A 72,089-nucleotide genomic window follows, 5' to 3' on the forward strand; every position below is an offset into this window, starting at 1 on the left:
GCCTCATTTTTCTCATCTTTGAAGTAGGGATAATATTTACTTTTCAGGGCTAATGAGTGGGTTAAAGGGTTAAATGAGATAAAGTAAGTGAGGTGCTTAGCTCAATGCCTGGAACATTCTAATTGTGTAATAAGTCGCTGAGGGACTCTCTTCTGGAAGTAGAACTAGGCTTACTCCGTACAGCTCCAGAGAGCAAAACTAGACCCAGTGGATGGAGGCTGCAAGGAGACAAACTTCAGTTCATAGAGGTCTGAATAGAAGGAAGAACTTTTTACTTGACAGAATGTAAAGACATGGGAAGAGGTGAACTTCCCATCATAGGAGTGTGCAAGCCGAGGGCAGATGTTCACCTGTCAGGGCTGATGCAGAGGTGACTGATTCTACATGAGGTTTGGGGTGGGGGTGGGTTTGAGTGTGGTGAAAGATGGGATCCCCATGAGGCATTGCCATTCAGTGCCTCTGTAACTCATTATTCATTCAACCAACACTGAGAGTGTCCTCTTGGCTGGGCCCTAGGTTGGGCACTGGAGACATAGCTGAATCTGACAAGTTCCCTATTATTTAGGAGCTCACAGTCTAAATAATGATCATTTACTGAGCATCTACTATGTGCCAGATGCTCTCATCCTCTCAACAACCCTCTAAGGAAGTTTTTATTCTCACCATTTTTCAGACAACTGAAGCCCAGACAGAAAAAGTGGCTTGCAAAGAGACACACAGACCCAGAAAGTAGTGCAGCTGGGGTTAAAATTTAGTCCTGCCTGTCTCCTAATCCCTCTTTCCTCTGTCTAAGCCTGCTTGTCATCCAGATGTTGAAAATTCTTTGCAGTCTCTGGGAGATTCCCCAAACAGCACCCTTCTGGGCACCAAGTAGATGCTAATGAACATAGTTAAAGGCTGAGGTCAGCTTCAGGAGGATGCGGTCTCCCTGCAGCACACTCTGCCCCAGGGTTCTCTCCAGCCTGGGCCATGTGGAGGGCCGGGGAGAACATGCTGAGGTCAGAGCTCACGGCTCACATGACCAGCTGAGCCGCCCGGGTCAGGGCTCCTTGAGGGAACTTGAAACCTGGCTGGGCTCCCTCAACTCCAAGAATAGCAGCTGACCCTACTCTCCCCAAGCCGGTGGCCTCTGATCAGGTTCCAGGAGGCCCCAGCGGACTCTAGCCATCAGTGGCAGCAAGCTTTGACCTTGAAGCTGCTCTGGGGTGGGGTAATAACAGCCACGTTTATTAAGGACCCACTGTGTGCAGGGCACCTCCTGGAGGAGGGGACATCCTTGGAGAAAGGTCTAGGAAGTATGGAACCCATTTTACAGATGAAGATGTTATGGCTCACAAAAGTTGAGAACTTGCCCGAGATCACAGTGAGTATGTAGCAGAGCAGGATTTGAGGCTGGTGTGCCTTTGCCACTGACCCTGCTTCTGTGAGAAGAGAGGAGTACTCTCTAGACGCCTGAAGAGTCCTAGGCAGAAGGGACAAATGACATCAGCTTTCAAAGTGATGTTATTACTGCAAAGTGGGGCTCGTGTGCTTAGAAACACAGGATTTGAGAGGCAGCAGAGATCCCCATTCACTTGAGCCTATTTCGTCATCTATAAAATGAGAATCACACCCACATGTCAGGTGAATAAGCATAAGCCTAGACTTTGGAGCCAGGCAGGATTAGAGTCCTGTCTCTGGCGTTTCCTAATGATAAGACCTTAGACAAATCACATTGCTGCCTCTCTGAGCCTGTTTCCTCATTCATTTGTTCCACAAATAGCTTTTGAGCACCTACTGTGTGCCAGGCATTGTTCTAGTAGCTGGGGATACATCAATGAAAAAAGCAGACAAAAATCACTACCCCTGTCAAGTTTATATTTTAGAGTTCTGGAAAATACCTCCGGATTGTCATGGGGATTAAATGGAGAAATGTACAGTGGTGTCATATGTCTGGTAATGTAATGGTGTCTGGCAAATAATAAGTAGTTAGTTTAATGATATGATTATTATAATGCGAACTTGCCTGGTCAGTGCTCAGTGAAAAAACATTTCATTTGATACTGAATTTAACCATTTAATTTAATAGGTAAAGAAACTGACACCAGAGAGGACATGAAATGCCTCCAGTGGTCTAGCAAGGCAATGGTAAGTTCCCAACTCCTAGTCTGGTGTTTGTACCACCATCCACTAAACCCAGAGGGCTGTCTCTGACAAAGGGAGCCAAGGAGGGAGGGGGGGAGACTGAGTCTTATAGCCAGTAAGGTTCAAGGTAGGCGTTTCACTAACTGATAGACTCCAGAGCCCCCTTAAAGTGGGCTTTAACTTCTCTTGGTGCCAAATTCTTCCTGTGTTTCCCAGGTGTGCCAGGAGCTTCCCAGGCCCTGCCTCCACATGGGCATGTGGTAGGACGGGCTGAGGTTGGGGTGGGGCGATGAAGAGCTGAAGATGCAGGGTGCTTTTCAGGGCCAGCTTCATGGATGTGCCACCCATGCATTTGCACAGGGCCCCGTGCTCAGTTTAATGCTCTGCCATTACCGTCTTGAAATTCTTAATAATTTTTGAACAAGGGACTCTGCATTTTCATTTTTATTCCACTGGACCCCACACATTTTGTAGTTTATTTGTGTAGGTGCTGTGCTCTGGGGTGGGAGGCAACTGCCCCCAACCTGCTGTGGTCCTGGGACTTGTCAGAGAGGCTCATCAAATCCTATGGGCCAATGGCTGAGTCACCAACAGACAGGAAAGAAGCCAGACCAAGTCCCACCGTAACGGGTCTGACCTGTGACCGCAATCTCTAAGAGGCTATAACCAGGCAAGGGAAAGACAGGCTCTAAGGAGGTTCTGGGGATACAACAGGAACCCACAGAGAAGAGGCATGATCTGAGGGGGGTTTCTGCTCAGTGTGAGAAGGGCTTTTCTAATAGTCAAAATATAACCCCAATATATAAAGCATACCTCAATAAAACTGTTAAAAATATAATCATAATACTGGCAGCTAACATTGACTGGGTGCTTACAGCGTGCAAGGAGTTGTGCTAAGCACTCCACTGAAAACATAGAGGACAGCAGAGTGGTCGTGAACGCAGGCTCTGGAGCCATACTGCATTCTTTCAGTCCTGGCTCCACCACTTATTAGCTGTGTGACTTGGAGTAACTTAATTGACCTCTCTGTGCCTCCGTTTCATCATCTGGAAAATGGTGATAAGAATGGTACCAACGTCCTGGCATTATTGTTATTAAATGAGTTTACAGTTTGAATAAAAAAAAATCCCTCCAAAAAACAAAAACAAAAAAAAAAGAATCTGAAAAAAATAAATTTATATATATATACACACACACACATACATATATATGTAATATATGTATATATATGTATGTATAACTGAATCACTTTGCTGTACACCTGAAACTAACACAACATTGTAAATCAACTACACTTCAATTAACAATAAAGGGAAAAAAGATTCATTTTTCTAAAAAAAAAAGTTTACATATGGAAAACACTTAGAACAGTGTTTGACATATACTTGTATCTAAGTGTTTGTTAGTTATTGTTTTATTTAATCTTCAAGACAATCCTGTGGTGTAGCTATTATTTAGCATTATTCCCATTTAATAGATACATAAACTGAGCCTTAGAAAAGGTCAGTATTTGCTAATCACAGAGTTGGTAAGTGGTGGAGCTGGGATTTGGCCAGCAGTCAAGGAAGTGTCACCTTCCACCTTAGGACTTAGGTCAGACTTCATAACAATTAGTCCATTGTTTAGACCAGAGTAAGCATCTACCCTTTGTTAAATTAATCAGTTAGTCATTATTTCTTTCATCTCTGAGATGCTAAGCCTCTGGGAAATGTGTGCTCTGCTGGAGGAGGATTCAGGAACCCAGCTGTCTTGGGATTTCTTACCAATCGTTGACCTCCACATAATTAAATATCAAGTATGACCCACGCTACGCCTTCTGAATTAATTGCCTTGGTGTTCCGTCCTTTCCTCCCTATGGGCATTGCCCAAGCTCCAGTCTCATTATGCGTCTGGACTCTGAACTTAGCACCACTGTATACTAACCCTGGTCTCTCATATCTGCATAGCATTTCGCATTGTTCAGGCCTCTGAACAGATCTCAGACAGCCAGGGCTACCTGCCCTAGGACCAGAGCAGACTGCATGAGAGCAGTGTGCAGTCTGGACCATGGCGGGAGCTTGGTGAGTTGCTGCTCTCTGGGTGGTTATTTGGGGATCTTCTAAGGCAAGGAGTGGACTGAAAGGGGCAAGGCCCTCACCAGTGTTCACCGTCACTCACGCTTAAGATCTTGGATTCAGAACCAGTGCTCAGGGCAGATTGTCTGAAGGCAGGCAGTCCTCAGCTCCTCTAGAAGTTTAGAAATTATCCCTTCATGAAGTTCCAACTACAGAGGGCTGGGGCCCTAAAACTGGTCCCTGCCACAGAATATCTTTTTCCCAAATTGCTATCACCTTCTATCCAGGATTGCTGTAGGACATACAGTGAAGTGCCACCATGTCTACATTAATAATAAGAGCAAACACTCACTCTGTGTCAGGTACTGTTCTAAGTGCTTTGTAAATATTAACTCCTTTAATTCTCACACAAACCCCATGGGGTGGGTACTGTTTTTATTTAACTTACAGAAATTCAACTTTACTTGCTGTTAATAAAAAGAGAGATGGAAAGAGAAAGCCCAATAATAAATTAAATATTTCACCCACTCAGCATATGCCGCAGGATGAGTGTGTCACGGGAGAGGTAAACCTGCTGTTCCCCCTGTTGGTATCAGTTCCTACATGCCTCGTACAATCCACCACACTGAGTGCGATTCTCGTATTTCTTGCCCCCAAGCAAGCCAATCTCTTCATCAGAAACCTCCCCAAAGAAACAGCAACCTGTTCCATTGCTAGAGGACGAATTGGCTGTGCTGTTGAGAGGTGGTTCTATTCTCCTACCTGATGGGTGATTGAAAGGCCTTCCAAGGATAATCTTGACTACACACAATTCTGTAGAACCTTAGCCCAGGTAAGCTTTGACTGACCTTTAACTCACAAATAAGGTGACCAACCAATCTCAGTTTGCCTGGGACTAAAGGGTTCCTGGGACGCGAGACTTTCAGTGCTAAAACTGAGCAAGTCCCAGGCAAACCGGAATGAGCTGGTCTCTCTATTGCGTAACACATCTCTGGGGCTGCGTGAGAGCCCTATCGAGGTCATGGTCCATTCTGTCCTTCTTTGTGAGACTCTCAGGAGAAATTCTTGTCTGATCTTCATACCAAGAATAGTTGTGTGTCTCCTGAGGAGTAAGTGCTTTGTTTTTATCTCATGTACACAGTGAACTGTGTAAGTAAACAGCTTTCCCTTTTTGCCTTGGCTGCTGGAAGTCTTAGAGCTAAAAATGTGGGACGCAAATTTAGCTGTGCCCGTCACTATGTTCTGCACTTTTTGCATCATTCCAGGCTCCACTTTGTCCCTATTTTGTTTTTCTCAAACTTATCTTGTCCTGTCTTAAACTTAATGATCTTGTTTTACTTAAATGCCTTTCTGGATTAAGATAGGGTAAAAGTAAACAGTTCTTAATTTAGAGTCTAGACTATCTTGCCCATAGTCATTGAAAATCTGCAATAATCTGCAAAATTTATGTGCACATACTTTGTTTTTCTGGGGAGAAGGGGCCATGGATTTTAATTTTTCAAAGGAGTCTGTATTCCCCCAAATATTAAGAGCCATTGGTATAAGTGAACCAAAAAACAAATAAATGCTTTTAGTCGAAGGAAGTTGGAAGGTTGAAAGTTTCAGTTGTAGTACATAATGGTCTTTTAAAATGTTGGAGTGATGGTATGGAGGAATGTTAGTAGGGCAGAACATGGGAATGGCAGAGAGAGGAAGGCTGGTGGGGTGGAGTGGCCCCCCATAATGGAATGGCAAGGTGAAAGAATGTGGTGTGCTGGGATATTATTGTGTTAGAATATTAGTATTTCTGGAATGTTGATGTGACTGGCTTCCTAGAACACCTCCTTCTAGATGTCCTGGCATCCTCCTTGCTTAGTTTTACCTTAGGGTTGGGCTTCTATCTGATTCAGCCTCTATATCTTCCACATCTCCTACTCAGTGTCCTATTAAGAGCCCAGCGAAGATTGGTTGCTGGAGCCTTGTGCCAATGGGCACCAGGCTGGCCTACGGGCTTCTGTCAATTTCACACTGAGATGCCTATTCCTTTCTGACTTTGCCTATTCTTCTTTGAGGTATATCTCAAATACCTTGCAGACTCAGGACCCCAGGAGACCACCTTGTCCATTTCTCTCTCTTCAGTGCTTGTCTCAGGGTCTGCCCAGAGGGCATGCCCAGTTTATGGCTACTCTAGGGCATGCCAAGCTGCTGGCCATTGGGCCACCTGCAGGTGGGGCTCTCAGGGCTGGAGTTCAGCTTCTGGGGATGTTAGGCTGAAGGCAACTCAGGATCCTTGGAGCTGGTCATGAGAAGGGGAAGCCAGGTCAGGATAAGTAGCGGGGGAGTTGAGGCTTCATTACCAGAGGAACCTGATCTAAAGGCCAAATTCAGGAGTTGGATTAGGACAGAGACTGCTGCCCTTAGCCTGGAGTTTAGACTGGAAATGGAGAAGGAGTTGGGGTGAGGGCTGGCTTCTTGGATGTTCTCTCCTCCTTTTCTCCATCCATTCATTCAATTAGCTAACATTCGCTGAGGCCCCTCAGTGGCAGACCACGTCAACTCCATGCCCTGCAGTTGACAGTCTGTAACGGAAGAGACCAGCACGGACACTGACAACCCAGCGTGGTGAGGGCTGCGATGTAGGGAAGTTGTAGGGGCTGCGGAAGTTCAAAAATGTTCCTAGAGGAATGCTGTCTGAGCTGACTCTGGAATCAGGATGCAGTCAGGGGACACGTGTGTGGTGGGAAGGCTGCCTCAAGGGCCAAAGCACGTGGAAAATCCCTAGCATCTAGGTGGGAGCCTCAGATCAAGGTGCTAACGATTGCAGACTGTCCAGTTCTTTGGGCCCACGAGTTTGATCTGTCCAGGTCTAATATAATCGCCTTCAGACCCCTCTCCCCAGCTATTCCAATAACTGACAAATTTAAGTCTCTTGCAATCATTTCCAACCAGGAGAAGATAATTGGCTCTAATGTCTGGAGACATTTCCTGGTTACGAGAGAACAGGATGTTCTGGAGGTGCAAAGCCTCCTACCGCCCAGCCATCCTGCTGCCATGCCCTTTCTTCCTGGCCCACACCTTAGCCAGGCCCTCATCCCAACAGCTGGGTGGGCCACGTATTCTCCTGCTGTCCATCTCAGTTACAGCAACTTTAAAATGAGCTCCAGAGTGGTGTGGGGAATGCTCAGTAAACGGGGAGGCAAGGGAACTGCATTCAAACCCTGGCTCTTGAATGAGGCTTCATGGATGGCAATGTGTGAGGTTGGGGAGGGCACTTCCTCTCTCTAGGCCTCGGCTTTGCCATCAGTGAAAAGAGGGAAAGGATGCGAAGATTGCTTAGACCCCTTCCTGCCCTGACATTCTGTGTCTCTGTTGAATCCTGGATGTCCTGCTATCAGCCTGCTCCTTTGAAATAAAGGCCGTGTGACAGAGCAGACTCTGGAGACAGGAGACCTAGACATGATTTGGGTTCTGACTTGCTTTGTGAGCTTGGGACAATCACTAAACCTCTCTGAGCCCCAGTTTTCTCATTTGGTAAACTGAGGTAATACCTACTTCACAGGGTTTTGTGAGGCTCCAATGAGCTAAAAGGACTATGATGATGATGGTGGTGGTAGTGGTGATGATGAGGGTGGTGATGATGATCTGTCTGCATAGCAGTCAATCTCTTGGAATAAATTTCCATTGTGCACATAGCCAGAAAGTTTGGGGAGAGCTCCAGAGTCATAGGGAATATGAACAAGGTTTTAAAATCCTGCCCCGGGACTTCCCTGGTGGTCCAGTGGGTAAGACTCTGTGCTCCCAAGACAGGGGGCCCGGGTTCAATTCCTGGTCCGGGAACTAGATCCCGCATGTGTGCCACAACTACGACTCAGTGCAGCCAAAATAAATAAATAATAAAAAGAAAAAAAAAAGAAGCCTTCCCCATGGCTGAGCTATTACTGAGGAGGAAAGGGGGATTAATCTTTGCTAACTACCCACATCCATATTTTTTTCCCATTCCTATGAGGTGGGTGTTGGTGTACCCACTTATCAGCTGGGTGACCAGTAGATAAACCCTTCAGAGACTCAGTCTCTTCATGTGTAAAGTGTAATATTGCCTGACTCAAGATTGCTGACACCTGTAGTGGACACTGCCTACTTTTGGCTACTCCAAATCCAAACACTTTGCCTACCTGGAGGAATTCCAAGCTACATGGAAGCTGAAAAAAAAGCAGCTGCTCTTCACCTGATCCCTGAGGGTCTGGGCTGGGCCAGGTTGGTGCCCCAGCTGGGCCTTGAATCTGGTGGGAGTTAGAGGGGTGAAGACGGTCAGAGATTACTTCAGGAGGAGGCTGCAGTGGGGACCAGAGCCCAACATTGCAGTGGCGAGCAGCAAGAGGCTGTGTGGCTTGAGGTGGAGTCTGTCCTAAACAGTTCCTAAGGCAGAACTTTGGCTGTGCCCAGCTGCCCCGATTCATGACTAGTTCTCCAGTCTCCCCACATTTCAGTGAGCCATCCAGTAGCCTTCTGATAAAGCTCTTTTTTGCTTAGTTTTGCCAGAGATGGTTTCAATTGTTTGCAACCGCGAATCTTAACTGGTATGGAGTAAATCATGTAACATGCCAGACACAGTGCCTAGCATATAGTAAGCACTCAAAAAAACTACACACACACACACACACGCATACGCACACGCACACAGAAACTAAGGTTCAGAAAAGTAAAATAAGAAAATTCCCTGGCGGTCCAGTGGTTAGGACTCCACGCTTCCACTGCAGAGGGGCATGGGTTCGATCCCTGATTGGGGAGCTAAGATCCCACAAGCCACATGGCGTGGCCAAAAAAAAAAAAAAACGGAAGTGAAGTAATCTGCCCGAGGTCACACAGCAAGGCTGCGGTGCTGATGTCGGTGCTGATGTGGGACTGGCCATGAACATCTTAGTAGTACAGTGTATTTATATATCACTTTCCATCACACATTATTGTTGAACAGTTCATTGTTGATACGCTGGTTCAAAAGCCTCAAAACACCCCATGAGGCCCATAGGACCAGAATCTTTTCTTTAGATAGAGAGGAAGGTACTACCTCAAGGTAACCCTGTAAACAGTAGTAGCCTGGAACTTGGGTCTCAAGTTTGCAGCCCAGCACTGGTGCTCTGGTGGTGTCCATGCATGTGAGGTCACATGTACATATGCTGCTGCATCCTGTGAAGCAGACCCATCTGAATACGTGGATCCCTGGTACATTAGAGACTTGGGGTGAGTCAGAAGCTGCCTGTGAGGCCAGCAGGGAGGGAACATCATGTACCAGAACCTACAGAAAGTAATGCTCCTTAAGCCACTATGCTGATCTGGGGTGTGAGGGAATAAGGGTGTTTGGGGTACAGGGTGGGGGTGGGGAGGTGGGTGGTGGAATCATCCTAAACTGGGGCCTCCTCTGCTGGGCCTCCAAATCCAGGGGTTTTGATTCCTGCAGTGTTGGCGAAATGGCTTAATTGGACCTAATGGGAGAAAATGTGTGATGAATATGGATAATACAGGAAATCAGGCCCCAACAAAAGCTGGCTAGAGGAAGGCTGATGAACTGAAGACAGGTCTGATGGGAATTAGGCTAAGGCTCCATGGGTGAGCCCAGAAGGTGAACAGCAGGGACAGCTGCTCTGCCCCAGGGGCCTAAGACCATGCTGCTCACCTGGGTCTCCATCCTGCCCTGGCCTTCAGACCTTGACTTCACACTTGTATGGAATCAGAAAATGTCAGACTCATGGGGTTCTGGGATTAGAATCAGGCTCAGGATTCTAGAATCACAGACTTTAGCATCACATATGTTAGTCATAGAAAATTTTGGAACCTAATCTTTTGACAATTGGAGACCCTTGGGAAAAATTTAGGAGATCCTTCTCCAACCTTCTTTTAGCAACAATAAATAACATCTGTTGAACATATCACAACTTCCAAAGTCCTTTCCCATCACTGCATCACACTGGAGTGGGTGGTATTCTACCTTCAGATTAAGTAATGTGCAGAAGATCAAAATGAGCCAGTTGGGACTGGAACCCAGCTTTGCAGAAAAAATTCTATTTTTCATATGCCAAAGTTTTGATACCCTTGTCTTCCAGAGTTGTGAAAACACTTTTAACTACTTGGTATAATGTGTCCAAATTTTTGGATGTTTGTTGTGTAAATTCTGCACGGTCATGTACCATTTTTCTTAATGCTTTCTGGCATGCTGCAGTGCTCTAAAATGTGATTATCCTTGTTGCATCAGCATAATCAGGGCTGGTACATTCTGCGATAGCTTTTTGGCAGCTTTTATCATCCAGCACTATTTTCAGTGAACAAAGGACTTAAACAACATATCCAAGAATAGATTTAAAGTCACTAATGTAAAGACTGAACTTCAAATCACTCTAGGTTTAGTCAGAACACGTTCTGATCTCCTTAGAATAAAAAGTTAAACTACCAAAAATGCAGAAAGAAGAAAAAAGGGAAAACAAACCTCCCTGATTAGGAGCACATAAGGCCACACAGAGAGACGGTTGTGGTGAGGAAGGGGTGCCCCTCGTGGAGCAAAGCTGTGTTTATGATTCTGCCAGTAACAGGCTGCTGGTCCCTGCGGCAAATCCCTGCCCTTCTCTGGATCTCAGTTTTCCTCGATTTCAAATGGGGATAATAATTCCTGTCTTGGGAAAGTTCGGGAGTTTATCAGCCCTGGGGGAGCTCTGCAGCCACAGGAGGAACAGCTTAAAGAGAGGGTGAAGGGGGAGGGGTGCGGAACAGCAGGGTGTTGCGCGGGGCTTACGGTCTCCATGGTAACGCACGGCAGCCAGGAGAGGAGGCGGGGCTTGAGAACCCGAAGCAGGAGGCTTTGAAAATGAAGGTTTGACAAAGAAAGCTCCCTCCTCCCTGGAGAAAGGCCTTCTCGGAGACAGAGCTCTGCACTCGAGCAGCCCTCTGTGCCGAGTGCACGTTGCTTCTTTGCTCACGTTACAGACAGGTCCAGAGAGAGGTCGAGTGTCACCAGCAAGTCACTGGCAGGGCGGGCATTCGAACCCAGCTGTGCCGACCTCTGATCCTTGCCCTTCTCTGTACCAGAATGTTGTTTCTCTGAACCTTGGTCTCCCCGTCTATACAATGAGACAGTTGAAAGGGTAGGTTTCCAAGGGCCCTTTGAGCTCTGACAGTGTTTGATCAAACTATTAGTAAACACAGCGGAGGTGGTGAATACTAAGAGGAGGATCATGCGGTCTGTGAGGCATGGGCTGATTTGTCTTTGCGTCCTCCAGCCCAATACATGGGGAGGCACAGAGGAGACATCTGGTATTTGTGGAATGAATGTTTATGCAAATGGACACATTCATTCTTTTGTTCCAGAAGGTTTACAGAGCACCTACTATGTGCCAGGTACTGTGATAGTTCAGAGAAGGGCTCACTCACTGAGGGCTGAAGGCTTACTGGAGAAGGAAGCCCTGCGTGAGGGAAAGGTGAGGAAAAGGGCGCCCAAGTGGGCGCAGGTGAGGGAGAGGACTCTAGTGCCTTGAGCTGCCCTACGAAATGCCCTGCATTCATGTCGTGGGGCTTCCCAGCCAAGCATGATTTCCCTCCATCTCCAGTCTCCAGAAGGATGATTTCATTCTCAAGCCTCCTGCTGGGCAGTGAGGCAGGCGGCTGGGCCAAGACCTTTTCTTGGAAAAGGTGAAAAAATTCTGTTGAAGAAGAGGGTGGGGCAGGTGACCCCCTGCTGGCTTCTCCTAGGAGGGCCCACTTTGTTTTTGTTTGCTTTCCCAGCTGGCTTATAGGACGGGAGGTGTGTTGAGGTCATGCCTCTTCCTCAGCTGGTATGGCAAAAACAGCACTGAACTGGGAGTCAGAGACCTGGATTCAAATTCTGACTCTACCTCCAGCTCAATGTGTGGCCTTGGGCAGGTTGATTTTTGGTCCCTTGGTCTTACTTTGCTAAAAAAATATGGGGATAGTGATCTTTACAGTGGTGTAGTGAAAATCAAATGGGAAAATGGTTATGAAATCCTTCCTACCTCTTCACCAAAGTCATACTTATCATTTACTGTGATCCACAGGTTTTACAAACATTATCTATCAATACAATCTGAGCAACAATCCTGCAGTGTTGCTATTTGTTATTTAACATATGAGGAAACTGAGGCTCAGAGGAGTGAAGAAATTTGGCCGAGGCTACACAGCTAGGAAGCCACAGAGCCAAGATCCAGACCCAAGTCTTTCTGACCGAAGTATAACTCTAACAGCAGATCGCTTGGAATGTTTATTCCTTCACCAAATGACACTTATTGAGCATATACCATGAGATAGCTGGCAGCTGGGATAGATTAATTAATACAACACTATCAATCAGGGTGTCAGGAGGAAATAAATGGCATTTCTCAAATTGGGTAATTTTGAGAAGAGTTTAATAAAGGGATTATGTAATACAGGGACAAGGAATAGGGCAAGTAATGTTAGGGCACTAGTTACTACCCTTAGGCCTAAAGGAGCAAGGAGGGAGAAATTACAAGAATCTGGAGTCAAAGAGAGCTGTGGTAAGCACAGTGTGACAGGAGCTGTGTCCTTCCCATAGAGATGCAGCCAGCCCATGATGTAACTTCAAGGAGGAAGCCAGGGGAATTTATACTCTGCTGGGACTTTAGCTGACCAACCCCTAACAGCATCCGAAGGGCACAGTAGTGCCTTAATGTAAATCATAAAAATCATCCTTCTAAGATATGGAGAGTGGGTCTGGAGTGGCAAACAGAAGATGGCACAAAGACGTTTCTTTCCTCTAATAAAGGGCTTATCAAAAAACGGGGAAGACAGGTATATTCACAATTGTAATGAAATATGTGCAAAGAATTATACCAGTAATCTATTGCTGTGTAAAAATCTAGCCCAAAACATATGGCTTAAAACAGTAACCGCTTATTTGCTAATGAGTCTGTGGATTGGCACTTTGGGCTAGGCTTAGCTGGCGGTTCTTCTGCTGATCTCACCTGGGGTCACTCAGTAGTTGCAGTTATCTGGTAGCTCAGCTGGGAGCTGGTTGGCCTGGGGGCCTCAGTGGAGAGCTCACATATATTCTACATGGTCTCATCTGCCAGCAGGCTAGCCCAGGCTTCCTTACATGGTGACATTGCATTCCAAGAGGGTGAGAGAGGAAGCTGCAAGGTCTTTTGAGGCCTAAACTCAAAATAGCACAGTGTCACTTCTGCCACTTGCTGTTTGTCAAAGCAAGTTGCAAAGTCGGCACAGAAACAAAGGATGGAAAAATACATTCCACTACTGGATACGAGGGGTGGCAAAGTTACATTGCACTAATGCAATGCCATGTAGGCTTGTATAACCTATCTTAGTGGTAAGCCATCTTTCAACCGATGAATGAATAAAAGAAATCATAGCACTTTCCAAACTATTGTAATTGTGTATTAACCTATCAGTCTTTCCCCAATAGCCTGAGAACTCCCCGAGAGCAGGAATTATGACTGATTCATTTCTTTGTTCCTAGAGCTCAGGACAAGGCACACAAAACATATTAAGTGTAGTTTATTGAATGACTGTGGCTGGGGGTGGGGTGGTGAATAGTCTACTCGTCCAAAGCCCTTGGAGCCACAAGTAGTACCCTCTTTAAATATAAAGTTGACATTATAGAACACTTCCTCTACCTCACTGAGACCCTTCAAATATTGCCATGGTCCATCAAGGTCAAATTCAACCCCCTCTTCCTCCACAAAGGTGTCCAAACTACTTCTTTTCTCCTGTTTTAGAATCTCTGCAACTCTAATGGCCTTTTACCCCACAGCTTGGCATTTGCTTTCAAAATCTTATTGTTCTCTAGGGATTTCATGGGTCAAAACTACTTTTCATCCCTAGTGAGTAATTCCCTAAGGGCAGGGCTGCATCCTCTATCCCTTAAGGCTTGTCACAGTGCTGGGTTCACAGTACATCCTCAATCAACACTCCCTGGGACTTCCCTGGTGGTCCAGTGGTTAAGACTCCACGCTCCCGATGCAGGGGGCTCAGGTTCGATCCCTGGTGGGGGAACTAAGATCCTACATGCTGCATGGTGCAGACAAAAAAAACCCCAAAATAACAACAACAAAAACCACTCCTTGAGTGGAGCACCCACTCTGGATGGCCTTGATCCTGTGAGGTACGTAGAAGGTATGCAGGGAGCCACTCACACCCTTGTGAGTGTTCCACACATGAAAGCATCCCAGGTCTCTGGGACAGAGCAAGGCATGTTGCTCCCCTGGGCTCTGGCCTGTGCCCTGGGCTTTGGTTGCCTATACTCTGGCCCCTGAGCTAACTGGACATAGACCAGGAGAAGCAGTGTCCCAAATGGCAGTGGCATGGCCTCCTCCTGACAAGAGGAGAGATGTCCAAGGCTTGAGCCATTTCTTGTGGGCACATGATCCATCACTGTCCATCAGACTTCTGACATTTCAGGAACCAAAGGGGCAGCTGTTGAATAGGCCCTGAAAGCAGAGCTCCTGGTGGCAAATTTTACTTCAGTGTCATAAAGAACATAAAAAACTATCGCATAAGGTGCCGAGTTCCTTCCAATGCTTTAAACCCTTTCCTATGGCTCCTCCTTGCCAGGAGGATGAAGCCCAAGCCCCTTGATGTGGCAAAGACTTCAGGACTTGGCCCGTATATCCCTCCAGCTTCATATCTCACCATCCCTCACCTTGACTGTAGTGTTCACCAAACTCAACTACTTCTTGTTCCTTGAAATCATCATATGCTGTCTCTTAGCTCTGGGTCTTTGGGTATCAGTTCCCTCTGCCTTGAATGCTATTCTCCGTCTTGTACCACAAACTCCCGTTCCCCCATCAGTGGATCCTTCAAGACAATTCGGGCATCACTTTCTTCAGGAAGCCTTCCCTGAAGCTTTTGTCTGGGTTAGGGATCTCCCATAGATGCCATAGCCATGAACTCCTTGAGAACGGGGACTGGGATTTCATTTAGCCCAGATCCTGGCAGAGAATCACCGTCAATCAATGTTGAAGGAACAAACAAATGTGCATATTTGAGGACAGGCTAGAAAACCACCTGACAGGAGTGCCATAAAGGTGAGTGGAAGGTTCTAATATTTCCAAGTTCTAAGATCCAAGAGTTCCCTAATTCTTGGCCGAAGACTGAGACTTGGGCTCCACTCCCTCTAGAGCCCTCTCCCCAGTGAGCCACCGCCACCCCCTGCCCTGAGTGTTTGTTCTCAGGCAGGCACACACATGTTCGGAACATAACCAGGAAAGCAATTTACAAGAAATAATTGCGGGTCAGTGTGTGCTTGGGAGCAGCGGTGAGCTCAGACTATTTCTGTCTGTGCGTCAGCCCACCGGCTTCCTTCCTCCTTGGCTGCCTTGGGGGAGGGGGTTCCTGCACCACCGGTTGGGCAGTTTGTTTCCAACCTAGGACTGAGGCAAGCCAACACCATTGTGAGCCAGCTCTGGGGGCTGATTGAATTCAAACGGGAGAAGCTGAACAAGGGTGATGCGATGTAGCTTTTTTGGAGGGGGGTGGGGGAGGAGCTTTATGGGGCCTGGGATGTGTAGGTCAGCAGAGGCAGCACGGAAATCTATTTTCCACCTATCCCCACCCCATCCACAGAGGCTCCGGCTGGGGAAAACCTACCAGGCCTTCAGCCCTGCTCAGTGTGAGGTCTCCTCCTAGCCTCCCCAGCTAAGAATTCTCTTTATTCTTCCAGGCCGGTCATGCTCAAAGGGTGGTCCCAGCCCAGCAGCACCAGCATCACCTGGAACCAGTTAGAAATGCAAATTCTGAGGACTTACTCCAGACCTACCCAATCAGACACTCTGAGGGCAGGGTGGGGGCAGGGAGCAACAATCTGTGTTTTAAACAAGCCCTCCAGCTGATCCTGATGCAGGCTGAAGTTTGAGGACCACGGGCTTAGGCCACTGATGACCACTTGAGTTTTTAGAATTTACAGATCGTCTCCCCCTAACAGACCATGAACAGCCTAAAAATAAGGTCTTTATAGGATTCTTCCTTGTGACCTGCCAGAAGGCCAGCACAGAAAGTGTCCTGAGAAAAACTGAATTTTCCTAATGGGGGTACCAAGGAGAGAGACAGGATCTGTGCTGTGAAAGGTCACATAGAGCATCAGTGACTAAATCTCCCACGTATCACCCATTCCTGCCACACACACACACACACACACACACACACACACACACACACACACAGGTACCCTAAGCTGTCTCTACAACAAATAACTTGCAATTCCTGGGCTGTGCTAGGCTCTCTCTCACTGTTTTTGAACAGTGACTCTGTCTCACCTGGAAACTTTGACTCATCTTTGATGATTCAGCTCAGACATCACTTATTCCTCCCTCCAGCTGCATGAAGGGCCACCACTGGGCCCACTGCCCTTTGGTGTGCCCACCTCACCCTCCATATGAACCCCTTGAGGGCAGGAGCTGTGGCTGATTCCCTGTTGTTTCTGGTAACCTGCACAGGTCCTGGCACAGGATAGACACCACGGAATGGACAATAAGGGGACAAAGGTGCTGGGTTTAGAGTGCTGAGAATCACACACATACACACACACACACACACACACACACAAGACCACAAAAAAAGCAAGACCAGAACCAAAATCTCTCGATTTGCAGCCTAGGGCACTTCTTTTTTTTTTTTTTTTTTTGCGGTACGCGGGCCTCTCACTGTTGTGGCCTCTCCCGTTGCGGAGCACAGGCTCCGGACGCGCAGGCTCAGCGGCCATGGCTCACGGGCCCAGCCGCACCGCGGCATGTGGGATCTTCCCGGACCGGGGCACAAACCCTTGTCCCCTGAATCGGCAGACGGACTCTCAACCACTGCGCCACCAGGGAAGCCCAAGCCTAGGGCACTTCTGAGGTGACTCACCCTGTCTTGCTGCCCATCATATACCCTTGGCTGGTTCAGGCCCCATGCACAGATATCTAAGAGTGACCCTTTTACTGTTGCCAAATCCAGTAGTGAGTCGTATCACTGTCAGAAATGTCAAGAACTGCCTTCAGTGGCTACTGAGGCTCCCCATCTTTGCCTTGCGCCCCCAAGGCAAAGCCTAAAGCCATTGCCAAAATTGAGATAAGGAGAGCAGCTGGGAGAGAGGGGAGGCAGTCAGCATCCTGCCCTAAGATTCCTTTGCTATCAGACTAATAATATTTTAAAAACCCAATAATAATAGCTAACACAATGCTCTCCGTTAGCCAACACTGTTCTAAGTGTGATGCTTTGCATGGACTAAGTAATTTAATCCTCCCCCAAGCCTTACGAGATAGATATTACTGTTATCCCTGCTTGTACAGATGTTACTTAGCAAGTAAGGGCAGGGACCAGATTTAAACCAGGCATTTGGCTCCAGAGTCCCTGCTCTTAATTACTAAGTTATATTGAAAAACACTCACCTGTAATTTTTGGAGTTTTTGTAGCACTTTCACGTTTAGGAAGAGAGTTCATATCCATCAACTCATGGAACACTCACCACGACCCTGCAAGGGAACTGAGGCTCAGATAGACTAAGGGACTTTATCCAGGCCACACTGTGGAGCCTATTAACCATTTGTTCCCTCGCTCACGCGATCATTCACTCTTTCATTCACCTGAGGAACTGAATGATATTAAACATGGCTGGGCCCTGTGTATGTACTCTACACTCCGTCTCCTTCTGTTCCTTGGCAAGGGACTCACTCCAGGAGCGACACAGAGCTGCTGGAGGGGCACGAGTCACCTACCCCTGGGTCCTGGTCATCTTCCCTGGGCTTCCTAAGTACATCTGCTCTGTGGCAGGAAGACCAGGTCCGAATTCTCTGACTCCCCAGGTTAGGCGAGGGGCTCCTCTGAGCCTCCACAGGCCCCAGGCTTCTCCCTGCTCACCTGCAGTTGTTACGACCATTTTACCGGGGACCCATGTCTAAACTCCCTTCGGCCCACAGTGGGCCAGGCAGAGCACTATGGCTGGATCCACAGTAAGACCTGAGTGGGTTTGCTTGGAAAAGCCCTCATTTATGCCGCTAGGTTCCAAAGTCCCTTTGATTATCCCCAGCCCCACCTTTTTACCAAGAAGAGAGAATCCAGAAGAGGATTGGGTGTTTATGGAGCTGGGTCTAGACTGGGGACAGGGGCCTCCTCAGGGCTGCCCGGAATGTCACCGGCCATCACTGTAGCCATGAAGCAGTGCTGGAGGAGGCGTTTGGGGTCCACAGCCTGCTCTCCATTGCAGTCCGGCCATGGGTTCAGGAAGGGTGACTCTGCCCGAGAGGGCTCACTCCTGGCACCTCCACTGAATTGCCCATGTTCCCACCTTGGCAGTCAGGCAGTAGCTCATCAGGGTCTGGAAAACAGCAAGCCGAGGGCATGGGGCTTCCTCCTGCAGCCCTTCTTTCCATCAGGATCATACGTGCTGAACTCCCCTGAGTGCTTACCGTGGGCAGGATTGCGCTCAGAGTCTTAAATGCATCATTCATTTAACAAATATTCATTAACAATATACCACATCATGAACTAGGAGCTGTCAATGTTTCTCATGACCTTAACGTTTAATGGGGGAGACAGACAATAAACAATTGTTAGTACATATGAAGACTTCACCTTCACCATAAACCTGTGTGGTAGGTACTTTTAAAAACTCATTTTATTTTACATTTGGTAGTGTATATGTGCTAGCGGGAAGCAGCTGCATAGCACAGGGAGATCAGCTCGGTGCTTTGTGACCGCCTGGAGGGGTGGGATAGGGAGGGTGGGAGGGAGGGAGACACAAGACGGAAGAGATATGGGAACATATGTATATGTATAACTGATTCACTTTGTTATAAAGCAGAAACTAACACACCATTGTAAAGCAATTATACTCCAATAAAGATGTAAAAAAAACAAAACAAACACTCATTTTATAGGTGAAGATACAGGCTTACTACACAGCTAGCCTGCAGGGAAGTGCTGGAAATTTTAAAAGCATGTATTATTCTCTGCTTTAAGAATAGATTTCATGACTCTCTTCACTGGCTGCTTAATCCTCTCCCCCTTTTATGACTGAGCTTGATAGGAAGCTCACTTGGCCTTATCATATCCCACTTCCCGTTCATGACTTATTCTGCTGCAGCTTACTTGGTTTCTGCCCTCAACAGAACTTAAAACTTTTTGTCACTGAATCCCATGGTTACTTATAAGTTATTGTCTCCCTTGGCTTATTGGGAGCATTTCACACAATTAAGCATTTCTGCCTTCTTGGATAAAAAGTGTATCAAGTGTTCAAGCCAGAAATGTGAGTCAACTCTCACACCTCCTCCCCCTCCCCCTTTCCAAAGTCAAGCAATTCACCAGGTCCTGTTGATTCCACCAAATCACTATCTACCGTATCCACCCATTCTCTCCATCCTCAAGGCCACCACACTAGGTCAGGCTTTCATTTTCTTCTGCCCAGGAAAAACAGCCTTCGGCTGGGTCCCCTCCAGTCCACCTTCCAGGCTATAGCTGGAGAGATCTTTTTATTTATTTTATTTTTTTGGCTGTTGGGGTCTTTGTTGCTGTGCGCGGGCTTTCTATAGTTGTGGCGAGCGGGGACTACTCTTTGTTGCAGTGCGCGGGCTTCTCATTGCGGTGGCTTCTCTTGTTGCCGAGCACGGACTCTAGGCATGCGGGCTTCAGTAGTTGTGGCGCACGGGCTTAGCTGCTCCACGGCATGTGAGATCTTCCCAGACCAGGGCTTGAACCCCGTGTCCCCTGCATTGGCAGGCAGATTCTTAACCACTGCATCACTAAGGGAGTCCAGAGAGATCTTTCTAAGGTGAAGTGAGTCCATGTACTGCTCTTTCTCAAAAGCATTCAATGTCTTCCCATTACCTGTGATCCTTGAGGTGCATTCAAGGTTCTTCATGTACTAGCCCCATCACCCCTTCTCTAGCTTTGTTACTACTACTCTTCCCTCAAGAACTCTATGCTTTATTATACCAAAATTTCATTTTTCCCTGAATGGATCCATTCCTTCACATCTATGGGTCTCCGCTTTTACTGTTTCTTCTGCCTGGAATGATATTTTATACCTTCTTTGTCTAGAAAACTCCTATGCTTTAAAACCCATTGATGAAAGAGACCAAGGATGAATGGTGCCTCTGAAACCAAGGGAAGAGTGAATTTCAAGAAGGAGGCTGTAGGGCTTCCCTGGTGGCGTACTGGTTAAGAATCTGCCTGCCAATTCAGGGAACACGGGTTCGAGCCCTGGTCCGGGAAGATCCCACATGCTGCGGAGAAACTAAGCCCGTGCGCCACAACTACTGAGCCTGTGCTCTAGAGCCCGTGAGCCACAACTACTGAGCCCGCGTGCCACAACTACTGAAGCCCATGCACCTAGAGCCTGTGCTCTGCAACAAGAGAAGCCACCTCAATAAGAAGCCCATGCACTACAACGAAGAGTAGCCCCCGCTCGCCGCAACTAGAGAAAAGCCCTCGCGCAACAATGAAGACCCAACACAGGAAAAAATAAATACATAATTAAGTTTAAAAAAAAAAAAAAAAAAGAGGCTGTATGGGACATTGGACTTGGCTACACAACATCCATTCCACCTCTTCCCACCCAGTAATAGCAATTATGTTTGGGTAGGATTGGCCCCATCTCAGCTCCAGCAGGGGGGCCTGATTGATCCCAGCCCATCAAGTAGTCCTGTTCCTTTGCTACAGGGGTGAGAAGTCAGTGCATAGCATTTCCCTGGATTCAGTGATTGGTTTAGGGTTGGCACAGGACCTGAGGTAGTCCAATCAGGGTAGAGGTCAGGCCTTTTTTTCCCTCCTGGTTGAAGGAAGAGATAGCTCCCTCTTTCTCCTCCTGGCTAGATGGGAACAAAAAGCACACAGTCCCAGGGACTGCTGGCAGCCAACTTACTACCATGGGAAAAATCAGTCTGAGGAGAAAGCCAACACAAGATAGAGGGCAGAGCTGAGAGAATCTCAGAGGAAAAAGCCACAGCATGAGGACATTGTGAACTTCTATTGAAACCATTCCTAAAACTCATCCTACTTTTGGACTTCTCATCTACAGAGCCAAAAAATTCCTTTTTTGTTTTGTTTTGTTTTGAACTTTCTATTTTTAATAATTTAAGGCTCACAAAAAGTTACAAAAATAGTAGAGAGTTCCATTGTCCCCTTCACCTAGCTTTCCCCAATGATAACATCTTACATAACCATGGAGTAATTTCAAAACTAGGAGACTGCCATTGACATAGTACAATTGACTAAACTACAGATCCTATTCAATTTTACCCATTTTTATGTGGACTTTTTTTTTTGGTGTATAGTACTATGAAAGCTTATCACATGTGTAGATTTATATAATCACTACCACAATCAGGATTAAGGACTGTTCCATCACCACAAAGAAACCTTCTCATGCTATCCCTTTATAGTCATACCTTCCTCCTAAACCTAACTCTGGTAACCACTAACCTCTTCTCCACACTATCATTTTGTCATTTAAGAAGTGTTATATAGATGGAATTATGCAGTGTACAACTTTTGAGATTGGCTTTTTTCACTCTGTTTAATACCCTTGCAATCTACTCAAGTTGTTATGTGTATTGACAGTTCATTCGTTATGCACATTTGTATATAGGTTTTTGTGCAGACACACATTTTCATTTCTCTAGGACCACTTAAGAGTGTGATTGCTGTTTTGTATGGTATAGTGGGTTGAATGGTGACCCCCAAAGATATCATGTCCCAATCTCTGGAATCTGTGAATGTTACCTTATATGGTTTTTGCAGATGTGATGAAATTAAGGCTTTTGAGATGAGGTTATCCTCAATTATCTGGATGGATCCTAAATGCCACCACAAGTGCGCTTATAAGAGAAAGGCAGGGATTTCCCTGGTGGTGCAGTGGATAAGACTCCACACTCCCAAAGCAGGGGGGTCAGGGTTTGATCTCTGGTCAGGGAACTAGATCCCACATGCATGCCACAACTAAGGAGCCCACGAGCCACAACTAAGGAGCCCGCGAGCTGCATCTGAGACCCAGCGCAACCAAATAAATAAATAAATATTTTTTAAAAAGAGAGAGAAAGGCAGAGGGAGATAGACACTCACAGACAGTGATGTAAAGACGGAGGTAGAGATTGGAGTGATACAGCTACAAGCAAAGGAATGCTGGCAATCACCAGAAACTGGAAGAGGTAAGGAACAGATTCGCCCATGGAGCCTTTGATTTCAGCCCAGCACAACTGATTTTGAATTTCTGGCCCCCAGAACTGTGAGAGAATACATGTCTATTATGTTAAGCCTCCAAGTTTGTGGTAATTTGTTACAATGGCCATAGGAAACTAATACATATAGTAAGTATGTTTAACTTTATGAAAACACCGAACTGTCTTCGGAAGTGGCTATACCATTCTAATTCCCACTAGAAGTATATAAGAGATCCAGTCGTTCCATGTCCTCATTTGGATTGTCAGTGTTTTTACTTTAGGGTTCTGATAGATGAGAAGTGGTATCTCATTGTGGCTTTAATATGTGTTCTAGCTCCATTTATTTAAGTCTTCTTTGCTTTTCTTCATTAGCATTTCGTATTTTTTATCGTATAGCTCCTGTACATGTTTTGTTAGTTTTATACCAGAGCATTTCATTTTTTTCAGAGTGACTATACATGATATTGTATTTAAAATTTTGATCTCCAGTTGTGTGTTGCTGGTATATATAAATACAATTGATGTTTGGGTCTGACCTTACATACTATGACCATGCTGAATGCACTTATTAGGTCTGGGAGGTTGTTTTGTGCATCTCTCTGTGCCTGTTTTGCAGATTCTTTGGGATCCTTTGTTATTTAAGCTTGCATTTTAAGGCATTCCATTTGGTACAGGGATTTAGTTCAATCTTCTATTCAATGCAAGAATCTCTTTCACTGAATCCCACATTTAGCTTTTTTCTGGTTACCTTCCAGGCTTGGGGGTGCTCTTTTTTTTTTAAACCAAAAGTTACAATTGATGAACTAAATACAACTATGGTGATGAGGGCCCGCTTTACAAAAGTATTTCAGGTCTTATTCTAAGAAAGACCCAGCTTTATTGAATCAACATCTGCCTTCCTAAGGCTTCCCCCACTGATCCCAACTCTGTTCTCTGGCTTCTCTCAAAATGTCTCTTCCTCGCGCCCCAGGGTAGCCTTGCAGAGACTGGAGGTCCTAGGCCGTGAACCCTGAGACTCCTTTGCTTGAGGCCAAATGTCCCCAGCTCTTCAGCCGATACTCACATAATCTGTTTCTCAGACCAAGGTGGTCACCTGCCTCTGATCACCTTCTGATTGGTCAAAGTTCCTCTGAAATTGTGGGTCTCTGAGCAGCTGGCAGTCAGGGCTCAGGGGGAATCCTTGGGCTTCTAGGAGCTATAAAACCTTGGCTCAAATCCTCATTCTGATATTAAATCATTGTGCTACTTTGGGCTAACTTCTTCTCCTCTCTGGATCTCAGTTACTATTCTATAAAATGGGGTAGAAAGTAGGGCTGGTCTTGTTTTTCTCTTTCTTTTCCCTGGAATTCCAAATTGTAAAGGATTCTGTCTGTATAATAGACTACCTTTATTAGGTACTAGCTCCCCCCCTCCCATTTTCTATTAAAGAGTTCTGATTAGCAGGAAAGAGCCCGTGCTAATTACCCTCCTTGGACTAATATAATTCTAGCTCAAAACAAAGAAACTTGGTCCCAGTAAAACCTTTGAAATATTGGAAATTGCTCAAGAATCCTCATTGCTATATTTGGGGACCCTTGGGTGATATATTTGGAACCCAAAGTTGGGAACCTGTGGAGTGGATGCTAAAATGTTACCTCTGAGCTGTGACAGCTGATGCATTCTATTCAACTGCGAGTAAAGAAGGACCATCATTCTCTTTCTTCCAGACTCTATAATTCTGTTAATGTAATCTGAGCTTCCACTCACCCTTTTTTGGCAGATACATCACAATGCAGGTTCATACTGAACTTGTGGACCCAACATGTCTTTTTATATGATTATCTTTCCCAGATCCCACGGATTCCCTCACATATGTATCCCAGGGCCTTCAGTTCCACAACCCTTCAATTCCCTTCCAGGGAAACCAGCAGAATAGGCAATGGTCCAACTCTTGAGTACGCATATATATTTCTGCCTCTTCCTCTGGCTAATATATAATGAAAGTTATTAAAGTCCCTCAGTGGTGCCGGAAGCCTGGGGGAGGGAGTTCTATCTTATAAAGGTGCTAGCCAAGAGGTACTTGGAGAGGAGGATGCCTAAAGGCAAATATAAAAAGTTCAATTTTCAAGTTACAATAAGATCCATGTTTGGCTAAAACACACCGGTACAACAATCTTATCTGATTCTCCTAACAACTCTCTGAGGGTGGGTGTTATTATTCCATGTTATAGATAAATAACTGAGGCCCAGACAGAGAAGGTTAGCACTGACACAGGTATTAAGTATTGGATCCAGGATACACTTTCCGTTCTGCTCGATTCCAAAGCTTGGGCTCTTTCCACAGAGCAAGCATACCCTTAGTATAGGTTAGGAACTCTGTTAGGTGCTGGGGATACAAAGGCACTTAAGACATGGTTCCTATATTTGAGGTATTAACAGACAGGTTGAGGAGACTAACACGTAAAAATCTAAGTGCCTAATAATAATAAAAATGAGGGTTACTCATTGTTAAAAGTCTACCATGTATCAGAGACTAAGTAGCTCCTATGTAAGCATCACCTCTAGGTTTATAGCTTTCTTGGTGGGTATTATTGTACACATTTTACAGAGTAAACTGAGGCCCAGAGAGAAGTGACTTGCCTAAGGCCACACAATGAGAGTGACAAAGCCAGGATTAGAGCCAGATTCTCTGATACCCCAGCCCAGGGTTGTGCTTTCCTACCTTTCTCCAGGGACCTTTTGGCCAGTCCCCCCATTACCTGGGGTCTTAGCCTGTAGTGACCAGCCAGGAAAGGAGTTCTCAGATTCTCTCCCTGCTTGGAGATGAGTCAAGACTGACCCATCACTGAGGCTTGTTTGGGTCATAGGTACTACCTCCCCAAGTGTGGTTAATTAAAAAGCAGGGCTTCCCTGGTGGCGCAGTGGTTGAGAGTCCGCCTGCCGATGCAGGGGACACGGGTTCGTGCTCCGGTCCGGGAGGATACCACGGAGCGGCTGGGCCCGTGAGCCGTGGCTGCTGAGCCTGCACGTCCAGAGCCTGTGCTCTGCAACGGCAGAGGCCACAACAGTGAGAGGCCCGCATACCGCAAAAACAAAAACAAAAAGCAGTGGGCTCTGAGGAAGTGGAACCTGGAAGGTAAGAGTGCCTGCTACAGGAAAAGGTCTTTGGCCCAGGAGGCAAAGGTTTGGCCAGTTGCCTGGGTGACCTCGGGCACATGAATGTCCCCTTCTGGGCCTCAGCAACCCATTGATACAGTGAGAACATCAGACTTGATTTCTAGGAGCCCTATGAATTAGTGAGAATGGCTGATTAATGATATCCCCACCAACACTTTTCAGAGGAGGATGAGAACTGAACTCTTGTCTTTCTTTTTTTTTTCCCCCACTTTTTGTCTCTTATTAAAGGTACCTAGGTTGGAATATCAATTCCACACTTACCTCACTCACCCCATCTGTAAAATAGGATTGATAATAACCACCTGGTAGAGTAGTTGAACAGGTTAAATGGGATAATATGTTTAAAGTCCTTGGCATAGTGCCTAGCACAAACGTAGAAGCTCGGTCAGCCTTCTGATCAAGCTAGTTCCTCACAAAGTACGAGAAGAAAAAAGTTTATGGTCTTTGTTGCATCCCAAGTTTGAGGGATGGGGTAGGGTGGGGGTAATGGGACAGTACAGACCATCTGGGCAGCAGAAGGAGCCTATTTTCAGAAGCTCTGTTCTATTTCCACTCTGCTCTTGCCAAGGAACTCCCCATCCCGTCCTTGCCCCCCGACTCAGAGATGAGGACCCCAGGTACCATGTGCAATGAGTGTGGGCTTTAGCATCGGGAGATCAGGGTTGACGTCCCAGCAGTACATGCTCACCAGCTGTGTAGACTCGGCCATTCACTTCCCTTGGCTGAGCCTTGATTTCCTCTCCTGTAAAATGGGGCTAATGATCTCTCTACATGTCCCATCAGAGAAGGAGATGGAAACAGATGAAAGTCTGTGTAAGGGGGCAAGCTCTGATTAGTGTAAGGTAGCAGCCTGTAAACGTCTCAGATGCAGGAGGGACAAGAGGCTCCTGGGTTGATGCTGTGGGTTCAGAGGAAGGAGATGACAGCACTTAATGAAGAAAAAAGGGAGGTGCTAAGAGCTAAGTTTGGGCAAAAGGCAGAGAAAGCCCAAAACTCATCTAGTGAACAGTCAGGAAATGCATTTTCCATCTGAAAAATAAGAAGCCAATAGCAAGAACACAAGCTGTGTCAAACCCTGGTGACTGAATAATTGAATAACCCAGCTGGTGGCTGAGCAGTGAAAAGCAGCAGGGTGGTTTTCATTCACAGGATCGACGGACAGGTGAACTGTGTTCCCTTGAGTTAGAAAGGCTACAGGGGATAGGGTGGGGAGAGATGAGGGGAGCAGGGCACAAGCAGAAGCACCCCACACACCTGGCCTGGTGAGGTAGAAAGAGTAGGACTTTGGAGGCAGAAAAACACACATATTTGAATTCCAGCTCTGCAATTTACAAACTGTGACCCCTTGGGCTAGTTATCTGACCTCCCTGGAACCTGGTTTTCACATCTGTAACATGGGTGATAATAACACCTACCTCACTGGGGTAGTTTGGAAAATTAGACAAGATAGTGCATGTAAAGTTTCAAATGGTATCTGGCATAAAGTAGGGACTTCCCTTTCTCAGCACAGGGATAAGGAGAGGAAGGAAGGTGGAGGTGGAGTTGGCTCTGTCACTCACTCACTAGGTGACTGAGGCCTCGGTTTCCTGATCTGTAAAATGGATAGTAATAAGTTCTGTACTCTGCCTGGTTATTGTGAAGAGCAAATGAGATGGTCTATTTAGAGCTAATTCATTCCTTTTAACTGCAGTATCATATTTTATTATTCCTCTACTGATGGACATTTAGTTTGTTTCCAGTGTGACAAGCTGTCATGGAATCCATCTTTACAAGTCCTCTCCTAGTGCAACTATATCTCTAAGGCAGATAATTAGAAAAGTGGAATTACTGAGTTATAGGGTATGTACATTTTTAGTTTAAATGGATAGTGCCAAGTTGCTCTACAAAGTGGTTTTACCAATTTATTCTTATCAGTGGTATATGAGAATATCCATTCCCCCCATGTAACCTTCTCACTATTAATGTGATCCATTTTTGGAGTTTTGCCAATGTAATCATTTTAAAAAAAGGTATGTCATTCTTAAATTGCATTCTCCTGATTATTAGTAAGGTTGGGCATCTTTTCATGTGTGTTGGGCATTTGTATTTTTTAGTGGATTATGTTTTTCTCACTTGTTCAAAGATATACTTATATATTCTTGATATCAATCCTGTCTCTATTTTAGATATTTTAGTTGATTCTCATTAGTCGCTGTAGTTATGTTCTAAAAAGTCACCACAAACACTGAATTAGCGAATACTGAATTATTGCTCCTTGGGGAAATACAAAGTTAGGTTCCTGTGAGCCTCTGGTCACATTTTTGTCAGTCAATCAATATATAACTTTGTTTTGTGTGTGTTTCTGTTTAAAAACACCTTATTTAATATATATTGCTAATTCATTAACATTTAACTCATGGCCAACAGCACTATACCTCCTGTCTGAGCAAAGTGTACTGAACACATGTATTTTTTCCATAAGGCACATGACAGCCTTGTACTGAGGAATACTAGACAGAACTTCAGCATTAATTTGGGGGTCATTTTCAACAGCGAAACCGCCAACAAAAATCATAAAAATGTGGCACTAAATATACCACGAAAAGGACACTTGTTTACTGTATAAGAGCAGAAACAAGAAGGCAGAGCATGGCCTTCCTTGTTCAACCGCAGCTGAGAATGTGTGTGATAGGGCAACTCAAATTTTTTGTTGCTCTGTGTACATCCACATCTGCACATGACCTCAAAAACACTGAAAGTATTGATTTTTGGGTTACAAATTAATTCTAGCAAGTAGGCAAATTCACAAGTATGGAATCTGCAAATAATTAGGATTGACCGTGTGTGTGTATTTATATCTTTGCAGTCCACTTGTTTTTTAACTTTATGTATGGTATCTTTTGTATTATTTGTATTTGATGTCTATTTGTATTTGATGTAGGCAAATTTGCCAATATTTCCCTCATTTTTAAAATTAAACATTTTATTCATGTTATTATATTCTTTAATTAGTCTGTTTCTGGAGTCTCTATTCTAGGGTTTCTCAACATCAGCACTATTGACATTCTGGGTCAGATAATTCCTTATTGTAGGGTGCTGTCCTATATATTGTAGGATGTTTAAGAACATCTTCCTGTAACAAATAGGATGCTGACTATAATCAAATTATTTTGATTAACAATGAGCACATGGAAGAGTTTGGGATGGAAATGTTCATATCATGAACCTCCTGAGAAATGTGCTGCTGCTTCAGAATATTCCAGAAACACTTTTGAGGCAAATGTTCCGAACATCATTTCTAAATATCTCCCCTCTGCAAAGGTGCTAACCTGCTGAATACAAGGAAATCATGTGACCTCTTTCTTACCTGAATTAAGCTTACAGGATTAAGTCTGTAAGCTTAATCCTGGGTCCAACTTTGTGTGGGGTTTTGAGCTGATGAACAGGTAACAAAGCACACAGGTGGTGACAATGAGGGCCGGGAGGACCACTGCTGCTATGGACAGGCCCACAAGAGCACCAATACTGGGGAGAGAAAACCATAAGGGAGCAGAGGGTCAGGAAAGGACTTGGGAAGCAGCATGTTATAAGGGAAGTATTGTAGGTGTTATAGGAGTCAGCTGACTTTAACTTTTGTTCGTCTCTCCTTGCCTTAAACAGGTTTTCTGGCCCTAAGCATGAGAAAGAGCATCAACTATGTGGCAAGTACTCACCACATACATAACTTGACATGGCTCAGGTCACCATGTAGTTGGGACTCAGTATGTGTTCCCTTTCTTCTCCTCTCCTTTCCTCAACCTGCTCCCACCCCAGGAAGCTAGAGATGATCTTAAAGAGCCCTCCCCACACTGCTGTTTCTTAAAAATCAAGGGACTTTCCTGGTGGCGCAGTGGTTAAGAATCTGCCTGCCAATGCAGGGGACACTGGTTCAAGCTCTGGTCCAGGAAGATCCCATATGCCGCAGAGCAATTAAGCCCATGCGCTACAACTACTGAGCCTGCGCTCTACAGCCCGTGAGCCACAACTACTGAGCCCACGTGCCACAACTACTGAAGCCCGCGTGCCTAGAGCCCATGCTCCGCAACAAGAGAAGCCACCACAATGAGAAGCCTGCGTACTGCAATGAAGAGTAGCCCCTGCTCGCCGCAACTAGAGAAAGCCTGCACGCAGCAACAAAGACCCAACGCAGGCAAAAATAAATAAATTTATCAAAAATCAAGAAACATAGCAGGCCTTAGTTCAATAGCCGCTGTCCTTCCAGCTTCAAGGTAATTTCTGACCCAGTCTCTAGTGGGTCATCACACCAGTGTGGACTCCATGTCTAGAACACCTCCCTGCTGCTGGTCCCTCACCCCACAACTTCACTGCCTCTTCCCCAAGTCAGGCCTTGGTCACCTGGTCTCCATACAACTACCTTCTGGCTCATTTTGGGGTCCACTGTCTTTCCTGTTTCACATGATCTCTCCCATCATCCCCCCACATCAGAATTTCACCTGTCCTTGAAGGCCCATATCAAATGTCTCCTCCTCAACGCTTTCCTTGGTCCTCTTTCTCTCTCCTTTCTTCTTCCAGGCCAGGCCCACCCAGCCAGAGCACCTACTCTGGGCCTTTAGCACTTCCTACTTGGTCAGGCAGCCCAATGTGGTAGGGAAAGAACAGAGAGCTTTGGAACTCTTACAGACCCACCTAGTTTAGGACCCAGGTCTGTACCTAACTCGATGTGAGATCTTGATGAAATTACTTAGCCTTTTGAGCCTCAGCTTCTTTGTCGGAAAAGTGAGAATGATCAAAACACAGCACCTCGCAGGTGGTAGTGAGGATGAATGATATATGTAATATTCTTGGTGCATAGAAGTTCAACATGTTCCTCATGTGTTCTTTGTAGGGAGACTGAGACCATGTTTAACTGGCTTTGTTCTCTCCTTGTACAAGCTCCAGCACATAGTAGGCACTTAGTAACTATTATTGAGTCCCTACTTTGCGCCAAACACTGTGGGATGTTCTCCCAATAGTAGGGGATAGGTAGCACCAGGATTGTTTTTGTGCCCTTTCTGCCTGTGATTCCTGCAGCTTTTCTGCACCACCCCCAGCCCTGACCCCAGCCTCAGATTCCTGCCTTTGTCATTTCTGTTGGAGTTCACTCCCAGCTAGCTGATGGCTAACTTCCACTAAACAGAAACACCTTAGAGCTTTGGAGAGTGTGTTTTCCCAAGACTAAATAAATTATTGGATATCCCTGCAGTGGAATAGTATAGAGCCATTAAAAACATATTTTCAAATAATATTTAAGATCAAGGATAAATTCTTTTTTTTTAAACATCTTTATTGGGGTATAATTGCTTTACAATGGTGTGTTAATTTCTGCTTTATAACAAAGTGAATCAGTTATACATATACATATGTTCCCATATCTCTTTCCTCTTGCGTCTCCCTCCCTCCCACTCTCCCTATCCCACCCCTCCAGGTGGTCACAAAGCACCGAGCTGATATCCCTGTGCTATGCGGCTGCTTCCCACTAGCTATCTACCTTACGTTTGGTAGTGTATATATGTCCATGCCTCTCTTTCGCTTTGTCACAGCTCACCCTTCCCCCTCCCCATATCCTCAAGTCTGTTCTCCAGTAGGTCTGTGTCTTTATTCCTGTCTTACCCCTAGGTTCTTCATGACATTTTTTTCCCATAGATTCCATATATATGTGTTAGCATACAGTATTCGTCTTTCTCTTTCTGACTTACTTCACTCTGTATGACAGACTCTAGGTGTATCCACCTCATTACAAATAGCTCAATTTCGTAAGGATAAATTCTGATGAGATAATGTTAAGTGAAAAAAGCAGGACCCACTACTAATTATATAGTGTAGTCCTAACTTAAATAAATAAACATAAACATAACATATACATGCATAACATAACATAGGTAAGGTTGGATGTAAATACACTAAAATGCGAACGGGCTGTCTCTGGGAGTAGCACAGGCTGTGGATGTCCTGTCTGTGTCCCATTGGGTCTTACAGTTGTGGAATATTCTGGCCAGGGTTTCAAAAGCTCGCAAACGTATCTCTTTGTCTGAGGGCTTTCTTGGGCCCAGAACAGTCTCTGTCTGCACGTCAAACAGGTCAAAAGTACAGGAAAATTAATGCCTCCCTTCTCCCACCAGCACACAGTCAATGACTGAAAGAAATTGGTATGTAAATACCCAGCTTCCTGGCCCTCAGATGGGATGACTCTGAGAGTATGTTCTACACTGGCTGGCAGAGTTCAGCAGTTTAAGCTCTGGTGGCCCTTGGTGGTGACTTGCTTGGTAACACCATCATTAGCTCCTTCCCTTTCCCATCTCACTTCCCCACCCTGTACCAGTATTTTCTAGGATTGCTGGTCATATAAACTACTTGCCCTCAAATCCTTGTTTCCAAGTCTTCTGGGGAGCCCAAGCTAAGACACTGGATTTCTCATGGTTGCTTTCCTTTTTTGTTTCTCCTGTCCATTCCACATTTTCCACATTGAGCATATAGTACTTTTTAGTTCTTTAGGACTAGTTTACTACTTTTTACTATTTAACTAAGTATTATCTCCTTTCTTGAGATACACTCACTGTTTATAAGGCTGTTATCTGGAAGACTCGTGCTCAGGTTGGGACCACACCCTTTACAAGGGACATCCATGGGCACCTAGCTGGAAAAAGCCCTGTAAAAGTAGGATCCTTTGAGGAGTGGGTGAGAAAGCTGGGGGGATATATTCCAGATCAGCGGTCAGTCTGGTAGTGGGCCCTGCTCTGATGGTCTGTCTGGGAACGGACGAACAAGCTCCCAAGGACAGAGCTGGGAACAACAAGGGAGGGTCCAAGGGGGAAAATCTGTACTCAGTATAAGATGAACTCAAATGATCAGAGTTTTCCCATGGTGAATGTACTGCCTCAAGAGGTGGTAAGTTTCCTATTGTCGGACAGGTTTGCACAAGACCTGGATGAATCCACCTTTCAATGAAGTTAGAGATTCCTGCCTATGGCAGGAAATTGGATTGAAGAGCTGCTAGCCTTCTAGGATTTCATAGATCTATGACTCTGAAAGATAGGTAATCCACTGTGACTTCTAGGAAAGAACTGGAGGGATGGTCTAACATTTGTTAGGGTTTTATTTTTTTTGCAGTATGCGGGCCTCTCACTGTTGTGGCCTCTCCCATTGCGGAGCACAGGCTCTGGATGCGCAGGCCCAGCGGCCATGGCTCACAGGCCCAGCGGCTCTGCGGCATGTGGGATCCTCCCAGACCGGGGCACGAACCCGTGTCCACTGCATCGGCAGGCGGACTCTCAACCACTGCGCCACCAGGGAAGCCCCTTTGTTAGGGTTTTTGAGTCAGACAGTTCTAAGTGTGACTCCTGGTTCTCTCACATATAAGTTGAAAAATCCTTCACCTTTTGAGCTTCATTTTCTTAATTCATAAAAGTTACTATATCACCAAGTGTCCATAAAGATTAAATGAGATAGTGTATATACAGTGCCTGATCGCCAGTTCTGCCCTCCAGCAAGGCTGCTGCCTTTGGCTCACATCCTGATAAAAAACAGAACTACTGGGGCTTCCCTGATGGTGCAGTGGTTGAGAGTCTGCCTGTCAATGCAGGGTACACGGGTTCATGCCCCGGTCCAGGAAGATCCCACATGCCGCGGAGCGGCTGGGCCCGTGAGCCATGGCCGCTGAGCCTGCGCTCCGCAACGGGAGAGGCTACAACAGTGAGAGGCCCATGTACCGCAAAAAAAAAAAAAACAGAACTACTGATAAAGGATGTTTGGAAAGTCAGCCAGACATGTGATAGCACCAGCTGCTTTTCCACAGGGAGTCTTCATTTCCTGAGACATGCTTTTTTTAAAAAATAAATTTATTTATTTTATTTATTTATTTTTGGCTGCGTTGGGTCTTCATTGTTGCACGTGGGCTTTCTCTGGTTGCAGTGAGCGAGGGCTACTCTTCGACGCGGTGCGTGGGCTTCTCATTGCCGTGGCTTCTCTCATTGCGGAGCACGGGCTCTAGGTGCGCGGGCTTCAGTAGTTGTGGCTCACGGGCTCTAGAGCACAGGCTCAGTAGTTGTGGTGCACGTGCTTAGCTGCTCTGCGGCATGTGGGATCTTCCTGGACCAGGGCTCGAACCCATGTCCCCTGCATTGGCAGGCAGATTCTTAACCACTGTGCCACTAGGAAGTCCTGAGACATGCTTTTAAAGACAGCAATTCTTCTTGAGCACTACCCAAGGAAACAGTGTTTACCTGCTGATTTTCATGTTTTTAAGGGCCAGCTTTCATGAAAAGGGCCAAATGGAGTCCAGAACAAAACATGTTCTCCACCCTGCAATGGCGGGGCTCTGGCATCCCATGCCGGAAGGGTTGTTTCAGGGTTTGGAGTATACTGATCACCTAATGTCCTGAGGACCCCAGTTTCCCTCCTCCACTTTACAATTGTCTGTGATGTTTATGAACCATATTATAGCCATGCCTAGGAAGAGTCAGCCCTGCAGGCCAGAACCTTTCAGCTGCCCTTGGGGTCATAGAATGGAAGCACACAACATGCAATGTGACCTCAGAGATCACCCCATCCAACCCTCTAGCTCACTGTCTGAGCCACTAAAGCACTCTATGCCTCAAGAGGGTCCAAGGCAAGGAGAGGGACCCCAAGGGGTGTATAGGGAAGGGGGTGGTAGTAGTGGGATGGGATCCTGGCTGGGTGCTGAGGAGTTTACTCATCTCTGTGTCTCCAAGTGCTACAACAGTGTCCAGAAGACAGCAGAAGGTCAGTGAGTATCTTTTCAAGTGATCTGAGTAGAGCAGGTTATGAGAACCAGGCTAGATTTAGACATCTGTGCAGCAGCTCAAGCCTGGGCTTGGGACCAGACAGGCCTGAGTTTTCATCCCAGTTCTGCCACTTCCTCTCACTGGGGTACTCTAAGATAGTAACTTAACCTCTTTCAAGTTTTCTCATCTGTAAGATGGAGAGAAGATGTGCCAGGGTTGTGAATGTGTGAATGCATCTAGCCCTCGGATGGTGTTAGGTAATGTTCTTTAAATCTCAGTGTACCATGACATTGTTGGAAGATCTTGGACAATTCACTTTCATATTCTGAGCTTCACTTTCCCCACCTATGAACCAGGGAAAGGGAACTCCCTTTTATTGAGCACCTACTATATGCACTAGTCACTTTCACATGCATTATTGCACTTAATCCTCACAATAATTCCATGAGACAGGTATTACTATTGCCATTTTAAAGATGACAAAAGAGACTCAGAGATAATTTGCCCAAATTCACATAGCTAATAAGGGACAGAGCCAAAGTTTGGACCAGATTCTAACCAGCCCCAACGCTCCACACTGCTTCCATACTTCAAAGGGAGGTCAGCGCTGTCATATTTCAATACTCAGCTCAGTACTAAGTACACAGTGGGTCTTCAACAAATACTCCATTGTTATATTTTAGATGCACGTCATATCTCTTTAAATGGACTGTGAACTCCTCAGAGAGGGAATCATTGATTTCTGTGTCTCTAATGCCTAGCCTAGCACCTGGCACAAAGCAAAGGCTATAATGAATGAATGAAAATACGGATGAACAGAGAATATATGAATATAATTCCCCAGGTGACAGCAGCCAAATGTGCAGGATCTGAAAACCTGGCCATCTGAAAATCCTTTGGAATTAGATTGAGCAGTCTAGAAAACTAATATCTGTAATTGTCAGTGGCATATGCCAAGTTGATATTACCTCTTGATCTCATTTGGTCCTTGCCCTAGTCAGAAATCATCCTCCCCATCTGACAGATGAAAAGAGAGAGGCTCAGAGAGGTTTCAGAGGCAGACTGTCCTTTCCCACCCAGCAGGCATACAGCCTCTGGTCACATACTTCCAGAGACAGGAAGATCACTGTCTACTGAGGCAGCCCACTCCATTTTCGCTGATGCCTGTTTCCCAGAGTAGGCTCAGGGTCAGGTCCTATTCTCTGGGTGAGGCCTTTGGAGACCCACAGAGATTGAGACCTGTTACCCTCTCAGTCCCACACTTGGGTTCCAGGAATGTCAGCACTGGCCTAACCACCTGCTTCTCTGAACTAGTGGGGAAACTGACGTCCTGTGGTGGGGATTCACCCAAATTACACCAGTCTGGCTTCTGCTGTGGCATCATGTCATTGTCTCATTATGAAGTTGGAGGCAACTCTGAGTCTTTGGTCTTCTGCCTTAGCTCAGAACTCACCACAGGGTCTGGCATTGCTAAGGCCTCAGGAAGGGGTGGCTGAAAGAATGACTAAATATGAGGGGGAACAAAAGAATTGAGGTTGGGCTGAGGCTCGGGTTGAGTTGGGGTGTAGCATCAGGTGAGGTATTAAGGCTTGAGAGTGAGGTCTGAATGTAGGTCTAGATAATGTTTGGAGTTGGGGTGAGGAGGAGAGCTGAGGTGGGCTTGCAGGGAGGACTGAGGCGGAGGTTAGGGCTGCTGATAGAGTAAGTACTGGGGAGTGGGTTATGTCAGGGATGAGGCTGATGATGGCATTAGGGAGGGGACCCTGGTTGGTACTTGGATAAGGGAGGAGTCTGGGTATCCTGTGAAAGCTGCAAGATGGGAGTTTGCTGTTAGGCTGGGGCTTGTTGTGTAGTTTGAGGTTGGGTTGAGGGTGGTGGATGATGATGTTTGGAGTGGGGATGAAGTGAAGGTTTTTCAGGGTAGAGTTGGTGTGAGGTTCAAGGATGGATCTGAATAATGGTTGGGTCAAAATGGGGGAATGGAGCGGAGAAGCGGCCGCAGGGGGAGCTGGGTTGGTGATAGGGCGAGAGCCTTAGAGGGTAACGACTGGGTGGGTGTCGGTGCTGATGTTGTGGTGGGCACCTGGATGAGGACTGAGACTTTAGCAGGCGGCTGGGCCGAGGATGGAGCACGGGGGCTAAGACTGGAGTGGGGTTCTAGGTGGGGTTAGGGCCAGGGCCGGTACCTGAGCCACCACATGTAGCTGTGCTCGTAGGGGAAGAAGCTGTGCGGGTCGTCGCAGCAGTACTTGTGGTCGCGGAAGCCGCAGCAGAAGACGGCCGCCGAGAGACGAACGGATGGAGACAGAACTGAGCCCGAGAAAGATACAAGGAGAGAGGCAGAGATAAGCAGAGAGACAGAGATTGACGCAGAGACGAGGAGGACACAGCGAGGGGCGCGGAGACGCAGCGGTTAGAGACCTAGAGTCCCCGAGGACGGAGGGAGGCGACCAGGTACCCGACAGGGCTCGGCAGGAGGGGAGATGGAGGAGGGAGAGAGAGGGAGGAGGAGGGCGTGGAGAGCGGCGGGAAGGCGGGCGGGAGCCGGGAGGAGGGAGCCGCCCGCGTCTCTGCCAGCGTCCCCCACCGGCCCCACTACGTTCCCAGTTTATACACTAGGGCGCTGGGTGCTCAGAGAGACAGCGCATGTCCGGGGTGGCAGAGCGGGAATCGAAGCCACCGGCTTGAATTCCACATCTGCGCTGAGCACCCGCCCTTGTGCTAGGCGCTGTGCGGGGCAGTCCCAGGCTAGTGCAGGACACAGACAGGGGACCTGCCATGGACCACACAGTAGGGTCAGTATAGGGATGATCAATGCACGACCTCACTTAACCTTCACAACAACCCAGAGGACCAGGGATTTTCATACTCATTTTATAAATGGGAGCTTAGGGTCAAATTAAAGTCATTTTCTAGGGCTCTTAAAGCCCATGGGATTTTAACGTGGGTCTGTCTTGTTCCCAAGCCCTTGCTCTTTCTGGGGTTGTCGCAGAGCCTCTTTTCCAGTGACTTTTATATGTTGTCATCATCTGGCTTCCTTGCCTGCCACTTCCTTTTCCTGAGCAGCTAACTCATGCACTGACATGTTCACGCTCCCCTGTTCATACTCTCTGCCACACTGGCCTAGGACAAGGGGGGCTAGTGGATGTCCAGATGGTAACTCCACCCAGCAGGAAGCAAAGCCAGCACACCTCTCCATTCTCAAACATCATTTCCATATCACAAGGTCGGTGTTCTCACTAGGATCAGAGAACCACAGTCTGAAGGAACTGTATGAAGCCTTTGGAGACTGCCTGTCTGTCCTCTCAGGGTACACTGGGGAAACCCAGGCTCTGAGAGGTGCACAGTATGGCCCAATTACACTGAACCAGGACTAGGGACAGCTGAACTTTAGTTGTCAATACTTCCCATTCAGCCAATCACAGAGTGTTGGAGCTGAAAAGGACCTATGGGTCATGTAATCAGTTACTGAGTTACAGCTGGCATTAAAAAAAAAAATTAATGGAATAGAAAATGCGCACTGCAAATAGCAAAGTTAAGTATTCTTCCATAAAATGCTTGTTTCATTTACATGTGTCTCTGTGTACTGTGGTCCAGATCACAATGTAAAATGCATTTCTTATTTTGAATCAGGTCAAAAAGGTTTGAAAGCCACTGAATCTGACACCTCCCATTGTACAGATGGGCAGGGACTCACTCAAGATTACAAAATATTTAGCTCTCCTCATTTCTCACAGCAGTGGATAGAGTAGGAAATAGCTAATGTGATGCCTTGGGAGTCCCTAATTCCTCCATCCCTTGCTTTCAGTGTGTATGGGACAAATCATGGGCATCAGGGGATCTGGGCTCAAGCCCTAGCTCTACCCCTTCTCTGCTTTTTCTCTCTGTGCTTCAGGTTCCTTTTCTTCATCCAGGTCAGCTCCTCAGATACTGATGTGTGCCATGCCCTTGACCTGGGCTCTGGGGCCCCTGAGAGAGATCAGATCTGGGTCTGCCCTTGAGAAACACTGTATAGTGGGGCAGTCGGACAGATGATGACAGGACACGGCAGTGAAGTGGGAAATTCAGGGACCATGGCCACAGAGGGATCACCCTCTGAAGGAGAAGGGAAGAGTTTTGAGGGGGTAGTGTCTTCAAGGGTCACTGTAAGGTCAAATGTGAAAACTGGAAGGAATTGTTATTATCCTCCAGAAAATTCCTCCCCTAGGCTGTGAATCTCTGGAAACTGGGAACTGTATGACTACTTTAATGGAGGTGCACTTTGGCCTCTTTATTAGATGGAGAGCAAAGAGAAAGGGTAGAGTCCTGTGGAAAGGATTGGGGTCTCCTGGAGACATGGGATTCAGCTGTGAGGTGCAAAGCACTCTGCTCTAGCTTTTGGCAAAATTGGGAAGCTGTCAACAGTTTCCAAAGCCCTTTTCCAGCCAAGAATTAATTTGTTCCTCCAGCAACCCTGTGGAGTGAGCCAAGCAGGGATGATGGGGCCCCTGAGAGAAATAACAAGGCCAATGTCACAAAGCAGCCAGTGGCCCAGGCAAGACTAGTATCTGTGTCTGTCTAGCCAAGGGTCCTCCCTGGCAGTCTGATGCACACTATGGTCCCCTATTCAGAAGAATATTTTTAACTACAAAAAGTAAATTACTTAGGATTACAAAGGATACCAATTATGTAGAATCATTATCAAAATAGTTATTTTGTGAAGTAGTTCTTTTTTAACATATTAAATAATGAGATAGAGAGATTCGTCTATTAACTATTGTAACTTTGAGATGGTGAATGAGTGTAAACAGTATTTCAAGATAATGCTACTGTAATGCAATACAAAAATAACTGATTTCTATTGGTGACAAAGTCACAGGTTCTGCTAATACTACTGTGATTTGTTGCTTACATGCATGATAGAAGGGAATTCTAATTTTGACTTAGGGGTAGTGAAAACAAGGATGTAATCTTTTTCAATACAACTTCATGGACTTCTCCCATGCTGAACTCTATCAATGGACCCCTTGGGCTCTTTGGAATCTATGCAAAAATCTTCTACCTCTTCTGGTCTAGAACCTACTCTAATGCCTGTTCCTTCATCATGTGTGTCATGTTTCTTCCTACAGACACTTACTGCAGACCTACTATGTGCCAGGCAGTTTCCCATCTTGCATGTCATGTAGTCCTTGAAAACTTTCTTTGAGGTAGGTGTTTTTCTTCCCATTCTTCAGGGAAGGTAACTGAGACTCAGAGAGGTCAAGTGATTTATCCAAAGCCACACAGCTAGTAAATAGACCCCTCCTTCCTCCCAACCTGAGGTCTGGGGGCCAGAGTCTCCAACCAGAGGGGAAGGAAAGTGTAGGAGGGAAGAGTAAGCAGGGAGAACTCACATTTATGGAGAACACACTGTGAACTAGAACTCTGTGCTTTTCATAGTCTCCTTCAGTCCTCACAACTCTGTGCAGTGTTACTTTCTTAATAAAAATAAAAATAATTAAATATGTACATATTTATTATAAAACAACAAATTAGAAAATATAGATAAACCCAAAGAAAAAATATCACCCATTACCTCACCAGGTAGAAATATCTCTTAATACTTTGGTATGGAGTCTTCCAGATACACACATAATTTTGCACCCACTCTACCCATAGGAAAACTGGACCCAGAGAGGTTAAGTAACTTGCTTAAGGATATACAAGTAATAAGCTACAATCACCTGCGGTGTGACCTTAGGCAGGTCACTTTCCCTCTCTGCATTAGGGCAGTAGTGAAGATGGAAGGGCATGAAGCCTGGCACCCAGTGAGTCACAGTAACTGGAAGCTCCTTCTGCGTGGTTCTCAAAACAATGCGCTCTAGACCTGGCAGCTTTGCTCCGGAGCCCGGTCCTCAGGGGTCCGGAAAGAAACGCCCCTCGCTGTCGTGGGCCGCGCAGCTCGGTGACTGAAGCCCACGGAGGCTGAGAATCCGGGCACAATCCGCGGTGAGGACTCGGTTCACTCACTGAGGGGTCTGCCCGGAGTCCTTGGACTCTGGACGCAGTGGAGCACCCCCCTCTCCCCTTGCCCTACTGCCTCCAGCTGTAACCGCCCGACGCCCCTCCCCGATGGCTCTCCGCATCCACGACCCGGCTCCGGTGCCAGCTTGCAGGTCACCGCAGCTGGAGAAGCAAAGAAAGGACGCTGATGTGCATTAAGCACAAGGCCAGTTCCTCGCACCACCACTCCCCTGCTGCCCAAGACTGATTCTTTCTCTTCTTTTCCAGAATGAGGCTCTTGCTTCTCATCCTGAGAGAAGTGACTTTGCCACGTTGGAACATGAAATCCAGGGACAAACCGGACTGAGGCTCAGATCTCCTGATACCAGCTAGGCTCTCCCCCAACTCTAAGTGGTCACTCTTTGGGTTTAGGTTTTCGTTAGTTTGCTGTTTGTTTGTCTTCCTATGAAATCTTTAAAGCACACAAACAACATAAAGAATAATACAAGAACCACCCATGTACTACTCAAATTTAAGAAATAAAAAATTTGATCAATCCTGTTTGAAGCCCCACTCCTGCCCTCCATACTCCTCCTTCCCCACATAAGTATTCTCCTGAATTCGGTGTTTATCGTCCCCATGCTCTTATTCATGCATTTATCACATATGTATGGATCTTTGAACAATGTATGAAATTGCTTTACGTGTGATTACATCTTAAATAAATAGCATCACATTGCATGTATTCTTCTGGAGCCTGATTTTTTTCACTCAGTCTTATGTTTTTGAGTTTTGTCTATATTGATGTGTATGCTCAATCTGGCTCATTCACTTTTACTGCTATATAGTTTTCCACTTAGTGAATATATGATAATTTATTATCCATTTTCTTCAAAGTTCAGATTCCTTCCAATTTCTTTTTTTTTTTGCGGTACGTGGGCCTCTCACTGTTGTGACCTCGTGGCCTTTCCCGTTGCGGAGCACAGGCTCCGGACGCACAGGCTCAGCGGCCATGGCTCACGGGCCTAGCTGCTCTGCGGCATGTGGGATCTTCCCGGACTGGGGCACAAACCTGCGTCCCCTGCATCGGCAGGCGGACTCTCAACCACTGCGCCACCAGGGAAGCCTCTTCCAATTTCTTTTATTACTATATAATGCTGTTTCTCTTGTGATTTTTTATTTTTAAAATCAATTTTACTGAGGTATATTTTACAAACAGTAAAATATACCCATTTTAAGTGTACAGCTTGGTGACTTTATACTCATGTAACTACCACCACAGTCAGGATACAGCACATTTCCATCACTTGTCACCATCCATTGTGCCACTTTGCAGTCAGCCCTCCTCCCCACCCCTAGCCTGGCCTTAGACAACCACTGCTCTGCTCTCCCTTCCTATAGATTAGTTCGGCCTGTTCTTGAATTTTTGTCTTAATGGAATCCGATAGTATGTCCTCTTTTGTGCCTGACCTATTTTGCTCACCACAGTGCCTTTGAGATACACAGAAATTGTTGCATGTAGGAGTAGTTCCTTCCTTTTATTGCCGAGTACCTGGAAATATACTCATTATATGAAATACTGCAATTAGTCCATTCAACTGTTCATAGGCATTAGAGTTGTTTCCAGCTGGGTACTATCATGAATAAAGTTTCTATAAAATTTTTTGCATATATTTTTTTTGGGGGGGCTATGTTTTCATTTCCCTTGGGTGAATCCTAGAAGTGGAGTTTTGGGGTAATAGGGTGGATGTATGTTTAACTTGATAAGAAGTTGCCAAACTGTTTTCCAGAGTGTGGTTGGAACCATTTTGCATCCCCACCAGCAATGTATGAGAGAGAGTCAGGGCTCTACATCCTCACCAGCACTTGGTATTGTCAGTATTTTTTATTTTGGTTATTCTTGTAGACGTGAAGTAGCATCTCATTGTGGGTTTAATTTGTTTTTTCCTAATGGCTAATGATGAATAACTTTTCATGTGCTCATTAGCCATTCACGTATCTTCTTTGGCAAAATGTATGTTTTGCCTATTTTTTAAAAAAATACATTTGTTTATTTATTTATTTACTATTTTTGGCTGAGTTGGGTTGCTGGGTGCGGGCTTTCTCTAGTTGTGGCGAGCGGGGGCTACTCTTCATTGTGGTTCGCAGGCTTCTCATTGCAGTAGCTTCTCTTGTTGCAGAGCACGGGCTCTAGGTGCGCAGACTGCAGTAGTTGTGGCACGTGGGCTCAGTAGTTGTGCCTTGTGGGCTCTAGAGCGCAGGCTCAGTAGTTGTGGCACACGGGCTTAGTTGCTCCGCGGCATGTGGGATCTTCCCCGACCAGGGCTCGAACCTGTGTGCCCTGCATTGGCAGGCGGATTCTTAACCACTGTGCCCCCAGGGAAGCCCCGTTTTGCCTATTTTTAAATTGGGTTATCTTCTTATTGAACTGTAACAGTTCTTATATATTCTGGATACAAATCCTTTATCAATATATTATTGTAAATATTCTTTCCCAATCTATAGCTTGACTTCTCATTAAAATTTTTTTTTATTAAAGTATAGTTGACTTACAATGTTGTGTTCTTTCTCATTTTTCTTAACGGTGTTTTTTGAAAAGCCGAAATTAAGAATTTTGATAGTTCAATTTATCACTTTTTTTCTATTAAGATTAGTGCTTTCTGTGTTCTATCTAAAAAAGATCTTTGCCAGGACTTCCCTGGTAGTCTAGTGGTTAAGACTCCACGCTTCCAATGCAAGGTGTGCAGGTTCAATCCCTGGTCAGAGAACTAAGATCCCACATGATGTGGTGGTGGGGGGGGGCGGCCAAAAAAAGTTTAAAAAAAAAGATCTTTGCGGACCCCATGATAACAAAGATTTTCTCCTATGTTTTCTTCCAAAAGTTTTATAGCTTTAGCTTTTACATTTATGCCTCTGATTTTTTTGAGTTAATTTATGTGCCAGATATGAAGTAAAAGTAGTTTCAAAACCATCCTTTGAAAGGACTATCCTTTCTCTATTGAATTAACTTGACACCTTTGTCAAAACTCAATTAACCATGTATGTGTGGATTTATTTCTGAATTCTCTATTCTATTCCATTGACCTGATCTGGATCTATCCTTATGCCAGTTCCACTCTGTCTTAATTACTGTAGCTTTGTAAGTGAGTCTTAAAATCAGGTAGTATAAGTCTCCTAACTTTGTCCTTATTTTTCAAAATTGTTTTCATGATTCTGGGTCCTTTGCATTTCCATATAAATTTTAGAATCCACTTGTCAATTTTGCCCCCAAAAATCCTGCTTGGATTTTGTTTAGGATTGCATTGAATCAATAGATCAATTTGGAGAGAATTAACATCTTAATATTGAGTTTCCCAATCCATGAACATGGTATATATCTCTTCATTTATTTAGTTCTTAATTTCTCCCAGCAATGTTTTATACTATTCCATGTACAGGTCTTTTACACATTTTGTAAAATTTTTCCCTTTTTCTTATTTTTGATGCTATTGTAAATGACATTTTCAATGTGATATTCCAGTTGTTTGTTGCCAATTTATAGAAATACAACTTATTTTCCTATATTCACCTTGTATTCTGAGATCTTGTTAAATTCAGTTATTAGTTCTAGTAGCTTTTTTATAGACTAAGGATTTTTTTATGTTAACATGAAAAAAACATGATTTCCTCACAGGCAACATATTATGTTGCTTGTGAATAAAGGCGGTTTTACTTTTCCTTTCCAGTTGATGCATTTTATTTTTTTCTTGTTTTGTTACACTGTCTAGGATTTCCAGTACAATGCTGAAGAGAATTCTTTTGACTTTTGAGGCAGAGTTATATGATTCTTTTTTCTCTGCATTTGATTCTCTCCCATCACACACTTATCAATGGAGAGGTCCTCTGAAGTCTTGACCTGAGCGGTTGAAGTAGCCCCAGTGGTTCTAGTCTGACCTCCAAAATCTGAACTCTCCATACGTCTCCAACTATACCTGCCTCTTCTCTCCTACAGGAAGCCTCTGTTTCAACCAATCTGACCTGGGAAGGGAGCCTCCTCTCCCAAGTTTTTGCTCATGTAGTTCCCTTCTTTTGCTTATCTAAATCCTCTATACTCTCTTGAAGACTCCCCGCCCCCGAAAGCACCATTGTTTATTGCAGCGTCTGCTCTGTCTATGTGTACCATTCATTGAACACTTCCATGTGCCATCATCTCACTTAGGAACCACAACTTCAGACTATGGGCTCCTCTAGGACAAAAGTTATACCTGCTCGGTGCTGGCTTCACCACACTTAGTCTAGGGCTGGTTCTCAAGCTGCTGCTTTGTGCCACCTTTGTTCTTTTGTGCGCTTTTGTGCAAATCAGAAAAAAGTGCCCCTTGGGACTTCCCTGGTGGTCCAGTGGGTAAGACTCCAAGCTCCCAATGCAGGGGGCACAGGTTCAATCCCTGGTCAGGGAACTAGATCCCTCATGCATGCCTCAACCATGAGCCTGCATGCTGCAAATAAGAAGCCTGCATGCCACAATTAAGAAGCCTGCATGCCACAACTATGAGCCCGCATGCTGCAACTAAAAGATCCCACATGCTACAACAAACGATCCCACATGTGGCAACAAAGATCCCAAGTGCCTCAACTAAGACCCGGTGCAGCCTAAATAAATAAGTAAATATTAAAAAAAAAAAAGTGTCCCTTCCTCTGGCTTTATATAGCTCTATGCCAAAGGCAAGGCTGAGTAAGTAGAGTTCAGGCTAGATTTCAACTCCTAATTGTCCTTTCTGCTGGCCACCTTCAAAATCTGCATACCCATATAGGTTAAGGGAGGAGGAAGAACGAATAAATGAACGAAAGAATGGTTCTGATGAACCTAGGGGCAGGACAGGAATAAAGACACAGTTGTAGAGAATGGACTTGAGGACATGAGGAGGGGGGAGGGGAAGCTGGGACGCAGTGAGAGAGTGGCATGGACATATATACACTACCAAATGTAAAATATCTAGTGGGAAGCAGCTGCATGGCACAGGGAGATCAGCTGGGTGCTTTGTGACCACCTAGAGGGGTGGAATAGGGAGGGTGGGAGGGAGATGCAAGAGAGAGGGGATATGGGGATGTACGTATGTATATAGCTGATTCACTTTGTTATACAGCAAAAACTAACACAACACCGTAAAGCAATTATACTCCAATAAAGATGTTAAAAAGATAAAATAAATGAACGAATGATTCTGAATGGGTATTTTAGATATAAAGATATTGAGCCTCAGAGAGGTTAAGTTCTCACCCAAGGACCCAGCCAGGAATGACAGAAACTAGGATTTGTCCTGGGTTTGCCAGTCCCCAAAGTTCAAGGAAACAAACACTGCCTTTGTCTACCTCCTTCTTTGGTCTCAACATGAGTCCAGCACTTTATTTGTTATTAAGCATTTTTCATATTCACAGTTTTTTTCAGTCTGAGATCAGCCACTTCTGCAATTTACTCCAAGACTGCTGCACCCTGGATTGAACGGCCTTCTCCCAGAATCAAAATCTCCAACCATAAATCCTCCCTGTCCCTGCTGGAGTGTTACCAGAGTCTAGGGAGCAGAGAACAGAGAGAGAGGCAGGGGCTTTGGTACTGGGTCAGCCTGGATTTCAATTGCTACTTGGCAATTGACTTGCTGGGAGACTTTAGACTTCTCACTTAGTCATATCTGTACAATGGAAATCATAATACCTACCTTAAGAGATGAGATATAGGTTATGTGAGCACTCAGTAAAGGTTAGTTCTCCTTTTCCTTCCACTTTGCTGAGTGCAAGGATGGTGTCTCATGTTAGGTCCACACACAAGAAAACTGCAGCCTTTGTTTACAGAAGATTCTTGGTGACGTTTGTCAACCCCATGACTAGAATTGCTTTTTCTCTTAACCTTGGGCAAGTCTGTTCCCCTCTCTGAGTCTCAATTTCCTATCTTTTAAGAGGGGACAGTAATACTTAAATAACTATAAGAAGAACTATCATTTACAGAATGTTTACTATGGACCAGCTACTCCAGTGCTTTATGGGTGTATTTTTATTTAATCATCAAAATAGGTCTATGAGGTAAGTGCTATTAATATCCCAGATGTCCCAGAAGAGGACACTGAGGCACAGAGAGGTAAAGTCCATGAGTCGCCCAGTGGCTAAGTGGTAGAGCTGGGATATAAATTCTGCTTGGAAGACTCTTGACCATGACTGCTCAGCCTACTGACATTTTAGGCCAGGTAATTCTTTGTTGTAGGGGACAGTCCTTATACTGTAGGATGTTTAGCAGCATCCCCGGCTTCTACCCTCTAGATGCCAGTAGTACCCATTACCCAGTTGTGACAACCAAAATGTCTCCAGACATTGCCAAATGTCCCCTGGTGAGCAAAATCACCCTTAGTTAAGAATCAGTGCTCTAGGCACTAGAGTCCTAGACAATGTTTTTCCCCTACAATATGACCAAACTAGGGAAACTTCTTTCCCCTGAAGGTTTCAGTAAAGGAAATCAGCTAGAGATAGATGCTACACTAATCCTAATACTGTTTCACATTTGTTACAGCCCACTTCCACTTACAAAGGGCCTTTTCGGGCTTCCCTGGTGGTGCAGTGGTTGAGAGTCCGCCTGCCAATGCAGGGGACACGGGTTCGTGCCCCGGTCCGGCAAGATCCCACATGCCGCGGAGCGGCTGGGCCCGTGAGCCATGGCTGCTGAGCCTGCGCGTCCGGAGCCTGTGCTCCGCAATGGGAGAGGCCACAACAGTGAGAGGCCCGCATACTGCAAAAAAAAAAAAAAAAAAAGAGCCTTTTCACACATTAGTTTGTCTGAACATTCCAGGGGAGACAGCACATAGACAGAAGTGTCTAACACAGTGCCCAGCACTTATTAGGTAAAATCCTTTTATTGGCTAGATGAAGCAATAGAGGTTGAGGTAGATTAAGTGACTGTCCCAATGTTACACATCTAGTAAGGGGACATTGTCATTTGTTCTGTTGATTAGCCTATTAACTATGTTCTTAGCTCTTTGACTTTAATCCTGAGTTTCTGCTTTCATTGGGAGTTACAAGGTGAATCAGAAGAGTTAGAATTTTTGTTTCCTAGAGTTGAAAGGATCCTAGAGGCTATCTAGTTCAACTTCCTACTGCACGGTATTCAACCCTGGATTACTGTTGCCAGATAAGATGCAAGACAGCTGGTTAAATTTGAATGTCATATGAAGAACGAGTAATTTTTAAAATATAAGTTTTTCCCATGCAATCATCACTAACACCAGGGACAATTGTGGCCCTGGGACCCCCTCTGGAGCATGATCAGAAGGGCGCAATGGGTCATGTGCTCAGAAGGGAGCACTCATATTCCAAGAGATTAGAAGAAGGGGCCTTCTGATTGGGCTTTCCCATCTTACTGAGATTGGTCACCCCTTCCACGGGAGGATTTGAGCCTTTTACGGGGAACCTAGCTGATGCAGGGGCTGAGACAGTCTTTAGGACACTTAGAAACAGACATAGATGATGACAATGAGGTAGTCAGTCAATATATGACTTTTGAACACCTACTATGGACCAGACATTTCTTACGTTCAAAGAACACAACAGAGATAAGGTGCACAGCAATATGAGGGAAAGGAAGAGAATTTCTACCTGTGCAATGGGAGGAAGAAATGAGAGAGAATATAGCAAGCAGTTTGGTGCTGTAGCAACACCGAAGGTGAGAAATTGAGGAGGATGAGGCACAAGGGCTTTGAATGACAGTTTAAAGAACCAAGCCTTTATTCCAAGGTTAAGGGTTGGGGGGCACACTGAAGCAGAGAGGTGATATGCTCAGGTCTGCTTTTTGGAACATCATTCAGCTTGTGACACGAAGGATGGATTGAAGGAGGGAATTGGGGCCAAGGATATGAGCCAGAAAGATGATAAATCCTGAGTTAGGATAGTCGTAGCAGGAAAAAGGAGAGGAGAGAGATTTGAAAAATGTTAAGATATAGCGCAGATAATATTTGTCCCTGACCCCTGCAACATCTGTTCTCCCCTTCTTTTATGTTAATGGAACTCAATTTTCATATGGGCACATGGCCATACAGAATAAAAACTTTATTTCCTAGTGAAAGTAAATTATGTCTGGGTATGGCTATAGACTAAGTTCTTCTGACTTGTAGAATGTGATGTAGTCATGCCCTTAAAGGCATGGGGTGAGGTGATCAGCTGTCTTGGGTCATGCGGCTGATGACAACGTCCTAGGGATGCCAGAGCCATAAGCCCGGGCCCCTGACTAATTCATGGAGCAGGTAAAGGTCCAAGTTTTACATGGTATAGAAAAAACTTCTACTTTTTTTGAGACTGTGTTTACTTTGGGTTCTTGTTACAGCTGCAAATCTCTATCCCGACACAAAGTGGTAAAAGTCACAGGTAAGGGCTTCCCTGGTGGCGCAGTGGTTGAGAGTCCGCCTGCTGATGCAGGGGACACGGGTTCGTGCCCCGATCTGGGAAGATCCCACCTGCTGCGGAGCGGCTGGGCCTGTGAGCCATGGCCGCTGAGCCTGCGCGTCCGGAGCCTGTGCTCTGCAACGGGAGAGGCCACAACAGTGAGAGGCCCGCGTACAGAAAAAAAAAAAAAAAAAAAAGTCACAGGTAAGGGCTAAGATGTAGGGACTGAAGGAGATGTGGGGAGGAGAGGAAGCTGCAGAGTTTTTTTTTGTTATACCCAAGGCAGTGTTTCTGTCTTGAAATGTAGCCTATTGACCACCTGCAATGTAATCCCTCTGGGGCCCAGGAATCTATGCAAGCAGCTTGGTGATTTGTAGCTAACCAAGCTTCAGCAATTCCCTCCAGCAAACACCAGGCTGGCCCTGCTGGAGCTGGGAGGTTTCAGATCTGCCTGCCTTCCACAGGTGTCTCCATGCTGACCGGTGCTCCTGGTAGCCCCAGAGCCATCTACTTCTCCTATCTGTAGTTCAGTGTCTGCCTCTGCGCCAAGGGTTTATTTCTGACCTTCAGGTTTGGGACTGAAGACAGACTCTGTGATGCTAAGTCAAGTCACTATCATTTCTCACCTGGATCCCACAAGACCTTGAATGATCTGGCCCCTGCCTACCTCTCTGACCCTTCTCCCTATCACTTCGCTCCAAGCAGCACTGGCTCCATTCTGTTGAGCATCTTCTCTCATTAGGGTCTTTGCTCCAGCCACTGCTTCTGTTTACAAACCCTCCACTCTACTTCTTTGCCCTAACTGTTTTTTTTTTTTTCGGTACGCGGGCCTCTCACTGTTGTGGCCTCTCCCGTTGCGGAGCACAGGCTCCGGACGCGCAGACTCAGCGGCCATGGCTCACGGGCCCAGCCGCTCCACGGCATGTGGGATCTTCCCGGACCGGGGCACGAACCTGTGTCCCATGCATCGGCAGGTGGACTCTCAACCACTGCGCCACCAGGGAAGCCCTGCCCTAACTCTTATTAAAATTTCAGCTCTCAGCTTAAATGTCATTTCTCATGGAAGCCTCCACTGCACTCCAGCATATGTCCAATGCCACTTTTATACATGCTCATGGTTCCTTGTACTTCTTCCTGGTGCTTATCATAATTGTAATTGTATAATAATTGGTGTAATTATTTGTTTAATGTTTCCCACTATTTCCCACTATTCTCTGAGCACCATGACAGCTGGGAACGTGGGTGTTTTGTTCACTGATATATCCCTAGAACCTAATGCAGAACTTGACACATAGGCAGTGCTCAAGAAATATTTGTTGATGAATGAAAGTCCCTTCCAACCATAATTTTCCAGAGATTCCCCTCATAGTCACGCTCTCCTCCCTCCACACTCCAGACCAGCTCAGAGAAATAAATAAGCAATTAGGATGGGTCCACCCTCTCTTTAAGGACCTAGGACCAGTTGATAGTGAATGAGAATCATCTGAGGGTGAAACGAGAGCTCAACAAAAGACAGAGGCTATTATCGTATCGGCAGCCAGAAATGAGCCCTTCTCCAAACTCCTAACTGGTGGTTCCAGGCTTGCTTATCACCTCTAAACTAATAGCAGAGAGCTTAGTGATCGGTAATATGATTTAAGCAGACAACTAAAATATTGATTAATAATTAAGTGTTAGCAAATAGCTAAACTGCTAAGTGCTAAGACATAACCTAATAAATAAAATATTTGGCGTAGGGGCTTCCCTGGTGGCACAGTGGTTGAGAATCTGCCTGCTAATGCAGGGAACACGGGTTCGAGCCCTGGTCTGGGAGGATCCCACATGCCGCGGAGCAACTAGGTCCGTGAGCCACAACTACTGAGCCTGCGCGTCTGGAGCCTGTGCTCCGCAACAAGAGAGGCCGCGATAGTGAGAGGCCTGCGCACCGCGATGAAGGGTGGCCCCCGCTTGCCACAACTAGAGAAAGCCCTCGCACAGAAACGAAGACCCAACACAGCAAAAATAAATTAATTAATTAATGTCAGATGCAGGCTTGTTAAAAAAAATTTTTTTTGGCTTATAAGTGTTAGAAGATAATTAAGGCATCAGTAGAAAAATCAAATATTAACTATTCAAGTGTTAGATGATTACCGAGGGATTAATTTAAAACTAAGTTGTTAGCAGATATTGCTTAACCAATGACTGAGGTAACAGTTGATAACAACATAAAATGAGATTTTTCCTAGGAGGATTCTTGCACATTAGAAGGGACTTGGGAACAGCAGAAAGCTGATAAAGCCTAGGAATGAAGGTCTAATTTGGAGTGCAACATCCTCAGCTGGACTCTAAACTGCTGGGGGGAACTGTTTGCTTGTCTTTGGTTTTCCAGATAGGGTCTAGGCAGGGACAGCATGGAGCCAGTGCTCAAAATGCTTCCCATATAATTAAATTTAATCTGCTAAGGGCCAAGCACTGTGCTGAGGAGAGAAAGGAAGGCAGTTACTTAAACAATGAGAATGTGGTAAGTGAGTGAGTGGTGTGTGGAAGGAAAGGCTTAGGGGGTTTGTGAAGGCTGGGGATAATGGACAGCAAGTGTGTCAAGAAGAGGTGATGAGTTTAGTTCTGGAGACCCTGAATTGAGGTGTCTCTAGTCATGCCCAGCAGGCAAGTGGGTATGAGTCCAGCATAGATACAAGGTAGAGATTTAGGTATCATCAGGATGTAGACGGTGGTCAAAACCATGAGAAAAAATGAGATGGTTGTGGAAGAGTATATGAAGTGAGAAAAGGGACCTGCCTAGAAGCCTAAGGAAGACCAACAGGGAAGGAGTGGGCAGAGGAGGAAGAGTCATGGACAGACATTGAGAAGGAAGGAGCACTCAGAGAGATGGGGGAAAACCAAGAGAAGACAGGGGCAGGAAAACTAAGAAGGGAAGAGAATGTGTCAGGGAGAAGAGTCATACAATCAGCAATGTCAGAAGCGGCTGACAGGTCAAGTAGGGTGAGGTCAGAGAGATGTCCATTGAGAATGTGGTTCTGAGTTGTTCATCACAAAAATTTCTGTGATAGCTGGATTTCACTGTGTGTGTGTGTGTGTGTGTGTGTGTGTGTGCGCACCTGCACACGCGCGGAAACGACCACGTGCAGAGCCAGAGCTTGGAGGAGGGTGTGTTAGGACGGGCTGGAGGCCACCACAGGGTGGTATGTGGTCAGCCCACAGAAAGCCTTCATTTACTCTTGCAGCTTTTGGGAAGGATCATTAAGGGAGGCTTTGAGCACAGTTCAACCCTTTCACTGTCCAGTGGGAAAATGGAAGACAGCAGAGAGGGAACAATTTGCTCAGTCTGTGAGTCAAGGGCACAGCCAAGACTTGAATCTGAGTTTCCTTCTTCTAGAAGAGTGACTTTGGGAGAAGTAGACATGAAATTCTCATTGGCCGATAAATTATCTATCAGTGACTCTGCTCATCACCTCTTTTCTATATTTATATAAAAGTGAAATACGTATTTTTACACACAAAATTCAAACATTACAAAAATACTTAACAAAGAAAGTGAATGACTCCTGTTATCCCACCCCACGCCTTCACGACAGCCACCATTAATAGTTTGGTCTACATCCCTCCCTCCCTCCTTCCCTCCCTCTCTCTTTCACACTTAACATTGTAAATTTTTAATAAAAATATTATTGTTGTTTGTACTGGATGTTTTCTTGTGTGTGCATGTGTTCATTACAATTTGCCATTTTTTCACTTTTGGACAACTTTCTATGGTAGCATAGAAATTAATTCATTCATTTGAATAACTATTATTATTATTTTAATATATTTTTTATTATTTCCCTTTTAAAAAATATTTATTTTATTTATTTATTTTTGGCTGTGTTGGGTCTTCGTTGCTGTGCACAGGCTTTCTCTAGTTGTGGCGAGTGGGGGCTACTCTTTGTTGTGGTGTGCGGGCTTCTCATTGCAGTGGCTTCTCTTGTTGTGGAGCACGGGCTCTAGGTGCACAGGCTTCGGTAGTTGTGGCACGTGGGCTCAGCAGTTGTGGCTCGCGGGCTGTAGAGCGCAGGCTCAGTAGTTGTGGCGCACGGGCTTAATTGCTCCGCGGCATGTGGGATCTTCCTGGACCAGGGCTTGAACCTGTGTCCCCTGCATTGGCAGGCGGATTCTTAATCACTGCCCCACCAGGGAAGCCCTGTATTAGTTATTATTATCATTTGGATTTGTACCATAATTTGTTACCAAACCATACTGATGGACACAAGGATTGCATCGAATTTTCACCATTATGAACAATGTACATACATATTATTGTACACACATATTTGCACAGTTTGGGAGTCTTTTAAAAGGAGAAATGGTGGATCAAAGCATATAAACATTTTGTTTTAAAAGATATTGACAAGTCATCCTCTAAAAAGCTGTGCCAGTTTGTTGTCCCACTGACAGCTTATGCGAATGCCCATTTCCCCACATCCTCACCAATGACAGGTATTATCATTTAACAAAATCTTTCCAACTTGAATGAGGCTGAACATCTTTTCATATCCTCATTATCCGTCTCTATTTTTCTGTGAATTATCTGTTCTTATCCTTTGCCTGTTTGTAATTGTAGTGTACTTTTGGTCAGTGAATGCTTATTGGGCAATAATGATAGGCTTGATAAAAAAAGCCTGGGAAGACTTGGTACCAAACTGCGAACAGTGTTTACCTCCAGGGAGTGACCATATAGGAAATGAGGGCGATAGTTTCATTTTTATTTTGTATCATCTTATTTTACAATGAATTTGTATTAATTTTGTAATTGAAAAAAATACATAGGAAAACAATAACAACAGCAACAACAACAACAAATGTTTGGCCTGGATTCTCATGGCTGGAAATTCATGTTGGGTTCAAGTTTTTATTGATCACAACTTATTTTTTGGTTCATATGCAAAAAACATTTATTGAACGCCTCCTAGTTACCTGGCACTGCCCTAGGCACTTTCGTAGGCCTTTCATCCTCAATCTCACAACAGCCCTGTGAGGCAGGAATTGGCCTCATTTTAGAGAGTTCATAACAGGTAGGAGATTATTGCTTGTACCTCTATTTGCCACATGTTTTCAGGGGCCAGAGGTTCTTATTGGTTGTTGAGTCATTGGTCAAGAGCTGTCACTGGTCAGGGGTTCTTACAGGTTGCTCTAAGATTCAAATAATCAAACTACTAGAATTTTCCCCAGACAGGAGTGATGGGGTAGGTGGGATAAGAGTGGAGGAAGGAGAGTCAGTAGTCTCTCCCTTGTAGCACCATTTGAGTTTGCTTTGGTCACTCAGTGAACACTGAGTGAACAGTCACTTGGTGAACAGTGAGGGGAGGGGACAGTGGGAGAGGAGGGAAAGTAGTTATAAGTCTTCTCGTTTCTTCAGGATGAGCTTCCTCACAAGCGCTGTAATCTGGGGCCTTAACTCCTCCACCGACATGGTTGGGTCCCAAGCCCCTATCACCTTTCCATCTGGGGCCACTAGGTACTTCCAGAAGTTCCAGGTGGGCTCCTTTCCAGAAGTCTCTAGAGCAAAGGAAGAAGGAGAGCAAAGTGTGCTTCCCTGTGTCCCCTCTCCTGGAATCCCACTATTGGTGTCCATCCCTCCCTTGAAGTAGTGGTTCCATTAGTTAGAATGAACTGGAGAGCTTTTAAAAATCCTGATGCCCAGTCCATACCCCCAGACCACTTAAGTAAGAATATCTGGGGGTGAGACTCAGGCATCAGTATTTTTCAAAAGCTTTCCAGGAGATTGCAATCTGGTGCCCAGGTTGAGAACTACTGCTCTATGATTCTGTGAAGTGCTGGGTAAGGCAACATCAGACCTTCCTTTATTAATGACCTCAAACTACTACACAGTCTATATCCTATTTTCTGATTAAATCTCAATGGTTTCCAAATGTTAGTCCATGGACTCTCTGCATCTGAATCATGGTGGTGGTGGTGGTGGTGGAGGAGGGGGGTTAATATAAACAGATTCTTGGGCTCTGCTTCAGTAGGTCTCAGGCTAATGCATTTTTAAGAGGTCCCCAGGTGCTTCTAAAGCACAGCCAGGTTTGATCTATAACTATGGGAACTGAGAAGGAACTAATAAAAACACACAGGGGAAAAAAAACAAATATTAGGATTGACCCACAAAGCAAAATTCAAATTGCCTCAGTAAGGGACCTTTTGTTTGCTACACTGTTGTTTGTTATTTACTCTTCCAGGTGAATGGATTGGCGGGGGGTGGGGGGGTGGGGGGTGGGTGGGGGTTGGGGGGTGGTAGTGAGGGATATGAAGGCAACCAGAAGCATGGAATAGGAGGTGGGAGAAGGCAAAAATGGAGACCCCAAAGGAAGGGAGAGGCCTGAGAAAGGAAACAGTACTTAATGACAAGCTTGGCTAATGACCCCATTTTGTGGTTCTGAGGCTTCTGCGGAAGGAATCTATTTCTCAAATATTAAGATCTGTTTGTTTCTTTTTATGGCTGCGCCACACAGCTTGCTTGGGATCTTAGTTTCCCAACCAGCAACTGAACCCAGGCCGGGTAGTGGAAGTGCCGAGTCCTAACTGCTGCACTGCCCGGGAATTCCCAAGATCTGGTGTTTTAGCTCAGAAGGTTTCTCTCCCATGGCCTACACAATTTGCCTCTGACTCAGGACAGGAGATATGGGCCGGCCTTCTCCAGGCATGTGGCATCCCCTGCCTGCAGCTAAGTCCATAAGCTCAACTAATTCACACTGACTAAAATCTGAGGGTCCAGTCTCCTTCTAGGAGCCACTGCAGATGGAAACAGGAGCCCAGAGAAGTCTGCAAGAGTGACTCTGAGGGAGAACTGCAAGGCAGCAGGGGCGGAGATATTCTTAAGCAGGAATACTCCTCAGTTCATCCTCAAAGATTAGTGCTAGAACAGACCATCAACCCGCCTGTGTGGGTCTAAGGGGCCCCAGGTCACCCAGCCAGCCAGTAGCTTCTGCTGCCCAGGGAGCTGAAGGAAGGTGAGGGAAAGGCTCAGGACTCACGGATCAGGTACTTGAAGGCAGGGTGGGCACCAGTGCCGGTGACTGTGATCTTGCTAAACATGGGGAAAGAGACACTGTAGGTGTGGCGGGCAAAGTTCTCAATCTCCTTGTTGCTGTTGGGCTCCTGCTGGCCAAACTGGTTGCAGGGAAAGGCAAGCACGTTGAAGTGGTGAGGTCCCAGGTCCTGCTGTAGCTGTTGCAGGGCCCGGTAGTGCTGGTCTGTGAAGCCACACTCGCTAGCCACGTTCACCACCAGGGACACCTGGGTGGCAAAAGCAAGACATACACAAACCAGTGAAGAGGCACACACTTGTACATGGCCTGACATGCCCACGTATGTGATGCCCCCTCAACAATTAATGCTCTCTCTCATAAACATGCAGGGTCTTACAGACGTGTGAAACACATACATAAACATTCATGAGAATAAGTACACAATACACATGAATGGGTGTGCCTGTGCCCCTCAACACAAAGATACATTAGCACACATCACACATGCCCACAAACACACAGAACACCATCACAGAGAGAGGCACACACACTGGTGAACGCACATCAGGAGGTGATACAGGAGAGAGAAAAAGCAGACCTGGGTTCAATTTCTGGCTCAGTCAACTAGCACTCATCATTCTACACTGTAGTTGCCTATACATGTGTTGGTCTTCCTTCTAGAATGTGAACCCACTGAGGGCAGGAGCTATGTTCACTTCATTACTGGGCCTGACACATGGAAAAGTCTCAGAAAGTATGTGCTGAATGAATAAGTAAGTGTGCACATATATATGATCACCTGAATGGGTACATAGACAGACATGGTTTTCTTGATAAAAGGATCCGAAGAACCTCAGGGCAATCCCTTTTTGCCCCTCTCCCTCCAGTAAACAAATACCACTTTCTTCTATCACTAGACTAACCCTTAAATTTATGATTGCCTTATAATATATTTATTTATTGCCGTTCGGTGATAATATAAATCTGGCTGATGGAACTTGATTATATTACTGCAGTTACAATTTTGGCACCAATGCTATGTTTTTAGCTTCTAGTTATATATTATTAAAGGATTTAAATTCTCACTCTGTGTTTAGGTAGCCAAGCCCTATCTCTCTGGCCACTTCTTATTTTATTATTTTTTTAAAATTTTTATTTATTGATTGATTGATTTTTGGCTGCGTTGGGTCTTTGTTGCTATGCGTGGGCTTTCTCTAGTTGCGGCGAGTGGGGGCTACTCTTTGCTGCGGTGCGTAGGCTTCTTATTGCTGTGGCTTCTCTTGTTGCGGAGCACGGGCTCTAGGCGCGCAGGCTTCAGTAGTTGCAGCATGCAGGCTCAGTAGTTGTGGCTCACAGGCTTATTTACTCCGCGGCATGCGGGATCTTCCCGGACCAGGGATAGAATCTGTGTCCCCTGCACTGGCAGGCGGATTCTTAACCACTGCACCACCAGGGAAGTCCTGGCCACTTTTTAGAAAAGGCAGGATTATACCAGCTGGCTCCATAAAGAGGGCCACCTTCCAGGGGCAGCCTGGGGCACTGGACATGCTCGGGCACAGACTGCTGAGGCTGGACAGGGTTTCTAGACCTCAGCACTACTGACACTTGGGGCTGGATAATCTTTGTTGTGAGGTAGCTGTCCTGTTCATTGTAGAATGTTTAGTAGCGTCCCTGGCCTCCACCCAGTAGACGCCTAGTCTTAACAATCAAAAATGTCTACAGACATTGCCGAATGTCCCCTGGGGAAAAAGATCACCACCAGCTCACCAGCTGAGAACCACTGAGCTAGGCGATGAGAACCACTGTGCTGTATCTCCCTCACCCATTCCTTGGGGCCACAGGCTGTTAGAACAACCTCCCCCATTTTGTCAGCATATGCCATATTGCACCTCTGGTGGTGAGAAACTGGGACTCTTAGTTCCCTTCACTAGTTAGAGGTCTTCCTCTTTCTTCTTTACTGGATCCTTGGGCATTGAGAGCATTAAAGGTTGTTTATTTCTAACCTACATCTTGTGTGTCTGCCCATACTTTTGGAAGGAGGGAAATCCTATTTCTATTTCCGTGCCTGAATCCAAAAAGCTTATCTTTAAAGTGACCAAAACACAGACAGATACACCTAAATACACACAGTAAATTTACATATACGTATACAAGCACAGATGCAGACTCAGATGAGTACACAGAAGCAAGCAAACAAATACACCATTCACATACATGCTACACTCAGGCCTATATGTACATAACCTCACAGTGTAGCCAAGGGCATTCCTGAGTGTCACCCATTTATCTACACTCAACACTGGTCTAAATGACTGTCTTCCCAGTTAGCGTGAGGGCACAAACCATACAATTTTGCTCATGGCTATGTCTCCAGGGCTGGACCCAGTGGCAGGCATGTAGTGCCTATAAAGAAGCCAGTGGGTTTTGCTTCCAATTTTTAAAAAACCCATGGTAAAATACACATAATGAGCCAGTAGCTATTTGCAGGTGAATGAATGACCATATTGCCCAAGTGGCAAACCAAGCTTGGGTTAACACACAGTTTCGTTTACAGGTTCCCTGGACTGACTGTTCCTGGTTTCCCTCTAAAGTTGGAAATAAGCTGGAAATTAAGACATGGGCTCTGGAACTGGACTGCCCGGGTTCAAATTCTAACTCCACCTCGTAGCAGGTGTGTGACTTCGTTGTTTTTTTTTTTTTTCAGTTTCTTTCTGATTGATTTCTAGGCCTCTCGCTCCAATGCTTTTTAGGATCTACCAGTGACCTAGAGGATGAAAACACTCAGAATTCTGGGACTACTTTCCAGGTAATTTTTCTCCAGGATTTCTGTTCCTCACATCCTGCATGCCTTATTACTTCTGAAAGCAAATAGCCTTTGTCTGTTTTTGTCTTAGCATCTATTACTATTAGGAATTACATTGTTCATTCCTCCGTTCCTTGTTTATTGCCTTTCTCCTCTCCACCGCATATAAGCTCTGTTAAAGGGGAAACTTAGCTGTTTTGTTCACCGTTGTATCCACAGAGCTGGCACAGTACTTAGTATACAGTAGGTGCTCAGCAATAAATAATGAATTAATGAGTAGCAGAGCTGGTCAAGTGCTAAACCTGGGGCTCTCTGGTGAGCTGCTCCAGAGGGAAGGGAAGGCCTGAATGGCAATGGGCCCTGCTCTTACTGGCCCTTTGCCCCGAGTCCTGGATGAGGTTCCTGCTGGGGCCCCACAAACACAAGCACAGAGCAAGCACTCTACCAAGTGCTTCCACATTGTCACCTCATTTGAAACTCACAATACCTTGGGGCGGGGGGCAATCAGGACAAGGACTACTATACCCAGTACTCCCAGGATAACTGAGAATTCCAAGGCTTAGAGAGTACTTTCTTCACTAAGGATGGCCTTGCTCCTGGGAGGAGAATGCTAACAGCCGTTTGTGTGTGTGTGTGTGTGTGTGTGTGTGTGTGTGTGTGTGTGGTCCATCCAAATCCAGATGCTGGGCCTCCCTGTCCATTAGAAACCAACTCCCCACCCTTTCCACACCACAGCCTGAGGTCCACCTTGAGAAGTGAACTTGGAGGGCTCTTCATTACACACAGTGCAACATTTCGGTCTCTGAAGGTAGCGTTCAAGGCCCCTCTTGGTCCCTCCCTACCCTCTTCAGCCTCGTCTTTCACCCTCATGCTTTATGCTCCTTCAAGCACAACTGCTTGAAGACCTCCCCACCAGCATCACCATTCTTACTGTTTAGTTCTGAGTCTTGGCATTTGACAGTTCTCTTTGCCTGGAGTGCTCTTCTTGGTCTTACTAAAACTCACTCTTGTTTCAAAGACTCACCCAGGCACACTTCCTCTCTCAAGTCCTCTCTGAGCTGAGACTCCCTCTCGGTAAGGAGGTAGCAGTTATACTGGATGACACTTAAATCTCAGCCTGAGCTCCCAGCTAAAAAGTTTGCCTAGAGTAGGCCACGGATGGATAATCGGTTCTCCTCCAGGCTCCGTGCTTTCTAGCGCTGTGCGACCTTCCCTCTCTGGGACTTAGTGTACTACTCTCTAAAGGATGATCTGTGTAAGGTCCCCGTGTGTCTGAAATGGTAACTCCCTCTGCACCGAGCTTTCATTTCCACAATGTTCTCACTGGACTGATTATCACCAACTCCCTCTGTTCCGAACGTGGAAACTGGGGATGGGAGAGACAAAGGCCCTAGGATGCTAGGGTTACTTTTTAGACCAGTGTGTGAGAGGCTGGGCCCCGCTGCCCAAAATCGCTGGGAGGGAAATCGGCGCCGGCAGCGAGAGTTTCGGGTTTCACCGCGCGCCGGGCCATGCCACGTAGTCGAGGGACAGACCCGGCGCAGGATCTGGGGGCGCCGCGCCCGGCGGGATGTCTGGGTGGGGGTGGGGAGCCAGGGCAGGGTGGCCGGGCGGCCAGAGCCCCTCGGAGCCACACCCGGCAGGGTCCCGGGCGCCGGGCGCCCCCGTCAGGCCCCGGCTGGATGGCGCCGAGGCCCGGCGGGCGGACACTCACCGAGCCGCGGTATTTCTCCAGAGACACCAACTTGCCCCGGATGTTGACCGCCTTGAAGCCGTAGAAGTCCTGCTCCCGCTGCGCGCAGGCCGCAGCCGCCAGGAGCAGCCATGCTGCCGCCAGTCCCGCCACCATGACTCGCTCCCGAGCAGGCGGCGTGGCAAAGGCAAAGGCAGGGCTGGGGTCACGGGCGCGGGGGGCGGGAGGAGGCGGCCCCGGCTCCAAGCGGCCAGCCGGGCAGGACGCGCCCCCTTCTCCGCGGGCGGTGGACAGCCGGGCTCTGGACCTCAGTCTCCCCATCTGTACTGCGGGAGCGTTGGACTCCGCGCCCCTTTCCGGACCCTAGAGCCGTGGTTTCAGGATTCTGCCCACTGAGACCGGAATTCGTTTCAATGAGGCTCCCTCTTGCTCCAGGATGCAGCGACTAGGTAGGGAAAGGGAGATGGAAAACTGCATCTGGGAGCTTAGCTAGTTTTTAATTAGTGCAGTGCCCTTAGGCTGGTCGCAGCACCTCTCTGGGCCCCAGTTTCTCCATCTGTTGCCTTCCTGATGCACCTAGACAGTACAGAATGAGAGTAATAGAAAAATGGATGTGAAACTTTTTTGTCAGCTGAATGGTGCCTACGAACTTTAGGTGAATGAATGGACGTCCCCTGAAAGGGATGAGACAGAGGAGAAGAGAAGAGAGAGGGCCTGTTTCAGGTTGGGTTCCTGGGAAGCAGATTCTGAGATGGAGATTGCAGTAAAGGGTGTTTATGTGGGAGTGCCCTTGGGATCCACACCTGTGGAAGGGAGGGGGAGGGAACAGGAGTGGGCAGAAGAAGTCCAGATGTCCACGCAGGCCCAAGGACAGTCATGGCTGACCCCACAGGGGCTCTGGAACTAGAATGGCCCATCAGCGTTGTCCCCAGGTGAGCTAAGATGACCAGACCGGGCCTCTAATATCCCTGCCTTCATCTTTCGTGGGATGTGGGCCCATCTGGGAAGGGTTATGACAGGAGCCAAGGGGTCCCTGTCCCTGGGGGACTGACAGTTAAAGGCTCTTCACTGACAGCATTCCCAATAGCTGGTGTTACAAGTCTTCACTGATGGGGGATCTGGGCAGCACTTCACAGTGTTTCCCAAACTTGGAAAACCCTTATGGAGCCCCACTAAGTGCCAAGCACGGTGCTGGGTGCTGATGCTGTACTAGTTCTCCAGGAGATCACAGGCTGGCTTGAGAAAACTGGAGCTTTCATGTAATGCGGTATAGGCTAAGCACTTACACAGTCATTCAACAAACACTTCTTTTTTTTTTTTTTTTCCCTGTATGCGGGCCTCTCACTGTTGTGGCCTCTCCCGTTGCGGAGCACAGGCTCTGGACGCGCAGGCTCAGCGGTCATGGCTCACGGGCCTAGCCGCTCCACGGCATGTGGGATCTTCCCAGACCAGGGCATGAACCCATGTCCCCTGCATCGGCAGGTGGACTCTCAACCACTGCGCCACCAGGGAAGCCCAACAAACACTTCTTGAGCACCCATTCTACACCAGCTTCTCTTCTAGGTGCCCCTCATACAGTGATGAACAAGACAGCATGGGGGAGACAGTTATCAAATCATTCATAAATAGCTCTAAAATTACTATTGTGGTAAGTGCCACCTAAACTAGCCTGGGGAGGGGGCACAAAGAGGGCTTTCCAGAGGAAAGAAGTTTTTGTTTTTGTTTTTTTTTTTTTTTTAACATCTTTATTGGGGTATAATTGCTTTACAATGGTGTGTTAGTTTCTGCTTTATAACAAAGTGAATCAGTTATACATATACATATGTTCCCATATGTCTTCCCTCTTGCGTCTCCCTCCCTCCCACCCTCCCTATCCCACCCCTCCAGGCTGTCACAAAGCACCGAGCCAATATCCCTGTGCCATGTGGCTGCTTCCCACTAGCTATCTACCTTACGTTTGTTAGTGTGTATATGTCCATGACTCTCTCTCGCCCTGTCACAGCTCACCCTTCCCCCTCCCCATATCCTCAAGTCCATTCTCCAGTAGGTCTGCATTTTTATTCCTGTCTTACCCCTAGGTTCTTCAAGACATTTTTTTTCTTAAATTCCATATATATGTGTTAGCATACGGTATTTGTCTTTCTCTTTCTGACTTACTTCACTCTGTATGACAGATTCTAGGTCTATCCACCTCATTACAAATAGCTCAATTTCGTTTCTTTTTATGGCTGAGTAATATTCCATTGTATATACGTGCCACATCTTCTTTATCCATTCATCCGATGATGGGCACTTAGGTTGTTTCCATCTCCGGGCTATTGTAAATAGAGCTACAATGAACATTTTGGTACCTGACTCTTTTTGAATTATGGTTTTCTCAGGGTATATGCCCAGTAGTGGGATTGCTGGGTCATATGGTAGTTCTATTTGTAGTTTTTTAAGGAACCTCCATACTGTTCTCCATAGTGGCTGAACCAATTCACATTCCCACCAGCAGTGCAAGAGGGTTCCCTTTTCTCCACACCCTCTCCAGCATTTATTGTTTCTAGATTTTTTGATGATGGCCATTCTGACTGGTGTGAGATGATATCTCATTGTAGTTTTGATTTGCATTTCTCTAATGATTAATGATGTTGAGCATTCTTTCATGTGTTTGTTGGCAGTCTGTATATCTTCTTTGGAGAAATGTCTATTTAGGTCTTCTGCCAATTGTTGGATTGGGTTGTTTGTTTTTTTGTTATTGAGCTGCATGAGCTGCTTGTAAATTTTGGAGATTAATGCTTTGTCAGTTGCTTCATTTGCAAATATTTTCTCCCATTCTGAGGGTTGTGTTTTGGTCTTGTTTATGGTTTCCTTTGCTGTGCAAAAGCTTTTAAGTTTCATTAGGTCCCATTTGTTTATTTTTGTTTTTATTTCCATTACTCTAGGAGGTGGGTCAGAAAGGATCTTGCTGTGATTTATGTCATAGAGTGTTCTGCCTATGTTTTCCTCTAAGAGTTTGATAGTTTCTGGCCTTACATTTAGGTCTTTAATCCATTTTGAGCTTATTTTTGTGTATGGTGTTAGGGAGTGATCTAATCTCATACTTCTACATGTACCTGTCCAGTTTTCCCAGCACCACTTATTGAAGAGGCTGTCCTTTCTCCACTGTACATTCCTGCCACCTTTATCAAAGATAAGGTGTCCATATGTGCGTGGGTTTATCTCTGGGCTTTCTATCCTGTTCCATTGATCTATCTTTCTGTTTTTGTGCCAGTACCATACTGTCTTGATTACTGTAGCTTTGTAGTATAGTCTGAAGTCAGGGCTCTGAAGAATGAGTCGAAATTAGCCAGGGTAAACCAAGTGCAAAGGTCTTGAGAGAGAAACATGGTGCACTGAGAAACAAAGGCTAGTTTGGCTGGAGCAGAGAGAGCAAAGGGTGAGAAGAGAAAGGTGGAGAGGCAGCACAGGGGTGAGGTCACACAGACCTGGCAGGCCACAGTGAAGATTATGGTCTTTAAGCCAAGAAATGAAACTTCTTTCCTTTTTTAAGCGGGGGAGAGGCAGTGAGTCCTATGTTGTAGAAAGATTCCTCTGGATAGTAAAGGGGCAAGAGCAGATGTGCTCCACATGCTGGGTTAGAGGAAGCTCTGGGGTTTTGTGGCCATTGCTAAACTAGCTGTCAGGAAAAGCCTCCTGGGGGTAGTCACACCAGAATCACGTCTTGAAAGAGAAATGGGAATTCTCCAGTTTGGGAAGGGGGAGGGGAAAGATGTCAGCTGAGGGAACAGTGTCTGTGAAGACACAAAGCCCAAGAGAAGTGCTTGGCTGTTGGCTGAGAAGGAGTTTGGGGTAGATGAGGCTGGAGGGATCATCAGGGGCCAGATGGAGAAGGGTCTTGAGAGCCAAGCCAAGGAGCTTGGACTTCACTCTCTAGACCAGCGGTCCTCAACCTTTTTGGCACCAGGGACTGGTTTCGTGGAAGACAGTTTTTCCACGGACTGGGGGTGGGGCGGGGGATGGTTTCGGGATGATTCAAGCGCATTACATTTATTGTGTGCTTTATTTCTATTATTATTACATTGTAATATATAATGAAGTAATTACACAACTCACCATAATGCAGAATCAGTGGGAACCCTGAGCTTGTTTACACTTGCCACTCAGTGATAGGGTTTTGATATGAGTCTGCAAGCAATTGATTTATTATAGTCTCTGTGCAGTCAAACCCCTCTGCTAATGTTAATCTGTATTTGCAGCCTCTCCCCAGTGCTAGCATCACTGCCTCAGCTCCACCTCAGATCATCAGGCATTAGATTCTCATAAGGAGCATTCAACCTAGATCCCTCGCATGCGCAGTTCACAATAGGGTTCGAGCTCCTATGAGAATCTAATGCCTCTGCTGATCTGATAGAAGTCGGAGCAGGGGCGGTAATGCGAGGGATGGAGAGTGGCTGTAAATACAGATGAAGCTTCACTCACTCGCCGGCCTCTCGCTCACCTCCTGCTGTGCGGCCCGGTTCCTGACAGGCCACAGACTGGTACCGGTCCGTGGCCCGGGCCTTGGGGACCCCTGCTCTAGACTGTGGCAAGCAAAGATTTTGAAGCTGGGCACAAGATTATACAGTTAATAGGACTCAAACCCGGGACTTCAGATTCAGAACATGAGATGTTTCTGTACTACCAAGCAACCTCTCTCTTCAGAAGCAGATAACATCATACGGAGAGGTGGAGAATAGGAAAAAGGGTACCCTAGGCAAGGGCCAAGGCAGAAATAAAGTACTTCTGCCCTTCATACTCCTTCCTCACACCCTTCCTGTGGGAGTCTTGAGCCTCTGATGGGTCCTGTGGAATTAAATGGTCCGCTCTTCCCTGCTTTGCCCTTGTGAATCTTTTGGTCTCCTTTCCTTGGGCGTCCCAATAACCAGGAGTTCTCAAATTCTGCTCCACACAACTTGGAGTTCTGCAAGCTTGGCCAGGCTATTTCCTGTTAAAGTCCAGATAGGTAGGCATTTCTAGTAAGCAGAGGGGGAAAAAAAATTATAATGAAATGTCTCTCACTTGTAAATTTCTCTCTGGGCTTTTCCCTCCTCCCTAATCATGCTTCAGAACCTAGCTCAGATATCATCCCCCTCTGCTACTACAAGTAATCATTCTCTCCTCTCTGTTGCCTTTGTACTTAGGACATTTTCCTGTTAGAGGGATGATGATAATATTGTATAGTTGTCTGTTTCCATGGCCTACCTTCCCCATCAGACTGTGAGCTCCTTGGGGGCAGGCAGGATTGTACCTGAATCATCTTTGTGCTCCCAGGCACGTGCTAGCTACTCAGTAAATACTCATTTTTCTTAAACCCTCTGGTGACTTTTACTACTTGGCTATGTTAGAATCTAATATGAAATGTGGATTTTAGCCAACAGTGTATATTTTACCATTTAATTTTCAGTCCACTATGAATTTTTGGTGTTCCTGAAAGAGCACAGCTATTTCTAGGTGGTCCATCTATACAAACAGGAGACCTACAGGCACAGACAAATGCACACACAGTCTCAGCTGAGCACCTGGAGGAGTAGAGGACTCAGTTGTGGATCCCCCCGTATTCCTTTCCCATAATAAGCTCAAAGAAGCTTTTTATGGGTATTTAGAATACCTATTAATGTTTTGTTTGTTCAACAAATTGTTGAGCACCTACTATGTACAAGACACTGATTTAAGGGCCAGGAATATAGTGGTTAATAAAACAGACAAAAATTCTTGAACTTACATTCTAGTGGGGACAGGAAAGGATAATAACTAAAATTTATAATACGGAACATATAGTACATTAGATGGTGATAAGCAAGAGAGAGGGAGAGAGAATGTGACGGTAGGGTGGGAAGGGATTGCAACTTTAATTCAAGCGATCAGGGATCCTCACTGGGAAAGTGGCATTTGAGCAAAGATCAAAGGAAGAGAGAAAACAATGGGGAAAACTGGAAGAAAAGTAACATTACACATAGAGGAAACAAGTAAAAGGCCCTGAGGCAGGAAGTGATGTGTTTGGAGAACAGCAAGAAGGCTAGTGTAGCTGCAGTGGAGTGAGGGAGGGGAACTGTAGCAGGAGATGAGGTTAGAGAGGTAATGGGATGGGGGTGGGGGCAGAGACTTATAAGGCATTTTAAAGATATAGACTTGGAATCTGATTGAGGTGGGAAGCCATTGAAGAGTTTTAAGCCGGGGAATGACATTTCTCTTTTAACAGAATCACTCTGACTGCAGTATTGAAATAAGGAGACCAATCAGAAGGCGATTGCACTCATCCACGTGGGGGAGCATGGAGGCTTAGATCAACGTGATGGCAGTGGAAGTGGTGGGATGTAGTCAGATTCTGAATGTATTGTGAAAGTAGAGGCAAAAGGATTTTCTGATAGGTTGGATGTAGGGTATGAGAGAAACAGAAGACTCATGGATGATTTCAAAGTTTTTGGTCAGAGCGACTGGAAGGATGAAGTTGCCATTAATTGAGATGAAGACACCATCTTCATTCAGCAGGGACAACTGGTTTGCAATGGGACACCAAGGGTTCAGTTTTGGACGTTAAGTTTGAGTTGCCTATTAGCAGTGCTTTGCTGGTAAATGTTTAACAACTGGCTCCCTAGGGGAAAAAAGGTGTATGTGTGTGTGTGCGTGTGCATGCGTGCGTGTGTGTACCCATAGAAGTTTATTATAAAGTTTATTCATATAAATGATGCATAGCAAATAATTCACAAATGATAATAAGATATACAATACTCCTTATTGTGAATTCCACATGGCCAATTTATTCTCACAGAATGCTTTAATCGATTTCTGCCAAACTTGTATTGGCAGCCAACTAAAGGCTGCAGCTGCTGAACAAGGATAGTTCTAGGATGAATGTTTGTTGATATTTTCATTTGCATTAATCGTAAGATGAAAGTGAAACAATAAAGACATGTTGGAACTTCACTAGTCAATGACACAAGTGTCTTCTTTGCTGAATTGGATAGTAGTTTTCCAATACTAGAAGAATATTTCCTCAAGTTTTTAATGTTATTTACAGTGTAATAGCTACAGACACAATACACTGTAAATTTATTCTGCATTATTAATATTTTTCCATCACTTTCTTAAGTCTAAGCAGTCAACAAAACAATAAATCAAGCTCTCACTGGTAGCATTTGCCAATTTCGGTGGTATAATACTCTCACCATGGTTGATTTTGAGCTGCCAACATGATGTCGCTGAACACGGAGTTAGGAAGGGATGCAAGAGTAGCACACCGTAGTATAGTATTTCCATAATACAGACAGAATAGATGTAAATGACCCCAAGAGTATAAAAATAATAAAATATAGTAAAATAATTAGAAAGTGATGTTTTTAATATTACTTTTGCTTTTAATATAATTTATTTTATCTTTCAAGTTTACATAATTTAATTTTCAGTAGTGGCTGTGTTTAATACTCTGGTTCCTCTTCAGATCGTATGAGTCTTTCGCCCTTTTCAGTAATAGCTGTGTTTAACAAGAGGCTGAAAAAATTCCTGAAAATATAACAATTGGCTGTAGGAGTCAGCTCCAGACACCACTCTTACCTCTAGTTAGGTTGGATATATGAGTCTGGATTTGGAGGAGAGATCTAGGTCAAAGATAGAAATTTGGGAGTGGACAGCACTGAGTATTTAAAACCATGACACTGGATGATGGTGGAGAGTTAGTGTAAAGACAGTCCTTGGGACTCCAGCGTTCAGCTTCAGGGAGATGAAGACATCAGGAAAATGAGAGGGAACCAGCAGAGGAGACTGAACAAGAGTAGCCAGAGGAAGAACAAGAACCAAAAGAGTGCAATGTCATGGAGGCCAAGTGACAAATTTGTCCCAAGGAGGAGAGAGCGATAAATTGGTTAAATGCTGCTGATAAATCTAGTAAGAAAAGGACTGAGAACAGAGCATTGGATTTAGCAATTTGTCCTCCACCAATAAAGGGAATTAAACAAACAAAAATACAGTATTTTCATGCCTCTTTGCCACGTTACTCATGCTGCTCCCTCTGCCTGGGTTTTTGGGGTTTTTTTTCCTTCCTTATCCTTATAGCAAGCTCCCTTACTGCTTCCAGGCTTTATCAGTCAGAGTGTCAGAAGGAAACAGATGACACACTGAGATTGGGATAATTAGACAAAGGTTTATTCACAAGGCGACTAATTTCAAACTTGTGGGTGGGGTGTAGAGGAAGACAAGGGATAGTTCAGGAACATATCTGGGCTGTTAACACCCCTTGACCTGAATGGGTGGGGAAGTGGGGAGAAATTACAGAATCTGGAAAGAGTCCTGTTCATCAAGCCATCTTGAAAGGGGCAATTACCTTCAGAGGAGGTTCACAGCCAGCCCAAGGCAAACTTACAGGGAGGTAGCCAGGGAATTACTACCTGGCCCTCCCTCCCCTCCCTCTCACCAATCTCCTGCAAGGGTGTGGGCCCATACCTAAGTGGAAGCCAGGGATCAAAGGAGCCCATTGACTTACTCTGTACAGCTTCAGTGTACTGGGCAGACAGTGAGTGGACAGTGGATCTAAAGGACCAAACAGAAGGTATTCAGCACACAAACTCAGCTCAAAAAACAACTTCTCTTTGAGGCTTTTCTCAATACCTTTAGATAGTTAGATGCCCCTATATTATGCTCCCCTTTAACGTAGCACTTATGCTGTATTGCAGTGATCCTCAGTCCCAAGTGCACCTTAGAGTCACCTGGGGAGCTTTTAAAAAATACTAATATCCAGGCCCCATCCCAGACCAATTGAATCAGAAAGTCGGGGAATAGAGCCTCAACATTAACTAGTGCTTTAAAAAAAAAAATCCTCCGGGTGATTCTAAAATGCAGCCAGAATTGAGAACCACTGCTGTGCTCTCATTGCCTATCTGCCTGTGTTTCCTTAAGGAGTCTGTGAGTGCTTTGAGGGCAGGACTGTGTCTGATTCAAACCTGTGTCTTTAACATGCAGCACAGAACCTGATACAGGGCATTAAAGAGTATGATGACTTCACATTTTGTGTAATTTTATTAGGATTGTGGTATATAGTCGCCTAGGACCTTGTTTTTCAAACTGTGTGTTGCAATCCATTAGTACGTCATAGAATCAACTTAGTGGCTTGGAGCAGCATTGAAAAAAAAAAAAGAATTGAATAGAAAATACTGAGTGAGTCCTGTATAGTAAGGATTAGTATAATATTGTGAAACAGCTATGTGTGATCTAAACTATAATGTAAGCAATGTTTCTACTATGGGTTGCATTCAAAATGCTTGAAATCCACTGACCTAGGACAAGTAATATAACTCCCTTTGCTTCTGTTTTGTTATCTTTAAAATGGGGCTAATAATAGTACCTCCTACCTCATGGGATTGTAATGAAGATGAAATAAGCTAACATATATAAAGCGCTTGGTGTCTAGCACAGAGTAAATAATCAACAGCAGCTGTTTTATTGTTCAACAACAAAAACATTTTAAAAAAGCAGAATATAAAATTTTGTTTATCCTGTGATTACTGCTGTATAATATTAGGCATACAGATAGATAAAGGCTTTTTGTCTTACTATTTCAGATCAGTTATTATTGGTAAATGCTATGGCAATAAATAACCCTTTACAAGTAGGAAGCTGTGTACTCAAGCTCTTTCCTTTTCTTGAGGCCAGGAACATTGTGGGGCCTGACTGGGGCGGTGGAGGTACTGCCTTAGATTCTATCTGAGACTCTGTCCTATTAATATCTCCACCACAAATGACCAGTGCCCACAGGCTATCTCTGCACCTGCTCTTGGAAAATTAACACAGCTCTGTTTAGAGGCCCTGGGCGGAGGGACTCAGCAGGGCTTACTTATTTAAGTACCCAAAGCACTTAGCAGCATGCCTGGCACTCAATAAATTTGGGCTAAATTGAATTGGACTATTGATAACTGTTGTGTGACCTTGATCAAGTCACTCCCACTCTTTGGCCCGGAGCTTCCTGTGTGTAAAGTAAAGGAGATTGCATGGAAGGTTAGAGGTAGAAGGCACCTCTGATTTTATAAGTGGGGAAGCTAAGACTCAACTAGGAAAAGGGACTTGCCCAAGTTCACACCACAAGTTAGTAGAGAGGCAGGGGCTATAGCTGAAGTCTCTCCACTCCATAGTAAGGCACTTTCTACGACATTGTGTTGTCAATCCAATTCTTTAATCCTAGGAAACAGAAACAACAAACTAAAGGTACACATAGTAGCAGGGATAGATCTTAAAAAATATGTACCCAAGTGTACAAAGTAAGTTACAGAATGAGAACCATAATCTGTCACCATTTACATAAATGTAAACTGTGTGTACACAATATGAAAACACACATTTACAAGAACAATATAAAGTTACACAATAAATACATTAAAGAGTTATCTGTAGGGGTTGGGAGAGGAAAGAGGGTAGAAGGGAATAAATAAGTAGATAAGACGAAAGACCAGAGAAGACAACTGAATAATATGTTTAACTCTCTGCACTTGAAGTCAAAAAATAAAATAAAATAAAATAACCTCTGCTTTCTCGTGGATTTTATTTCTAGCAGTATGTGTAAAATACAAAGCACATAGGCTCCGTCATTGATTTCTAAAAATCTCCCTCCTCTCCCTGGCCTCTACCCTCCTTTAGGCCTCAGCTTCTCTCACTGGGACTCCCCGAGCAGCTTTCCCCTTGATCTCCCGACCTCCACCCTTGCTCCATCCAATCCAATGCAGTTTTCCATAAAGGAACCAGAATAATCTTTGTCACACAAAAATCTGATCCTGGTTCTCCATTGTTTAAATACCTTCAGTGGCTTTGTGACAAAATGACCTAGGCAGCGTGGAGCAGTGATCGAGCATGCTGGAGTTGTCTGAGTGGGTGTGTAGCCAAGTTCTGCCATGTTCTGTGGGATTTTAAGCAAGTTAATTAACCCTACTGTGCCTCAATTTCCTCATCTATAGAATAGGAATAATAGGCACCTACTCATTTTGTGGTTGGAAGATTAAATAAATGTAAATATGTAAAGTATTTCAAACAATGCCTGTTATACCACAAACATTTAGATATCATGATTGTCATTCCCAGGCTCTTGACAGTTTGGGTCTCATGTAACCCTTCAGTCTCATGTCCTGCCTCTTCCTTCTTGTTTCTGATGCCTGTAAGGCCTTGCCTCCTCTCCCTTGCCTGGTGGACTCCCACTTGATTAGAATTCCCTTTCTCCGGAAAGTCATGCTTCAGTCCCCTTGCCTCAGGTGGGGTGCAGTTGATGGGGAGTCCTTTCTCTGTGCTCCTCAGACCCCTGTGTATTTACCCCTGTCGTGTTGTAAATTTCTCTTCAAGTGTCTGTTTGCCAAACACATAGAGCCTGGCATGTAGTAGGTATTCAGTAAACATTTCTCTTTATAAACTTTTTATTGATGAATAATATATGTACAGCAAAATTAATATATCTTAAGCATACAGCCTTAATAAAATTTTGAAAACTGCACACACCATATAACCTGCACCCAGATCTATAAACAGAACGTTTCCAGGACTCTGGAAGCCCTCCTCATGCCGCCTTCTAGTCACTACCTCCCAAGTCCCCAATCCTGACTTTTGCAGCATAGATTACTTCTGCCTGTTTTTGTACTTTATCTAAGTGTAATCATATAGAATGTACTCTTTTCTATCTAGGTTCTTTCACTCATCATATGTTTCACTCAGTCTTCAATATTTCATATTTTTGTGTATAGTTGTAGATTGTTCATTCTCCTACTGTGTGTATACTATTAAGTTGTATGAATATGCTATAACTTTATCCATTCTACTGTTGATGGGCACTCAATAACTCTTTCTTGAATAAATGAAGAAATCTGTCCATTCTGCTACATTTTGAATTTCTTGAGGAAAGAGACTGGATTTTATTAATTTTTAAGTCCCCAGGACCTAGCACAGGGCCTGGCACTTGGTGGGAGCCCAATGAGTATTTGAGGAATGAACTGATGCATAATTCCCC

At 45.4% G+C, this 72,089-nt stretch overlaps 2 protein-coding genes across 2 annotated transcripts; both read right to left on the reverse strand.

Annotated features, from left to right (window-relative positions):
• Positions 1-18,242: 18,242 nt before the first annotated feature.
• SHISAL2A (shisa like 2A) lies at positions 18,243-36,613 on the reverse strand. Its single transcript, XM_027110744.1, is given in 4 exon segments — positions 18,243-18,391; positions 18,394-18,483; positions 28,842-28,984; positions 36,426-36,613. Coding segments are annotated over 4 exon segments (396 nt in total). The 5' UTR covers positions 36,440-36,613.
• A 16,108-nt stretch (positions 36,614-52,721) lies between these two features.
• On the reverse strand, positions 52,722-60,558 carry GPX7 (glutathione peroxidase 7). The gene is made up of 3 exons (XM_027108526.1): positions 60,116-60,558; positions 55,605-55,866; positions 52,722-54,126 (listed from the first exon to the last, which is right to left on the reverse strand). Exons 1-3 carry the CDS (start codon positions 60,413-60,415, stop codon positions 53,963-53,965), a joined length of 726 nt encoding a protein of 241 aa, XP_026964327.1. The 5' UTR covers positions 60,416-60,558; the 3' UTR covers positions 52,722-53,962.
• Between the last annotated feature and the right edge of the window lie 11,531 nt (positions 60,559-72,089).

This window comes from Aethalodelphis obliquidens, unplaced genomic scaffold (assembly GCF_003676395.1).
Source record: "Aethalodelphis obliquidens isolate GAN/ISIS:26980383/991018 unplaced genomic scaffold, ASM367639v1 scaffold9, whole genome shotgun sequence".
Lineage (NCBI taxonomy): Eukaryota > Metazoa > Chordata > Mammalia > Artiodactyla > Delphinidae > Aethalodelphis > Aethalodelphis obliquidens.

Coding starts and splice junctions, on each gene's coding strand:
- GPX7 (XM_027108526.1), bottom strand. CDS start 60,415: ATGGGGAGACTGAGGTCCAGAGCCCGGCTGTCCACCGCCCGCGGAGAA. Junction 55,867..60,115: donor TGGAGAAATACCGCGGCTCG/GTGAGTGTCCGC, acceptor TTTGCCACCCAG/GTGTCCCTGGTGGTGAACGT. Junction 54,127..55,604: donor TGCCTTCAAGTACCTGATCC/GTGAGTCCTGAG, acceptor CCTTTGCTCTAG/AGACTTCTGGAAAGGAGCCC.